The following is a 70234-nucleotide window of genomic DNA, read 5'->3' as shown; positions in this document are numbered from 1 at the left end:
CGAGCCCAAGAGGGTTTGTCTTGAAATCACAAAATTAAAAATGAAAGCATCCAGTTCCCCATTCACATCGGCGTGTGGCAAAACTGAGCTGTGTAGGAATGAAAAACACGGAAAAAGTAACAGAACAGAGAAAAGTTGCTATGAAAACAAAGTCCAAACAGAGAATGATATGGAAATATAACCATATGGAGTAATGTCACTGGACACTGCACTTTGTATGAATGAGAAAGAAGGAGGCAGGCATATTCTTCCATGCTCAGGAAATAGTTGTTTGGGATTCACATCCTGTTGACCCTTAACTGGTCCAAAGCAAAGGCACATCATCTGTTTACACCTCTCTGCCACAGGTGCATTAGCAACATGTGGGTCCAGCCATTTCCAGTGTGGGAACGGTAAATGTATCCCCCATCGGTGGGTGTGTGATGGTACGGATGACTGTGGAGACGGTACGGACGAACTTCCTGCTACCTGCTGTGAGTATAGTTTACATGCCAACAGGGTTTATTATGGCTTTAAAGGACCTGTGTAATGCTATCTTACACCTTCCAGAGCAACGCTAGGCACAATGTGTGATCAAATATTACCTTTGGCACTACTGAGGTGTCATTTTTAACAAAATTTCATTCATGTTTGTGAGCCATTATTTCAACACGGAAACAAGGTGCTTGGATTGGATGAAACCCCGCCTCCCTTCCGTGTAAATTCCCCAATAGTACACAGCTGCAGACCCGGAGACCACAGATTCACGCTTGCTGCAGATTAGGGCCGCACAATATATCGTAAATATGTCGTTATCGCGATATGAGCATGCACAATATGCATATCGCAAAGAACAGATAAATATCGCAATGAATGGTCAGCTCAAATGTTTGCTACACATAATTCATTCTGTCAGTCAAACGGAAGCATGTTTTTTTTTAAACAAATCAAGTAGAGCTCTTCACCCATTTGGCCAAATGGGTTAGTTCTCATAGCTTAGATGCTCGCCCCTGCAGCGGATGGAACTTAATTTTGATGGTTAGCAAACACCTGAGTTCAAGGGCGGAGATCCCATTTCAATTTTGGGGGGGACAATAAACAGTAAAACTTCAGAGAGTAATTTTTTGGGGGGACATGAAAAAAATACTCTCTACATACAACACTGTATGTCCTTATAAGAGACTGACCTGAGACTCTGTGCCTGTGTCTGACAGGCTCTGGCTGCCTGAGCTCAAGTGACTGGACTTTGCTTAATGAAATCATTTAGAAACAATTTCATAGGCATTTTGTTTCCTTCTTATAGATGTCTTTATCAAAATGCAAGTTTCTACTTACTTGACGTTCTGGAGCATTAAAAAACGACCTGATGTCTGCCGTTTTTCATTTCTCTGCCATTTCAACTGACCTGGTCTGCTGACAGTTGGACAGCAACACACACACAGATGGGATATTGTCATTAGAACGGAGCTGGAGGATACTGATCAACAATAATATCTTGCCAATTTTGTACATCTCCATAAGCATCCTTTCTTTTTGTTTTCATTTCAATAACAAGACTGCGGCCTAAAACGGAATAAGCAATTCAGAATAAAGATTTAAAAGTAGATCGTTAATAGTTGAAGCAACATGTCCTGAAATGACACGGCTATTAGCTGACCAGCAGCTACACGTGTGGACGGATGCAAAGCATTAATTTTAAGTACTAAAAAATATCAAACTTTTTCACAACAAAGAGAGAGAACATAAATGTCAAATTAAAATTTTATTAAATCACATAACATGAAAGCTACTAAAATCCAAATAGTTCCATATTGATTTTAATATATTTGAAATTTTCCTTCTAAATATGTCTAGAAAAAATAACAAACTTCAAATCAGCCCAAATAATTTTTTTTGGGGGGGACAACTTTGTGTAAGGGGGGGACGCGTCCCCCCCGTCCCCCCTGGGATCTCCGCCTATGCCTGAGTTAGCTTTGTTCTGCTCTTTTTGCTAATTCTGCTTTTCCCGGGATCCACTGATTGCATTTTCTTGTTCATTTTCTTTTTACCTTTCCTCACTACTTTTTGCTTCACTCATTTTTATGATTTTTTTGTTTTTGATTATTTTTGTTCCTGAGCTAAGTTTTTATTTATCGCAAGTAATATCGTCATCGCAATATTAATCATTATTATTGAATATCACAGGTTTTCCTAATATCGTGCAGCCCTACTGCAGAATCACTGTCATGTCTCATTCAGCAATTGCTGAGTCTGTCCCTGGCGCTCACCACCAAATTTTATATCCAAAATCAATATTTGAGTCTAGGCATCATTTAAAGTGCAGACTAGATAAGAAAGAAATAATTTCTTTAGATCTTTAGAACCTCCTGCTAGCTACATGCGGAGACTGGGCGTTAGTGTTTACAGTCCAGGGGAGGAGGCATCCAGATTCGAGACTGCCTAGATGGCGAGGAGCAGGGCAATAACAGTGCCTCATCCAGGCTTTAGCAGAGTTTAGAAGGGCTGAAGGGAAGAAGCAGCGGAGACGGCAAAATGCGTGCTTGAATCCAGAAACCGCTTTGGGTGTTTTTCTTGTGGAAATAACAATGTAACAAGGTCAAAAGCTCCAAAAAGTGGATTTTGCATGACATGGGACCTTTAATGCGGTAAAATGATGTATTGTAGAATAATTGAAGGTGAAAATAATTATTTTTCTTTGTGTTCTGTGCCATTTAAATTCCAGTGGCAAAAACATGCAAACCAACAGAGTTCAGCTGTGCAAACCGCCTTAACCAGTGTGTTCCGAGCTTCTGGCGCTGCGATGGCAGGGCTGACTGTGAGAATGGAGCTGATGAGGAGGGATGTGGTAAGAGTGCATCTTGTCTTGTTTGAGTTAAATTTGCAGCTCCGCCTTAGCCCTCATCCAGCTTCTCTCATAGCCGCCAAGCAGTGCGCAAGCTCAGAGTTCCGCTGCAGGAATGGCCAGTGCATTTCGTCCCATTTCGTCTGTGACGATGAGGCGGACTGTGAAGATGCCAGCGACGAGGTGTCCTGCCCAGCCACCACCTGCCTCTCATCGTCCTTCCAGTGCAACAACACAGTTTGCATTCCTCGCCTGTGGCTCTGCGACGGTGATGCCGACTGCTCCGACAGGTCGGATGAGTGGCCCGAGAACTGCCACACACAGACAGTGACTCCTCCTGCTGCTCATCAGTGCTCCTTCCCAGAGTTCTCCTGTGGGAGTGGAGAGTGCATCCATAGCAACTGGAGGTGTGATGGAGATTTTGACTGTGTTGATCACTCAGATGAAGCAGACTGTGGTAAGAACACCTTCTGACTTCTTCTGAGCTACCCTGTAGTCTATGGTTGTACCTTCAAACTAGGGATGAGCCGGATGCTCGTTTCAGACGAGTATCCGGTACGGATAAAGCATTTTTGACGAGTACGAGCATGACACGAGTAAAACTCGTAAATATCTGTAATCGTGCTGAACGAAAATCCTCATTGGGTAACTGACTGTCTTCACGCTCTGTGATTGGCCAGTCACATAGAGCGCCCGCCCCTCCCTACACCCAAAACTCTCTAGCCAGCCGGGAGCGCAGTCCGTCCGGCTCATCCACGCACACAGACAGTAACGGATCTCGCTGTGCTTGCTTCACTGTTGCTCACGTTTCTTCAGTTTTCCCTAGGTTTTCTTCAGCTCGCCTCTTTTTCGGTTGAATATTTAAACTTACTTTTTCGTAACTTATTGACAAGACAGAGCTGACATGCTGCATCAGTCACTCACTACCTCTGCTCCGGTCGGGTTTTATTTTTATTTTTTTACTCCCTCTCTCTCCCTCTCACCCTCTCTATCTCTCTCAGACACACACACCTCAATCCACATTGTTTTGTTTAACTTTGTGTGGGAAAATGCCAAGAACGTTAAGAAAAAAATCAGTTTAATCAAATTAAAATTAAAAAATTTATATAAAGTTGTGTCTGGTTCTAGCATTTCATATTTCCTAGTTCCTACTGCATGAGTTCAGATGTATTAATCCATGCACTTAAATATTAATGTTCTGGTTTTATTGAAACACTTGTTCTGAAATAGTTCCTTTACTATTGTGATCAAAAATATTTAATCTCAATTCTGAGGCTGCTCTGTAAATAGTTTTCAAATAAACAATACACATAGCAACTTCTGATCATTCCATATCAATTTCAGGCTTAAAATAATATATTGATGTAAACCACACCCACTTCCGGTTAAACCACGCCCACTTCCGGGTCATGCCACGCCCATTCCGAGTACAGATACAGATACAGATAGTGGTGTATTCGCTCATCCCTACTTCAAACCCTCTGCCTCCTCGTCCCTTAGGTCACTCCACCTGCTCTCTAGATGAGTTTACATGTGGCGATGGCACATGCATCCATGGCAGCCTCCAGTGTAACCAACAATATGACTGCAGAGACATGAGTGATGAAATCGACTGTGCCAATGGTACACATCCCTTCTTCCATCCTTACAGGATTCTGTAGCTGAATCCCATATCTGTTCATGTTGTTTAACTCTGTATCCTGCAGTTAGCCCCTGTGAGGGTCCAACCATGTTTAAGTGCACCAGTGGGGAGTGTATAAGCATAGATAGAGTGTGTGACAAAAAGCGTGACTGCAAGGACTGGACAGATGAGCCTCTAAGGTACTGTGGTGAGTACAGAGCCTCCTCATTCCTAGCCACCTTTTTGATGACTAGTTTATGCATCTAATTAAAGTTTCCACAACCTAAACATTGTAATTATATCTTCATTTCTTTAAAGGCACCAATGAGTGTCGGTACAACAATGGCGGCTGCTCCCACGTTTGCAAAGACCTGAAGATTGGCTATGAGTGCTTGTGTCCAACTGGATTCAGCCTAGTTGATGCAAAAAGATGTGAAGGTAAGCTCTTTCACTGTTAGTGCCCTTGACCTGAGCTCAGATGAAGGATCGATGCCAAAAATATAATTTGCTGTGACGTAAACCCTGCAGACATCACTGCTTTTAGATAAAAAGGGAAAAGCTCATTCTCATGTACTCAGGAACATTCTGTTGAACCTTTTCTCTAATCAGATATTGACGAGTGCACCAACCCAGAAACCTGTAGTCAAATCTGCGTCAACCAGGTCGGCAGCTACAAATGCGAATGCGAAGAGGGTTATCAAGTTGACCCAGCAACCAAAGCATGCAAGGCCATTGGTAAGTATTCTCCTGGGTAGTGTTGATCTGCCTTGTACAGTGGGTGGGGCAAAGCTAACCAATGTTAGCTTACGCAGCTTTAGCCAGGAATCAGGATCTTACTGGATGCAACCGTCTGGAACAAGAGACAGACAGAAATGTACAATTTGTTTGGTTAGTTTTTCACTAAATTGGTACAAGTGTGACAGGATGAGCGTCCTGTCACTGTGTCCCAGTTGATCATGCTCTCTGGCTGCTTGGCCACAGGGATGCTCCTTTGGCTGACTGGTTAGCGCGCGTGACTCTCGCCCGGGAGTCTGGGGATCGAATCTCACCCGGGCCCTCGCTTCTCCACCTTGCCACACATGTAGTAATTGCACATGTGAACATGTGAGGCATATGATGCGATAGGCATTATTCACAGCAGACGTTTTGATTTGAAAGAGAAGGGAAGATATGGGTGTTTTAATGTGGGTCCCATTCCATTTGGGAAAAGTTCTGGTTGTAAGCATCTGGCAGAACAGTTGGCACGCACCGCTGCAGAAGTGGAATGCAGCATTTGTCAATGTACCTGTACGACTTTTACACTTTGACTGCCTCCATTTCTTTAACCCTCCAACTGTTCTAATTGGTGTGACCCCGCGAGGAAAGTTGACCATTGAGCAGGGTGGATGGTTTATCCCTTGAGGTCCACGTGGCAGGGGTGAGGTGGTGCTCACTCCTCACCCCTGCCACATGGACCCAAGGGATAAACCATCCACCCTGCTCAATGGTCAACTTTCCTCGCAGGGTCACACCCATTAGGACAGTTGGAGGGTTAATCACAATGTCTCGGTTATTTCACTGTTCATCTTTACTTTAATTGCATTTTGGGTGCCAGCCCCTCTGAAAAGTCTCACGCGAAGACAGGTTCCAGATGCCCGTGATGCCACTGGGACTTATTTGAGAGGAACTTTGTTTCTAGGCCCTGCGTCTCATGGAGGAAGTTCGGAGTACTTGCAATCATTTTGAGATATTTTGGATGCTCCGTTGCAAATCAAGTTCACAATATGGTCAGATCCCAGTTTAATGCTGGTGTGACGTACCAGTACGTAGCGTGATTGAACTTTGACGCTACACTGGCTTTTCTCACACATTTTCCTTTGTTTGTGTGTTTGGGTATAGCTGTCTGTATTAGCAATTTTGTTGAAGTACACATAAAAAGTGAGCCGTATCCAGTTTTTCTGATGTCTCATGGTATTATTTTCCAGTTTTAGGATTGAAATTCCCCAGAAAAAGGATGTGAATTCATCTTTAAAGGGGCATTATGGAAGTTTGACAGCCAAAACATGTATAGAAATAATAAATGTCTTCTTCATACATTCTCCTGCAATGCCCTGGTCCTGTAGAATGAGCCCTGGCATTTTTACTGTGATTGCCTGTTTTTCTGTAAAATCATAGAAAAAGAGAGATGCTCGGGTCGAGCAGGCTGCTTCATGCGCGTTCACGCTCAGGCATCGCCCGTAGCATTTGCTATCCGTAGCTTTAGCAGCAGAGAGAGAGGCAGTGCCAACTCAGCGACTTTGTCGCTGTTCCTAGCGCCTAGTGATGAACCTAGCTACATTTCTGAGGACCCTTAGCTACTTTCTGTAGAACTTTCTTCTAGATATTTTCTGCAAATTAGCAACAAAATAGCCATTTTCGCTCCGAACCGTTCTTTGAACGTTGTTTCAGCTGTCATCAAGGATATAAATGTTACAGATACGAAAGACATTACTGGCCCTTTAGCTCACCTAGTTAGACGTTGGACTCCCGTACAGAAGATCCGGGTTTGATTTTAGATTTGAACTTAATTTATTTAGAGTTTATTTTTTACATTAATGGTTTATTTTTTTACAGTAAGATGCCCAAAATTTTATTTGAGACTCGCCGAACGGCATTGAATTCACAGATAAAAAAGATGTGGGTTCAACTTTCATTTTGGAACAATTTTTCAAGCAAGGGAAGGGAATGATCTGAGCATGCAGGAGGACTGACCCATCATAAACCTTTGTCGCCTGTGCTGAAGAGAAAGGTACAGAACCCAATTATTTAATTAATTAGCTGCGTGTTCTCCTGCCCTCTGTCCTCCAGGCCACACACACACACACACACACACACAAGGGACTGTCTCAGCTGTTATTTTCATTAAGGGGTGTGCACGTACAGCATGCGCGCCTAGTGCACGAGCCTACTATTGAAGCTGCCGTTACGCTTTTGGCCTGAGGGGGCAGTCGCGAGCATAAAAATTCAAAACTCCGTAAAGTCCCTTTAAGCAATCATTGATTAACCCAGATAAAAGGATCTTTTATGTTCTTATTTCATAGGTACGATAGCTTACCTTTTCTTCACCAACCGCCATGAAGTCAGAAAGATGACTTTGGACAAAAGGGAGTACACAAGAGTAATACCCCGTCTAAAGAACGCTGTGGCTCTCGACATGAATATGGCTACAAAGGAGATCTACTGGTCAGACCTTTCCCAGAAGAAAATCTACAGGTGAGCAAACCTGGATAGGTGATATTTTATTCCATGTTGCTTGTTAAACAAAGATCTTAACTTTCTATCCAGAACTCCAATGGGCTTGGCTGAAAATTCTTCCCATCACCACGTAGTGATAGGGAATGACATTGAAGCTCCTGAAGGAATTGCCTTAGATTGGATCCATGGGAACCTGTACTGGACCGACAGCATTCGTAGGACAATCTCCGTGGTAACAGCTGATGGCAGCCACCGCAAAACTCTCTTCCACCAAAACCTATCGAAGCCTCGTGCCATTGTGGTTGACCCCCACAGGAAGTAAGCTAATGGCTTAAGTTTTCTTCCTGTTTGTGCGATCCAAGAGTCGGTATGTTCCGGTTGTTTCATCTCCAGTGTGTCCATCCCACAGCTTCATTTTCTGGACTGATTGGGGAAGTCCAGCAAAGATTGAGAAGGGAGGTCTTAATGGAGTAGACCGCGTTTCTCTGGTCACCGAAAGCATCGAATGGCCTAATGGAATCACAATAGGTAAATCCAAGCATTCGTGTCTCTCTGGTTCCAACATGTATCTGCATGCTATTGGGAACCCTGGTCTGACTCTTTCAACCTCCATCCCAACCATCCTGCTTCCTCCCCAGACCTGCTAAACCAGCGGCTCTACTGGGTGGACTCAAAGCTGCACACCCTCTCCAGCATCGATGCTCAGGGTGGAGGTCGCCGCACCCTCATCATTGATGAGCACAAGTTGGCTCACCCTTTGGGACTCACTGTTTTTGAGGTAGACGAGTTAACACATCAAATTGTGATACGCTAAACCTCTCAGAGAACATGAAATAAATTGCATTTTTTTGTTTCAGTTTCTCAAATGTGTGTTTTTTGCATTTTCTTAGGAAAGCGTGTTCTGGACAGACGTTAGCAACAACGCCATCATCAGCGCAAACAGACTGACTGGTGATGACATCACACCAGTGGCAGAGCACCTGTCATCACCAGAGGACATCATTCTTTACCACAACCTCAAACAACCTGCTGGTAAACCATTACAGCATCAGGAAATGTTTCATACACTCAACAAAAATATAAACGCAACACCTTTGTTTCTGCTCCGATTTTTCATGAGATGGACTTAAAGATCTAAAATTCATTCCAAATACACAATATTACCATTTATCTCAAACATTGTTCACAAATCAGTCTAAATGTGTGATAGTGAGCACTTCTGCTTTGCTGAGATAATCCATCCCACCTCACAGGTGTGCCACGTCAAGATGCTGATCCGACATCATGAGTAGTGCACAGGTGTACCTTATACTGCCCACAATAAAAGGCCACCCTGGAATGTGCAGTTTTGTCTCACAGCAAAATGCCACAGATGCCACAAGCATTGAGGAAGCGTGCAATTTGCATGCTGACAGCAGGAATGCCAACCAGATCTGTTACTCGTGCACTGAATGTTCATTTCTCCACCATAAGCCATCTCCAAAGGCGTTTCAGAGAATATGGCATTACATCCAACCGGCTTCACAACCACAGACAACGTGTAACCACACCAGCCCAGGACCTCTACATCCAGCAGGTTCACCTCCAAGATCGTCTGAGACTAGCCACTCAGACAGCTGCTGAAACAATTGGTTTGCATAACCAAACAATTTTTGCACAAACTGTCAGAAACAGTCTCAGGGAAGCTCAACTGCATGCTCGTCGTCCTCATCGGGGGCTTGACCTGACTCCAGCTCGTCACCGTAACAGACTTGAGTGGGCAAATGCTCACATTTGATGGCGTCTGGCACGTTGGAGATGTGTTCTCTTCACGGATGAATCTCGTTTTACATTATTCAGGGCAGATGGCAGACAGCGTGTGTGGTGTCGTGTGGGTGAGCGCTTTGCCGATGTCGATGTTGTGGATCGAGTGGCCCATGGTGGTGGTGGGGTTATGGTATGGGCAGGCATCTGTTATAGACAAAGAACACAGGTGCATTTTATTGATGGCATTTTGAATGCACAGAGATACCGTGATGAGATCCTGAGGCCCATTGTTGTGCCGTACATCCATGAACATCACCTCATGTTTCAGCAAGATAATGCACGGCCCCATGTTGCAAGGATCTTTACACAATTCTTGGAAGCTGAAAATGTCCCAGTTCTTGCATGGCCAGCATACTCACCGGACATGTCACCCATTGAGCATGTTTGGGATGTGCTTGACCGGCGTATACGACAGCGTGTACCAGTTCCCACTAATTTCCAACAACTTCGCACAGCCATCGAAGAGGAGTGGACCAACATTCCACAGGCCACAAGAAGATGTGTTGCACTGCATGAGGCAAATGGTGGTCACACCAGATACTGACCGGTTCTGAGTCCCCAGACCCCCAATAAAGCAAAAAACTGCACATTCCAGGGTGGCCTTTTATTGTGGGCAGTATAAGGTACACCTGTGCACTACTCATGATGTCAGATCAGCATATTGATGTGGCACACCTGTGAGGTGGGATGGATTGTCTCAGCAAAGCACAGGTGCTCACTATCACACATTTAGACTGATATGTGAACAATGTTTGAGAGAAATGGTAATATTGTGTATCTGGAATGAAATTTAGATCTTTAAGTCCATCTCATGAAAAATCGGAGCAGAAACAAAGGTGTTACATTCATATTTTTGTTGAGTGTATAACTGGCTCAAACCGGCTCCACGGGATTTGGTTGGGGATTTTACCATTGATATATGAAAAGACTATAGAAAAGATTGTAAATGGGAATAAAATGTTTAAAAGCTTATTTTTTCACGATTTTAGATTACTTTAAAAATATTTTGTTTTCACTGAATAGAGCCAAGCTTGTGATTTTTAAGAGCTCTTTAGATAACTTGTATTTTCTACACTGATGGTAACAATTCCACATATCAGTTTGTCAAAAGTGACGTGTCTTTAGATTAAACAGAATGTGTCTAAAACCCTCCAATCGCTGAGCGAGCAGTTTTCTCCTCTCTGCTGCAGGAAGGAACTGGTGTCATGTGACCAACAGCAGCTGTGAATTCATGTGCCTTCCTGCCCCTCAAGTTAGCAGACACTCTCCAAAATATACCTGTGTCTGTCCAGATGGCGCGATGCTAGCCAGAGACACGAGGACGTGTGTGCCCGGTGGGTGGATAAATTGCGACATTTCGGCAGTTTTAATACTGCTGAAGTGAAGGAGTATTCTGAAGTGTGTTTGTGCGTGTACGTTGTTGCCGTCTTAAATCAGATGTCCTTTTAATAGGAATCATTACAATTAATAAATGATTTACGAAACTTTCTTTATTTTATAAACAACGTACCGGTTTGTAAAAATAACACTTGGATCAACGTTTAGAGGAAATTTAGGAGACTAGCTACGTTTTAGGACCTGGTAAAAAAACAGAAATCCCATTCAAAGAGATTTTTAGATAATAACGTTACAGAACCAGTTTTGGAGATTTAAGCTTTTTTTAACCCTCCCACTGTCCTAATGGGTGTGACCCGGCGAGGAAAGTTGGCCATTGAGCAGGATTAACGGTTTATTCCTTGAAGTCCATGTGGCAGGGGTGAGGTGGTGCTCACTCCTCACCCCTGCCACGTGGACCCAAGAGATAAACCATCAACCCTGCTCAATGGTCAACTTTCCTCGCGGGGTCACCCATAAAGACAGTGGGGGGGGGGGGGGGGGGGTTAATTTAAGATGGCAGCAACTTGTTTTGGTTCTTAGCTGCAGCAGGACTTGTCCAGGGGTGTCCAAACTTTTCAAGTGCAAATTTGTGGCCCCTCATTTGACTTTTGATATTGTACTGCTCAAAAGTATCCTGGTGTTAGTTAAAATAAACATAGAAATGTTTTAAAGTGTTGATTGACACCAGCAACACCTGGAGAGACAAAACTCTATTATTTTAGAAATGCAACTGGAAACCACACAGAATCACTCGGGGGCCCCAGGGCCACAGATTGGACATGCCTGGACCGACCAAACCAAACATCTGTTGAACATGAAAGCCATGTATCAGTAACAGAGGTGGACTCGAGTCACATGACTTGGACTCGAGTCAGACTCGAGTCATTATTTTAATGACTTCTGACTTGACTTTATAAAATCTATTAAGACTTACGACTTGACTTGGACTTGAACGCCAATGACTTGCGACTTGAATCGACTTGCAAAGTGACACGACATGGACAAAAATCATAAGTCATTCTTGGTTCTGGGTTGGATCTTGTTCTGCAGCAACTCTTTGTTTATAACCAGTTTCAGTTTCTGCTGTTTGAGCGAATAAATGAAGTTTTAAGAAGCTTTAACTCTGGGATTTATTTATGATCATCGTCATTAAATTGAAGTTGGACAGATGACTTGATTATAACTTGAAAATTCAAAGTTATGGACTTGGACTTGACTTGGACTTCCCGATCATTGACTTCGGACTCAACTTGGACTTAATTGTTTTTGACTTGGACTTGACTCTAGACTTGACTGGAAAGACTTGTGACTTACTTGTGACTTGCAAAGCAGTGACTTGGTCACACATCTGGTCAGTGAACACAAGTTTACCAACATGGAGGTCATTTGGGAAGCGATGCACAATAGATTAGAACAGTTATTAACAGAGAAACATAGCTAACATGCTAACATGCTAATTCTGATTAATCTTTCTGTTTTCTGAACATTCCCAGCTGTGCCAACATCTGCAGCTCCCATTGAGCCTCTAACCCCGCCCACCCGACGCCCTCATCTGCCACCGGTTCCACCCAGTACCACACTAAAGACCCAAGTCCACGCCACCACTACACTACTCCCAGTGATCATGAGCACCACCACCAAGCCACTGAGGAGCACCACCAGGCCTCCTGTTAGGACCACCACACATTCACCAACCAAGACCTTACCTGGACCAGAGAAGCCAAAACTCCTGAGAAGCACCACAGTGGCTCCAGTCACCTCTACAGGCAAGTTGGTAGTAAACATTCATGTTTAGCTAACATCATTCCTCTCGAGTCCGTAACTTATGTGTTGCCCTTTTTCTCCTCAGTTGTTCATCCTAAAGTTGCAGCTGCTGTTCCCACAGCCACCTCCATCACCCCGGTAGCTCTTTATCTGATCTTACCTCTGGGTGCGTGGCTTAACATCTTCTCATACTCCATCTACTTCTAGCAGCAGACACCAACCTTGACTTAACTCTCTCTGGATCTGTCTCCATCTAACAGCGGTGGTTTGTATGGTGGTTGGTGGGGGGGTGTTGCTGTGGAGGAACTTCAAGTTGCGGAACAGCAACACGATTCACTTCCACAACCCCGTTTACCAGAAAACCACCGAAGACCAGGTGCACATCTGGAAGAGACAAAGCTTCGATGGCTATGCCTACCCTAAAGTAAGTCCATAAGCTCTTGTTACTCGCTCACCTTTATGTAAAGTAGAACATGTTGTTCGTTTTTGGTAAACATGGCGTTATATGTTTTTCTCCTATCAGAGACAAATTGTGAGCGCAGATGAAGAGGCGGATAATCCTGCGTTCTCGGAAAACTGAAAAGTCAGGTGCAGTGGAGTGTCCAGATCTTTTAAAATGGGGTGGCCCAGGCGAGGCACAACTTTGTGCATGGGTGGCACCAATGGTTATGCTTTTTTTGTTTAACCCCCGGCCTTTTGTGGACAATGCAAAGCCTATTTAAAGGTAAATTAGTGTGTTGGCACCTGGGGTGGCCAATCAGATTCCAAGGGTGGCATGTGCTACCCAGGCCACTCCCTGGACACGCCCCTGGTCAGGTGGAGCAGAAGAAGGCACCCCAGAATCCTTTTTACCTCACACAACACGGGAAAACTCGAAACCACTGAATCCTCACCAACCGAACGCTGCAGAGACAGGCTGAAGATGGAGTTTTGTTCCCCATCAGAACCTACCAGGTCATCAGAAGATGGACGCCACAGCTCCCGTTCACTTCAAGCTCTGAAGCTAACTCTCAAAACCGAGGAAGGCGTCACCATTTGAGTCGTGTCGTGCTCTTCGCATCCTGTGTTTTTGTAGCTTAGTTCAGTGCAGTTCAGTGCCACTCCCTGAAAGTCCTGCCAGCAGATGTTCTGTAAATATTGGTCCAGTAGAAAATAATTGATGGGAGTCCGGTTGGATCTTGCACTATTTATGATTTACAGCAGATGTGTAGTGATAAACCACCAGAGCAACGTGTTAAACTCTTATTTTAATAATAATAATAATAATAATACATTTTATTTCAAGCGCCTTTCAAAGCTCTCAAGGTCACTGTACAAAACAAAATATAACAAGCAAGCAATACAAACAACAAGAAATAAATGCTAGGAGTAATTCCCAAGGGTAGAGTCGGAGCAGTGCAATGGATAATAGACTAAAAAGAGTAGATGGAAGGAGGACAATTACAGTGAGTAAGCCAGGCGGAACATGTGAGTTTTGAGTTGAGACTTGAAGGTTGAGAAGGAGTTTATATTGCGGAGGTCAGGCGGTAGAGTGTTCCAGAGTTTTGGAGCTGAGTGGCTGAAAGCTCTGGCTCCCATAGTACAGAGACGAGTGCGAGGAACAGACAGGGAAGGTGAAGATGATGATCGGAGAGAGCGAGTGGGAGTGACAATGTGGAGGAGATTAGAAAGATAAGGGGAAGCGAGATTATGGATGGCTTTAAAGGCATGAAGAAGTATCTTATAGTCAATTCTGTATTTGACAGGGAGCCAGTGAAGTTGATGCAGGACAGGGGTAATGTGATCAAAAGTGGAGGTCTTGGTGATTATCCGGGCATCTGAATTTTGGACTAACTGTCACTTGTTACCTGTAAACAGATATTTTGACCGTTTTAAAGCGTTTCTGTCCAAAGAGTTGTGTATTTCCATCTTGAGTCTCGTATTTATTCCCTGAACAGATTTCCTGGTGTGTGATTGCATCATCACCACCTGCTGATCAAATCATCCATGTGGATGTTGTCGCTTCCAGAATCCGACTTTTCTAATTAATTGGAGTTAAAAAAAAACATTTTAAACAATTAGCTGAGTCTGAATCAGCAGGTCAGAGCTGTACCAAAATGTCAGAAATGTCCCGTTGAACTGATCTCAGACTTCGGTTCGACCCTTGTGACCTTGTGGCGGCCCTCGTGTCACGCTGAAATGAAAAAGTCAACCTCAGAGAAAAAGCACATGACGTGTCTTGATTACACGTTCCTCAGACTTCAGATCCCACCACGTGGACCCACAAGCAGCTTTGTTCCTGAACATCGTCCCCAGATGCCTTCTGCTGGTTTGTGATGCCGACGGCCATCTTTAAAATCCCTTAGGGCTGAAGAGCGTTGATGCAGCGGCGTGCCGCATCCCACCACACGCCGTCCCTCTGACCACTTTTCCAGCATTCCCAGGCTAATGCCCGGTTTACACGCCAGGATAAATGAGTCGATTCTCGACACGATTCTCCCCCCTGACAATCTTAACGGTGCCTGAATACCCAAAGATAATCCTATCAGATATTCCTGCCGTGTGTGGTGGGTGCTGGTGCTCAGAAGCACGTTGTACATTCAGGAATGTTCAGCTTGTTGGATTGTCTTGTCTCGATATTAACGTGTGCGGTAGCCCCAAAGATAAATGAGCCAGTCAGAACGCGAAGTGACAGAAGCACGCTGCCCTGAGCTTCCTCCTCCATTTTTGTTTACGCTGAAATCACGTTTGAGATCTCGAGACTTTCTGTGAGATTTCCCGTCTGGCCGATGGATGTTGGTTTGTGTGTGGTGTGTAGTTTTAGCTGCGTGGCCACACACCGTTATATCTGTCATTTTTTATCATTGTGTGTGTGTGTGTGTGTGTGTGTGTGTGTGTGTGTGTGTGTGTGTGTGTGTGTGTGTGTGTGTGTGATTCTAATACACACATCAGGAGCTGATAATGATCATTTCTTTCTGGATAAATGCGTGCCTTATCCTAGAAAATACTTTGAAATGTTCCTCTTGGTGCTTTGAAGGCAGCAGATGGACCGAGCCCGACTTCAGAGCTGGTTTTTCTTGACCGGGAGGATAAATGGGACATAAAACTGCTGCTGAAGCCTTTTTTATGGGTTACTGACAAACTGCAGTGTGTACATATAATGCTCATGAGTGTACATATTAGTTCTCAACTGCTAGGGTGTTCTTTCTTTAAAATGTGCTGTAAATAAATAAAAAGCTTATATTTATTACTAGGTTTGTTGTCTCTGGAGTCTGTTTCATGCATTTAGGGCTGAACTGCAGGAGGATTTCAGCCTCTGACGCGCTAACTTACCTCAACAGCTTGTTTTGTTTCAGCGCAGCTCTTCCAGGACTCTGCTGGACTTACACTATGTTCTGGTTTATCTTTGACTTCCCAGAAACTTTCTCCTCCTTCCTTTCCTCCCACATCACGCCGAGCCATGTGGCTCACGTTTCTCCAGCTGGCTGCTATCGAGGCCACATGGCTCGGTCGCAGTCGGGGTAATGTGAGACTGAAGGGCTTTCTGTTTTTTCTGTCCTGCTGTTCTTCGTTAGGAAGCGAGCCTTTTCCTGGGGTAAGCGTTTGTTTTCGTTCAGTGAGATCGGCCGGGTGGGAACCAGAGTTTTACTGCCTTAACTGTCAATTAACACCTTAAAAAATTAGCTAACTGGTTTTTCTTATTAATTTGGGTCCAAAAAGTGTTTAAAAACGAATAAAGTTTTAGAATAATAAAAAATTTTCCATGCACAATGTCATTCACTGTTTTGTTTGAATTTAAAGCAGAAAGGTGGGGGACCCTGTGATGTTAGTTCCTTAACAGGCCCAAAACAACCCTCGCACTACAGAAGAAATAGTAATAATTCCCATCAAATGAACCAGCAAACCCAGCACTACAAGGATATCTAAACAATTTTTATCATTTTTCGAGGAATAGGCTTCAAAATAGGCCTAGGGCTCAAGGGGTTAACTGTTCAGAGTGTAAGATCACGTCCAACAAGCTGCTGTTTGGGAAGGAAAACGGGGTTTGCTGATGTTTGATTGGCAGAATGAATGGTGTGAGTATGGCCACGTGTGGTCAGACCCACCAACCCGCTGGTGGATGTTTAGCAGTCCAAACCAACCCACCAGAGGTCAAAGTTCAAGGCTAAAGAGGACCAGAAGTGTTTCACAGATATCCTGAGTGGCGGTTTTACCATTAGGCATAGGTCGGCGGCTGCCTGGGGTCCTCTTGTGTTGGGTGTCTCAAGACAATGACAACGTGGACAGCTGACTTCACCTAAGCCCCGCCTCCTGACAACAGGAAGTCTATTGTTTTATGGTGAAATGCCCATATTTGTCCCCTGTAATTTAGTCAACATGACAGTAAGATCATGCACTTCTTCATGATGCTGTAATGACCATTCATTTCTGATAGTTTTCCAGAGAGGGAGGGGCTTTGATGCCATGGTGAATTCTGGCGTGACGCCGTGACCTTACGTTTGACTGTAACTTCCACAAACAGCCTCCGATCTGCACGAGAGTGAACATGGCAATCAACAATCATGCCCTTTAGCCAACGAGGCACAAACGGTTGGTGAACTTTTATAATATCACCACAGCGCCCCCTACATACCTTTAAAATTGTAATAACTCCTACAAACAAGGTCACAACTGCACCAAACTTGCTATGTGTCATCATATCGTCATGGTTGATATCTCTTTAGCTCCGCCCCTGACAGATTTTAGGCCCTGAATAACACACGCATAATGCATTTCACACCGAACTGCACGCAAATGACTGTTATCAACCTACAAACTGCTTCATGGAATGTTTCCTAAATTTGGGACAGCGCCCCCTAGATACAATAAAACCTTTGTAACTTCTGCAAAAAAGCTCTAGACTATATCACACATGGTGGGAGTCATCACACAACTGCAATCAACACGTGTGTGCTCACTTGTTCAAATCACTTTAACTCCGCCCACTTACAGCCTTTTGTCTCTAGATGACCTGTGCAATGTTTGATTGATGCCAAATTAACAGAAAACCATCTTTGATGACCAGAGATGACCTCTATGGGATTTAGTTGTAAATGGTCACAGCGCCCCCTAGATGGGTTCAAACTTGATTAACTTCTAAAGACAAAGTTTGAATAGCATTATACTTGGCTTGTGACATCACGTGACTGCACCAAACACATTGATGTGGTTGTTGGTTCAAACCCCTGTAGCTCCGCCCCTTTCAGCTCTCTGGCTCTAGATTACACACACATCGTCTGATTGATGCCAAAATAACAGAAAACCATCTTTGTCAACCAAAGCTGACCTAAATGGATTTTTTCTGTAGTTGGTCACAGCGCCCCCTACATTACTTTAACCTTCCATAACTTCAAAAAACATGGTCAGAATAGCATTAAACTTGGTTTGTGTCATCACACCACCAGTGTGGTAAAGATAGAGTATCCACTAGTGGTGAGATGTGTAATTTAATGGTGGGCTCAGAGGAGATGCTGAGTCAGGGTGAGGTGCAGACGAGGAGACTGTTCGCGGTGTCTGAGGTCACGGGGGGTCGACGTTTACATTCCGCGGACGTACCCGGCTGCCCTGGGCTGCCGGCCGGGACGGAGCGGAGGTGTGAGGGCCGAACGACGCTGCTTGCAACTTTTATTTATTTTCTGTTTTTGTGTCACTTCTTAACCCAGCATCACGACTCTGTTGCAGCCCATCGTGTTGTTGCACCACGCTGACCTGTAGGTTTTACCTGAAGTGTTACCTCACGATGGGGGGCGTGTGACATCACAGCAGCTGTCAGCTGGACGACTTTCTGACCTTTGCTCTCTGGATGTGTTTTAGTCAGAGTCAAAACACTCCCTCTGTTCCCCTGATATTTATATATTAATGGCAGCATCAGAAAACCGAGATTTAGAATAAAAAACGGTTTGTTTCAAACGAAGTTACTGTTTTTAATTCTGTCTTCAGCTACTCTTTTCCAAGAGTCTGGATCCGACTTTAGAGACGTTTCCCAAGATTTATGATGAAAAAGATGATGACATAAACATAAAAAACAGAAAAATCAGCAGGGAAAAAATATAATAAAATAAAGCCATTAAAAAAACTAAAGAACCCAAAACAATGTCTCAAGCCCTGCAGGACTCACTTGGGAGAAGTGAATGAATACCCAATAAGACAGAGACTGAGACAGGACAAGGGTCTCCATGGGAGAGAACGTTAATGCTCAATAAAAAAATAATTAATGTTAAAAAAGGGACCCTTGTTGTAAAATGTTACCTTAACACTAGAACATGGTGGTGGTAGTGTGACGGTCTAGGGTTGCTCTGCTGCTTCAGGATCTGGACCATTTGCGGTAGTTGATGGAACCATAAATTCTGCTCTCTAGCAGAACATCTGGAAGGAGAAAGTCTGGCCTTTGATCTTAAACGGGCAGTTGATATTGAAACACCCTCCCAGAGACTTATGAGAAGTTATCGCTAACGGCTGGCTGCAACTGTTGCTGCTGAAGGAGTTACATCCTGTTAAGTTTAGATGTTAATTACTTCTTCACAAAGGCTGGTCTGAACTGATTTGTTCCATTAATAACTGAATCCAATTATTAGAAACTATTTACTCCAGTTATCGTTGTCAAATGGCGCCCTCTGCTGGATAACATTTCACATGACGTGGAAATTTGGAACGCTTTTGTGAAAAAAAAGGCTTTTAAAATCTACAAAAATAATTCAATTATATTAAATTCAACAAGTTTATTTGTAAAGCACCAAATCAGGACAAGAGTCGTCTCAAGGACTTTCACACAGGAAACATCCCAACACAGGTCAGTTCATTAAGCAAATCAGAAAAAAAGTTTCTTATATAAGGAACCCAGCAGGTTGCATCGAGTCACTGACTCTTTACAGCAATCCTCATACTAAGCAAGCATGCAGCGACAGTGGAGAGGAAAACTCCCTTTTAACAGGAAGAAACCTCCAGAGGATCCTGGCTCAGTATAAGCAGCCATCCTCCACGACTCACTGGGGATCGAGAAGACAGAGCAGACAGAGCAGACACACACACACACACACACGCGCACGCACGCACACACACGCACACACACACACACATTTCTATGGTAACATTGAAAGAAAAGCGTCTGGACTTCTTTAAGTTGCTTGAAGACGTTTCACCTCTCATCCGAGAGGCTTCTTCAGTTCTAAGGTCAAATGGTGGAGAGTCCCATATTCAAACCCAGTGGGAGTTTCCCCCCGAAGAGGGAACAAAAGACCCCCTGATGATCTTCTACACATGAGCACAGGTGTGAGGGTGGGTGTGGGTCCTATTCAGCCAGAGTTTTGGGTGAGTTCATTGTGAAACCTGGCCCCACCCTATCATGTGAATTCCTGAGGTCAGATGGCCCAGGATATGCGTGGGCGTTGAGGCATCTGGGAAGGGATCTCAAAACTGGATTATAGATGGCAGACAGTTGGTGTCGTAAACCACCGCCTCTGTTCAAAGATGGTTGCTCACAGTGGACATAAATGGCTTCCTTTACTCCTCTTTCAAACCATCTGTCCTCTCTGTCCAAAATGTGAACGTTGGCATCCTCGAAAGAGTGACCTTTGTCCTTTAGATGCAAATGAACTGCTGAGTCCTGTCCCGTGGAGGTGGCTCTTCTATGTTGTGCCATGCGCTTGTGAAGTGGCTGTTTGGTTTCTCCGATGTAGAGGTCTGGGCATTCCTCGCTGCACTGTACAGCATACACCACATTGTTCAGTTTGTGTTTAGGAGTTTTGTCTTTCGGGTGAACCAGTTTCTGTCTGAGTGTGTTGCTGGGTCTGAAGTACACTGGTATGTTGTGTTTGGAGAAAACCCTCCTGAGTTTCTCTGATACACCGGCTACATCAGAATCAGAATCAGAAAACTTTATTGGTCCCCATGGGGCAATTAATTTGTAGCTTACCACACAGAATAACTCGCTCATAAAATCAACCAAGCAATCCATTTATACAATCACACAATCACACAATGTGTGTCACTACCAACATGCCGAACACATCCTAAATGAAGGGTAGAGGATGAGCAGCAGCCCTCCAAAAATGGCACATGCTTAAAGCCGATGATACTTCGCTGTTATTGCGCCATAGGGGATGACAAGGTTGTCATCGGGGGGTCTTTTGTTCCCTCTTCGGGGGAAACTCCCACTGGGTTTAAATCTGGGACTCTCCACCATTTGACCTTAGAACTGAAGAAGCCTCTCGGATGAGAGGTGAAACGTCTTCAAGCAACTCAAAGAAGTCCAGACGCTTTTCTTTCAAAGCTCCTTAGACTACAATGACCTGGATGACTGAGAACCTTCACAGACATATGGTAACATTGTTTTTTCTTAGTAAATATTCTATTTGGTGAGAGATAAACTTTATGAAATTTATCCTAGTGAATCTATAATTAAACGGGTAAACTAGTAGTAGCACATAACATAACGCATCCTGTTTTTTTTCACACTCCTTGGCTTTGATTATAGATGAAAAACACTTCCAGGCAGACTGACCTGTGTTCAGTTGGACAATAAGAACCCACATTTGTCAAATACACACAAGCTGAACAATGACTTTAGTACCTATTTTATACTTCACGTACAAGAGTGTGTACCTGTTAGCAGCGGAGGGGGAACACACCTAACGGCTAGAGTTGACGGGGAACTTATTTCTCTGTAACACCGGAAACCGTGTTTCGCTAACATGCGTCTGTAGCAGCAGTGACTTGTTTTCTTCGGTGTACACCTAGTTTTTAACTTTATCCGTGTTTTCACGACAATGTCCGGCAGGTCGGAGCTAAAGATTAACTCCCGGTTCGCGCAGAGGTATGAGAAGTACCGGCAGAAGGAGGAGCTGCAGAAGCGTACGTGTCCCTGCTAGCTAGCACGTGCTAACGCGGGCTTTAACCCGTTCTAAAGGTGTGTGTGGTGTTTGAGGAAGTGCTGTCATCTGCTCATTTGTGCAGTGAAGGACCGGTTCGGAGACCGAGCCGATGAGAGCGACTCCGACTCGTCCGAGTCCAGCTCTGACGGCAGCGACGTGGTTAGCATCATCGCTGTCCTGTTCATTCCTCTGGTGGCTTTGTGGATGTTGTAGTGAGGTGTTCTCCTCCTGCAGGAGCTGGACCCTGATGCGGAGAGGGACTTCTACAGAACTCTGTCGCTGCTGAAGAAGAAGGACCCAAAGATTTATGAGAAAGATGTCAAGTTTTACTCAGAAGGTGATGAAACGTTTATGAGCTCCACTCTTCCTGCTGTCGGTTGGCAGACGCCTGATCTGAGTGTTGATTCTTGCAGAGTCGCCCCACAGTGAAGCCAAGCCGTCAACGTCGAAGAGAGACAAAGTGAAGCCGATGTATCTGAAGGACTATGAGCGTAAAGTCATCCTGGAGAAGGAAGGGTGAGTGCAGGTCTGCAGCAGGAGGAGGCTCCACGCTGCTTCATCAGGGCTGAAATTTAAAAAAGTCCAAACTCGGTCACATTTTTCTGAGAAAGGAAGACAAAGTTCCTGCTTTTCTACGTTTCATATCAGGTGAAAACGTTTTGTTTTATGTTGCAGCAAATATGAAGATGATGATGGCGACGAAAGCGATGACGAGGAGGCTGCTACGAGAAGAGAGGCAGGGAAACTCCTAAATGGGCAGAAAGATTTTCTTTTATTCACAACAAAGGCAAAATAATTGATCGCAGCTTCCGTTTGCAGAGGGCCGCCTCCCCGAGCTACATCCAGGAGCAGAGGGAGCTGAGGGAGAGGTAAGACCAGACGTACTGCCGTCACGGTCGGCGGATTGTTCGCAGAAACTTAATCTAAACGTCGCCGCAGCCTTCGGAAGTTTGTCGAGGACAGCGATGAGGACGCCGGGGATGAAGGAGCGTCGTACCTTCTCACCAGGAGAATCAAAACACAGGAAGAGAAGGTGAGGCTCGTGTTTAGACAGTCTGGTGTTGGAGGCCCCCCAGGGCTGGGACGAACTCAGAGCCTGAATGTGTTTCAGGATAAAGAAGAGGCGGAATATCTGGACTGGCTGAAAGGCCAAGCTGAGCTGGATGGTCCAGAGGAGGTGAAGGACATGGTGAGTGGGTTAGAGTGGCGAGGAGGAGACTTCCCGCAGGGCCGAGAGTAACGAGTTCATCTTGGCAGAAATACTTGAGAGACTACTGGAATGACCCGGAGCTGGATGAGAAGGAGCAGTTCCTCCGGGATTACATGCTGAACAAGGGCTACCTGGAGGACGAGGACCCAGACGAACGGTCAGATTCTTTCATTTACGACGCAGCGGGACAGACGCCAGCGCCGCTGCGATGTAGAAAAATATGTACATTCAACAGTGAGGGGGGATTATTGGTGACCAGGGCTGAACGGTTTTAGGAAAAGATAGAATTGCAATTTTTCTAGCAGAAACTGCGATTTTGGTTAAATTCACGATTTTCTGCAAACAAAGGTCCGACACTAGCCTCCCGAGCCATCCTGTAGATTAAAAAGACGGTCTAGACTCTAATCTAGTACAACTAATCATTCACATTAATATTTACTATTTAATTATACAATAAAAACAGTTAAAGCTATTAATATTTTCTCCCATTATTATCTTTTTTTATGTGTTTGTGAAGCAGCTTGTGATTTTTATCTAGAGAGGAGCTTATAAAAACACGTTCTACTCCAGAAATGCACGGAGGAGATCTGTAGGTAGAAACAGCTTTTACATGTATTAAATGAACACCGTTTCCCTGCGTTACCGCGGCAGGCTGAAGCCGTCTGATAGTTAGTCCTCACTAACGTCGGCTCCGTGAGAGAGACGCACGCATTCTGACGCCTTAGCTTGTCTGAGCTAACGTGTGCCGTCAGAAACATTCAAACCATTTTTAAGAGAAGTTCAGCTCTCAAGTCAACTAAAGTGCGCGACTCCACGCTCGCGCTGATGAAGCATAAACCAAGCTTTAGAAATCAGCCTGAACCTGCTGATGTGGGAGGAGTCTCTCTCTCCCTTACTCAACTACGTTATCTCTCTCTCTGTCTCGGGCCCACCTACGGTGCATTATTATCGGCTCTAGTAGCGCTTCATGAAACAGGGAAATAACCTGAACATGCAGCTCTGGCAGCTGTGGAGTTGGGCTCGGCTCTGGGCGGTACACCCCACCCCCCTCCCCCGCGCTGGCTTTTGCCGCAGCCATAACACGGGGAAAACCCCAGATGTAAAAAAAAAAAGTTACACAACTGATCCTGGACCAGTCGAAACCGCTAAAACCGCAGCTTTGACGTTCACGCGATGGTGCTGTTTGAAATCGCAATTTCGGTCCAAAACCGATAGATCGTTCAGCCCTATTGGTGCCTGTCGTCAGGTTGGGAAACAGTCCATTTCTTCTCTCCAGACAAAATCTCACCTGGAACGTGGCCCTTCAAAATAAGAGCCTCCGGTGTTGCCTGAAACACAGAAAGCACTAGTCTGTTTATTATGATTCAGTTTTTCAAAATTTCACATGTTTTACGGTCCCCATCAAAAACCCCTATTTTACACGTTTGGATCTTAACAAGGATCCAAGTCGAGCTTCAGCGTGAAACGAGGAGAAATGGGAGCGAGACAAAACCCTCCGTTTCAGAGCAAGCAGCTTTGTTCTCGCTCAACGACGGAGTATAAACCAATGCATATTCTCACCCAGGCCATTGACTGGCCCTTTTATAGAAACGAGTGTAAAACACGTTTATTCGTCTGCTTGATCACAGGGGCGTGTCCAGGGAGTGGCCTGGGTAGCACATGCCACCCTTGGAACCTGATTGGCCACCCCAGGTGCCACCACACTAATTTACTTTTAAAGAGGCTTTCCTTGCCCACAAAAGGCTTGGGGGTAAAACAAAAGAAGCATAACCGTTGGTGCCACCCATTCACAAAGTTGTGCCTCACCTGGGCCACCCCATTTTAAAAAATCTGGACACGCCACTGCTTGATCAGTCACATAAAGAAAACAAACATCGCTGCAGAGCCGATGCACTACGGAGGCCCTGACGCCCAAATGGTGTTGGAAAACATAACATGCTGTTCTGGAGTGTTTCACATTAAAAGTGGAACCACATGGGAAGAGGAACTCTCTGGTTGTTGCACCACCAAGCGTCTGATGCGGTCTGTGTGTTTTGCCCTCATTCTGCCATCTTTGCTTGAGCGCTGACTTTTTATAAGCGCGCCACTAAAAGCTCTCGAGTTTGTTTCACATCATTTGGAGGAAGAAACAAACTCGGAGCTGAATGTCCAAGTCGTTTGTTTACTGGTAACGTTGAGATGTTCGTGGCCTTTACTGTCAACTCTCCGGATGCGTTCAGGATCCCGACTTACGACGAGGTGGTCCAGGACGACTCGGAGGAGGAGGGAGAGGCGTTCCTGGAGCGTCAGGAGGATTTTGAGAGAAGCTACAACTTCCGCTTCGAAGAGCCCGACGCCCAACAGGTGAAGACCTACCCCCGAACCATCGCCACGTCCGTTCGCTCCAAAGACGACCGCCGGAAACGCAAACGGGAGGAAGTGAAGAAACGGAAGCAGAAGGTTTGCCGTGCGACCTAAATGGCTCAGATGCTCTGGAACGTTTTGGTTTTTCTGGCTAAAAACGTGTTTGATGACAACGATTCCAGGAGAAGGAGCAGAAGCAGGAGCAGCTGAAGCAGCTGAAGAACCTGAAGAGGAACGAGATCATGGAGAAGCTGAAGCAGCTGCAGGAGCTGACGGGAAACGAGCAGCTGGCTTTCAGCCAGGACGACCTGGAGGGAGACTTTGACCCCAAACAGCACGATCGCCTCATGCAGGTCAGCGGAGAACTGCTCGCTGAAGTGTTTGTCTGACGGATCCTCGGGAGTCACCTGAGGTGTTTGTTTGCAGAAATTCTTTGGAGATGAATATTACGGAGGAGAGGAAGAGGAGAAGCCTCAGTTTGAGGATGACGATGAGCTGGAGGGTGAGCTGATGCGTTGCTGCTGTCTGAGCTGTGGAGGTCCTCAGTCATGTGACTTTGTTGTTTTCTGTCCACATCAGAGCACTGGAACTGGGACACCTGGACAGGAGAGGGACAGGAGGAAGACTACGGTGAAGAGGAGTGTGATGGAGAAGACGCCGCTGGACCCCACTGTGAGGATGAAGGGTTCATCGTGAGTCGGCTCAGACGTGAGTCAGCCCCGAGCGACGGGCGAGGCGTGGTTACCGAATGTCCCGGTTTTACAGATGGACGCCGACTACGACCCCAGCCAGCACACCGCCTCCAAGAAGAAGAAGAAGGAGAGGAAGAAGATGAGGAAGGAGGACCTGCCACAGACGGGCAAAAAGAAAAAGAAGTCCCACTTTGCAGAGGTCGTCACCAGAAGCAAGCCCGTGTTTGATCCCGGTAGGTGCCGATCGCGCCCCGCAGACCGAGCCTGCGTGAGCCGGTCCTGACCGAAGGCTGCTGGTGTTTCAGAGGAGAAGACCTTTGAGCAGTACCTGGACGAGTACTACAAGTTGGACTACGAAGACATCATCGACGACCTCCCCTGCAGGTTCCGCTACAGGCAGGTTCTGCCCAACGACTTCGGCCTGACCACGAACGAGGTAACCCCCGGACCCGACGGTCTGCCCCCCCCCCCCCCCCCCCCCCCCGCCCTGCTGCAGCTACAGGCGTCAGAGAAACCGGCCAGCCGAGCTCAGAGCCCTGGTGCTGGTTACCACACGGAGGAGGAGAGCCGTGTAGATCTTCAGACGCGTCTCGCGCGTTTCTACAGGAAGTATTAGAAAGAAATGCAGCAGAAAGTGTGTCGAGCGGTCCTTCGCCGTTTGAGTTTGATCAAACCGAGTTTCACTGGTGATGGCGTCAATTCTCTTTATCTGACATATAGAAGTCTAAATGATTTGAAATGAAAAGAAATATAAATATTATTAGGGATGTCCCGTTCCGGTGTTGGTATCGGATATCGGCCCAAAAAACTATCGGATTATATCGGACTGCATCAGAAATCTCCGATATCAGCTTTAAAGGGGTATTATGGAAGTTTGACAGTCAGAACATGTATAGAAATAATAAATGTCTTCTTCATACATTCTCCTGCAATGCCCTGGTCCTGTAGAATGAGCCCTGGCATTTTTACTGTGATTGCCTGTTTTTCTGTAAAATCACAGAAAAAGAGAGATGCTCGGGTCGAGCAGGCTGCTTCACGCGCGTTCACGCTCAGGCATCGCCCGTAGCATTTGCTATCAGTAGCTTTAGCAGCAGAGAGAGAGGCAGTGCCAACTCATTAGGAACAGCGACTTATCAGAAGTGGAAAAAGTTGCATCGGGACATCCCTAAATATTATTTCACAAACATTTTCTCATGGATGGCCTTACCTACGGCTCCTGAGGCTTCAGGTTTCACCTGACCAGGAAGAGGCGAGGTTTCGGCCGTTTTCTCGACCAGGCGGGCTTCAGCAGCAGAATGACGCAGTAGCCGTGCTGCTTTTAACAAATAAACGCATCACGCCTGTAGCTAAACGAGCTAGGTAAGGCTCGAATCTAGGTTCGCTTCATTTTTCATACAACCGACTGATTTCTCTCAAATCACCAGAAAAGCGTCAGAGCCCACCTGAAGTTTCAATGCGATGATGCCGTAGTCGAAAAGGTTAACGGACTAACAGAAGAAGGGTTCTTTAAAGAGCAAGTCACCCCCAAATCAACTTTTTATTTCCCTGATAAACTATAAAAATGTGTGTCTAATCGTGCTGCAGACACGTGTAGTCAATAGTTTTGCACTTCAGTGCATTTTAGTTAAAATTTAAATGTTCTGCCTAAAACTGTCAGTGTTGTGCCGTTGTCGGGTAAAAACTCTGCTCTGCATTTGAATTTAAATCTGCCATCGCTATTGGCTAAGAGGTACCCTAGAATGTTAGCTGGTACCATATGATGTCACAATGTCTTTGTGGGCCTGAGTGTGTGTGTATTTGTTAGCGGCTCCGCCCTCTCGGTCTCCTAGACAACAGCATTTGTTGCATTTTTCAAACAGGAAGTGGGAATGAAGTTTTTACTCTGGTAGGGGGTGACTTGCTCTTTAAAGGCGACGCCTTTATTTCCGCTGCAGGTTTAACTTTAGGAATGAAAAACAAAACGTAGGTTTGGTCCTTTAATTTGAAGGTTCGTGTAGATTTGTACCTCTAAAGCTTTTATTTTGTAGGAGAAATGTTTGAAAAGGCTCCTTCTGCTGATCTGACCTCTGACCTGTAGGTGTGGCTGATTGCTGCTGCACTGATGAGCGTTTGTAGGATCTGATCTGGTATTGCTTCCCTCCGGGGAGAGCTCTGACCAGGAAATGATCCCGGTTCAATCTTCTCTCTGAGCGGACGGCGCTGCCGCCGTTCCCGGCGGTCCCGCTCTTGCCCGCGCATGATCGGATCTGTCGTGTCTTTCAGATTTTAAGTGCCGACGACAAGGAGCTGAACCGCTGGTGCTCTCTGAAGAAGACGTGCATGTTCAGGTAGGAGCTCGGCTGCAGAGCTACAGCCGCCCACCTCGGACCACGGGGCTCAGGATTTTCTGCTCTTTCAGGTCCGAGAAGGAGGAGTTCAGTGATCTGAAGAACTATCAAATCAAAGCACGGAACGTGAAGAAGAAGAAGGAAATCCTGAGCTCGGTGTTTTCTGAGTGAGTATAAATCTGGACACGTGCACAAACTAGATGAGTCTGCAGTTTGGTTACGTGGCTGGTCTGACTTTGGTCTTCAGGGAGGATAAAGAAGGTCCAGAGGCGAACGCCAAGCTGGGAAAGAAACGTCGGGATCGACTGAAGAAGGCGGAGAAGCAAGGAGCAGATGTCAGCGCAGCGTCTAACGAGGAGTCTTCAGAGGAGGCGCTTAGCCGTGTCCTCAAAGACACAGCGGACAACTCGGAAGAAGAGGAGGAGGTCTTAATACCAAAGAAGAAGAAGCGAGAAGAGGAGGCTGTTGCAACCGAGAAACACGTTAAAGTGAACGACGGGAGAGAAAAACCGAAAGGGTTCAAGAAGAAGCCCAGACCTCCAGGTGGTCGTCCCAAACCGGGAGCTAAAGGGGTGAAGATCGGCGGGCGAGAGTTCACCGGTCAGAGACTGAAGGCCTACGGCCTGAACCCCAAGAGACTGTTCTTCAGACAGCTGGGCAGGCAGAGGCGGAAGGCCGAGGAGAAGCAGCTCAGGCAGAAAAACAAGGAGGGATAGCGCCAGCAGCGTTTTCAGTGTCCTGCTTTTAATTAGAGCTGTCTTAAAGACGGACGAATCTTTAAAACTGCATTAAAATCACGTAAAACCTGCTGTTTCTCCTTTTATGTTGTTTTTCCTCCATGACTGAATGCTCAGCTCCACCTGGCTGAGCAATCAACTCAGAAGTACCTTTACTCAGCTCATCTGTGGACCCAGAGCCGGTCCAGAACCAGATCTGACGTGGTCTGCTGCAAAAGGCCTGTTACACAGGTTATTTTTGTGCTTTACATGAGCTGAATGGATCGAATGATTTAACTGTTCAGGTGCACAGAAAGTAAGAATAGAGGAGATGTTTTTTTTTCTCGTTCGATTATCTAAAGAATAAAATAGGCACAAAAACTCAAATATGTTAATAAAGAGTCACTAGTTTTAGTGCAAAATCCCAATTTTCAGTGGGGATTAAATTACACAAATCTGAGTTGATATGAAGTAAAAAATAACATTAAAGTTTTCATTTTAATGTCTAAACTGCTAAAAAATAAAACTTAAGGCCTCCAGAGAATCTGAACATGAAATTCATATTTTTAATGCAAACGTTCAGCTTTTCTACCAACTTTCAACAAATATATTTAGTTGCCTTTGAACTTTTACATCTTTGACTACTTGCGTTTTTCAAGTTATTTATTTCATGAATTAATATTGATTTCTTATAAGAAAATTGATTTAATTGGAATATGAACAGAACACCTAAAGTTCTAACTTGTGATTTCTTGGACAACAATCGGGTCCTGAAAAGTTCTCGTGGTTTTATTTACTGTGAATTTGTTTTTTATAAAGTCGTGTTTTATAAGCATTGATGAGTTTGAGGCTAAAAAGGGCAGCAGTAGTGGGGACTGCCCAGCAGGGGGCGGCAGAGATCACATCAGCCACGTAGGGCCCGCCAAATACCACAGAAGAAGAAATCAGCAACGGCGGGAGCTGAAAGTTTGAATCACGAGAGGAAAAACAAAAACGGTGCGTTGTTTTATGTTTTAATTCAACCAAATATCTCCCACAGACATTATTTTCACCTAGAGGATATTTACGGTGTGTTTTTGTGTCGTGTTTACATGTTTACTGCTACGTTTATTCGTTGTAAACAAAGAACAGGAAAGCTGAGAGGCTTTATGAGGTTCAGCAGCGGAAGAAACGCTGAAACGTACACCCGTTGAGTTGTGAGACATCTTGTTAACCTCTTCAAGGCTTTTCTGCACTAGTGTCCCCTTTCTGAACACGATTATAACAGCAGTTGTGCCACGCTGCTGTTTTATTTACAGACGAAACAGTAAAAACTAGAATCTGGTGCAAAAGTTCATCTATGTCGATAATCCTGCTCAGACTGAGAGACCATCTAAAGCAGGGGTGCCCAATCCTGGTTCTGGAGGGCCGGCAACCAGCAGGTTTTGTGGTTTTTCTGCTCCAACACACTTCATAAGCTGGTTGAATCACCTGTGCAGCAGCTCATCAGGCTCTGCAGAAGACTGTTAATCACCCGCTGATGTGCTGAGGCAGAATTAAACCTAAAAAACATGCTGGATACCGGCCCTCCGGGAGCAGGATTGGGCACCCCCGATCTAAAGCCTCAGGTACCCTCTGCAGGTGTTCTGGATTCCTCAGCTGAGTATGACACGTTGAGTCTAGAATATTGAACCTTTTCACAACATTCTGATTGTCTGAGGGTTTGGATGTGGCTGTCAGCCATAATCATCACATTTATACCAAATAAAGGCTGAAACATCTGGATTTGTACGGATCGAGTCTGTCTCATGGATAAGTGCCATAAATGAATTTTTGCACCAGATTCTAGTTTGTCCAGCTGAGTTTGATCCGTGTTTAGAAAGTCGTGTGGGTGGTTGTCCCAGAGGAGAGCATCTGAGTTCATCCTGCTTGATGTCGGATTCTGTGTTTTCTGGTTAGCCACGATGGCGCAGTGTGCCAAATTTCCAGACTTGGAGGAGACCGGAGAGGATCTGATTGTCTTAATCAACAGCACTGAGGTTGAGAAGCTGAAGCAGGTGAAGCTGGAACATCAGGCCTTCTTTGATAAACACGTTGAAACGAAGAATCTCGTTGCACAGATTTTTCAAGGTAAGAAATCCCCTTTGCCTCGTGTCCGGCCACGCCACATAAACGTTTTTGAGTGAGTTTTTGTCTCATTTAAGTGGTTTAGATGCATTTAAATTTCAGACAAAGTGATTTTGTACGAGATGTCTTCAAATGGTGATTGTTTCAGTTAGAAACAGGGCTGGGCAATACGGCCTAAAAGTAAAATTTATCCGATTTATGATTTTTTCCCCCGATTCTCTCTCCCCCTCAGTTATTAAGAATAGCAAGAAGTACAAATGGAAGGCACCTTAAAGCCAATTTTGTTTTTATTTAATCACAAGCGAGACAAAAGTAACCCTCGTTTCTGAGATGAATAATGAATAAATGAACACCCTCTTGGAATAAAAGCGCTCCACGTCCGCCGCAGCAAACCCAAACCAGTTCCTAGCAACGGAGGATTTCATTCCTTGGGAACCTACGTCCTGCTCTCACCGGTGGCCGTGGCGTCGCTAGCTGTTGCCGTTTCGTGTGCGTGCTGTGACGTTGTTGCGGTTATGTGAAACTAATGGTACGGAAGCTCCGGGGGGCCAAAAAGGCGCTATTACATAAAAATTCTATGTACTTTTTTTTTTTTTTTTTTTTTTAATCGCCCGCAACAAAAAATCAAATTAATTAATTATATCGATTCATCGCCCAGGCCTAATTATGAAAGGTAAAAAAACAACCTCTGTCAGTACGCTCCAGACCAGCTGAGGCTATGCCAAAGCTCCTCACCACCAGCGTGTGAATGTAGTGTAAAGTGCTTCGGAGTCCTCTGACTCTGAAAGGCGCTATACGTGTGTGGGCTTTTATCATTTTATCGTTTAAATGGAAAAAGTAAACGATCGTGTGATTTTAATGACTGGTAACACCGTTGGTGGCAACAACAGCTTTCGTCACACATTACTGATAACTGGTAACGAGTCTCGCTAGGAGTGGGCAATATAAACGTTATGAGGTAGAAACGATATAAAATTGGGTAATGATAGAGTTTTTGGCTATATCGCAATACCGCGATAGTGCGACAACACATGACGTCACTAAAGGTGCTTTCATAGAACACGCCATGCCGGCATATCGGCGTAATATTACCGCAATGGTATGTCTATAAACGCGCCATGCCGGCATGGCGTTGCGTGAATATTGCAGCATTCGTTCCGCCTCACTTGGTAGTAATATTGACGCATCAGCCCCTCGCCTCTGACGGCTAAACGCGTGTCAGCCCCGCTAATCCCTTTGGAGCGACTGTGGGAGGCCCCCTCCCTGCAAAAGAGGGTGGTCGCGTTAGTCGCGTGTACTGCGCACCGGATACCGGCTTGACGGACGTGAAGACCATGGAGTGTTTGGCCGTGCGAGCGGACGAACGGGTCAGTCGCCTTTTTACGGGGACGGTGAGAGACAGCCAGCTGTTCGACAGAGTGGTGAAAACGCCGGCTGAGCGGGGCGTCAAGCGGGACATAAAGCAGGTCACATCAACGCTAAAGGTCCTGAAAAAGAAATTTCATCAGTCTGACGCTGAATGCGCGACCCTGTACGTCACATGCCGGGGGGGGGGGGGGGGGGGGGGTGTTGGAGGTGCCTGATGGCAGTTTATTGTAACTTCAGCTTTGCTACTAAAAATGCCAAAACCCTCCTCAGGGCAAATCCCGTTTTTTAAACGCTCTGGTCCTGTAAAAATTAACTTCTTCACATGCTAACGCGTCAATTCTCTAATCTAAAATTTTATTTGACGTGTTTTAATGTCCAGACATGGTGCAGACTGAGGAGAGCGTCAGTCAGAGGCTGCTGGACACGGAGGAGGAGGTGAAGATCAGGGTGAAGGAACTGGAGAACCTGGAGGAGCAGCTGAGTCAGTGCACGGCCAAGAGTCAGATCGCTGACTCGGAAATCCAGTAATCTTTCCCATCTGCATCTTAAAATTCAAACCAACAGCAAGTCAGCGTGTCCGAGGTTTTACAGAACCGTATCAATGTGCAGTTGCACCCTCTCACAGCTTCTGCATTTTAACGCATTTGTTGCTATTTGCTCTCCTTTTATACGGTTTTATCCTTGATGTCATTTGTGCTCATGGTTTTGTGTTGCTTTCATTCTTTTGCTTTTTACCGTGTGTTCAGTACCTTAGGACAGCCGGGAGTTTGTAAATGAATCGAACTGACCGTCAGTTCTTCTGCTGCGTTCTTATTGGTTATAAAGTACATGCTCCTCCCCTTTAGATTTCTAAGAAAAGAGCTGGACAACCTGAAAAGCACAGAGCACGAACTTGAGACTCTTCAGCACGAGGTGGATGAAGATACCACAGAGGTCATCCCGTCAGCAGTGTGAGTAGAAAACGGTCAGAATCAAATGAACCCGTAACCTTATGATGTCATCACTCAAGATCCCACGAATGACTCCTGGTTTCTACCAAGTCTGAGGGTGTTTCTCAATGCCAAGGAACCTTGCCTTGATGTCTTGGCCCCGCCCCAGTTGCCTAGGAGATACGTCATCAGATGTGTTCCAATGTTCATGTGAGGTAGATGAAAAGTAAAATATATGAATAGAAATCATCACAAAACTAAAATATGAGGTGAACAGAAATGACAAGTTATAGTGAAGCCATTTTCAAGTAACTGCATCGGTATCGGTTAACAGATACCGGTATCGGTTAACAGATACCGATACGATACTAGTATCGGTATCAGTGCATCCCTAGTTTGCATCAATAAGACTTGTTTTGTATTATGAGTGGGTGTGGGCGGGGCTAAAATAGTCTCTGAGGTGTCCGTGTGCGTTCACTTCACATACATCCATTTGAATCGTGTGTGTGTGTGTGTGTGTGTGTGTTAACTACTCCCTTCATCAGCTGAGGTTAGGGTCTCTGGGAGGTCAGACAGACTCTCTGCAGCTCTTCTGGATGTACTTCTCTTGTTAAAACAAACAAACATATCATGTTTATTATATATTGGTGTTTATAGTACACACCTGTGGTTCTCCGCTGACATCAGTGGCCCCCTGCTGTGAAAACTCGGGGACACCCAGATATGATTCTGACTACGGTGATTAAAATAAATGAATGAGTGAGAAATGACATCAAGACGAGGTATGTGGGGAAAGTCTTGCGCTCTGCCTTGTGACTGATAACGGGGCATGTTCAGTGTTTCCCCGAGGGATTTTTCCAGCTGGCTAGGAGGGGCTGCTGGTGGACACAAACACAGTGCAGCAAAGTTATATTTACTAAATACAAACAACAAAAATGCTCAAACTTACTCGTTTAGAGTAATCCCTCGAGCACTGATCTCAGCAGTCCACCGACTGGAGCGGGAATAATCCACACAGAGCTCAGGCATCCTGCCGGAAGCTCCACCCACCTAAGATGGTGACCGCGTTTCCTGCGCGGCCAATAGGGTGTCGTCTATCAATATACATGTCTGTGGGAAGAACAACATCTTCATGGGCTGGATGAAAGTGTTCATTACCAATACCAAGGGCCTTCTGTCTTGCATTTATCCATAAATTAAAGAAGATGATCGATCAGTCTTTCAGCAATCGTCTTCCTGCCATAGACCGTGCTGTTGCCACACCAGGAAGTGATGCAGCCTGTGGGGATGCTCATTCTGGTTCTTTTCAACTTCTGCCCTCTCTTGGCCAGTCGTGTGGTAAGAGCGACCATCGGGAACATCCAAAAACGTGAGCGGCCAGCCCTGTTTGCAGGGGAGCCGCTCAAGTGTGATATCCTTCTGAAGTTCACGTCCACTCCACACCAGCTCACCAAACCGTAATGTGTCTCATCAGCACTAAAAACCTCTGTTCACAGATATGTGGCTCAGCTGTACCACCTAATTACCAAGATCAAGTGGGAGTACGAAACACAGCCCAGCATTTTAAAAGGAGGTAAACAACTCTATTTCTGGTGTTTTCTAACTCTTTATCCTGCAGGAGGGTCCCTGTACTTCAGTGTTGTTAGCGCTCATGAAAGGCATTCGGTTCAGATCCCTGAGAAGCTACCGCGCCGCGGGAGTTTGTTTTGTTTTAAGCCGGGCGGACACTGTGCGACTTTTTCACTCGCAGTGTTCAGCTTCAGCTCAAACTGCATGACCCAGTTCTCGGATGCGACCTGACTGCTCACACTGCACGTCTGGTAGCAACACGTCGGACCTAAAAATATGCTAAAAATAGCAGTTTTTACTCAACACGTCAGACTTTTTGGTCTTGTTTTGCCTGTTGTCCTTCGGGAGTGCTGCAGGAGGACACACAGGGATCTATGGGGGTTGGATGAGGAAAACGAAATAAAGAAAGTAAATCTGTGTTTTGTGATCAGTTTAATTTGACATGAACACGACAAACACGCTTTCTTGACAATTCTTGTGAGTAAAAAAAAAGTGTAGCAATAAAAACGAACAGCGTGTGTTATTAGGGAAATAGCGAGCGAGCAGCGTTGATGCAGGATTGCGCATGCGCCGTGAGCGGTTCTGATACATTTTGGGTCGCAGCGCCACTTCAACAGTGCGATACCCTCACGAGGGACGAGCGAAATATTAAACTCGCCCCGATGTCGTGGATTCTCGCACGACTGGAAAATCGGCTCAAAAAAGTGAAAAAGTCGCACAGTGTACGCCCGGCTTTAGAGTCGAGTCTTCAGGGTCAGGTTAGACGAGCCGCCTTCAGCACAAAACGGCAGATTGGCTTTTTCAGCCCTAAAACTAAAAGATGTCCTGGAGGACATCTTGGCCGGTGGTAGGTTTGTTTGACCAGTGAGAGACGGAAGAATTAAAAATGCATTTGAGTTAAAGTTGTAAATCTGTTTGCTTTTTCATGGAGAAAACAATAACTGGTCCCATCAGTCAGAAAGCGCTCCGGCTCCCAGGTGGTTTTTCTACAGGTAACAGGCCGACATTGGTTCCCTAATAAAAGACCCCTGTCCATGGAAGAAATCCGTCTATCCAAATTCCACGCTCACCATCCTGACCAAGGTCAAAGAGCCTTCCAAGGATGTCCTGGACGAGAGTGTGGACCTGCAGAAGGCATGGAAAACCTTACTGGAGATTACTGCCAGTCTCCCTCGGTCTGAAGATCTCACTGTGGAGTTTCGTTAATAATTTGGAGTGTGGACCACTCCCAGAGCTTCTCGAGAGGAACTTGTCAGCGGTCCTAAGGTAGTCGGGACCGTCGTCACACACTGCGGCGTAAAGGACAGCCTGAAGGGCCTGCTGCTCGAGAAGGCACGAGTCCAGGCCTGTTGGAAGTTCTCCACCGAACATCTAAACGAGTCAGGGGAGGACTGGGTGAAAGTGGTGGCTTCCACGTCCAGCCCGGTCCGGCTCCCATACCGGTGGGTTTTGTTCACACACACTTCTCAGGAACGCAGAAATCTCCGAGCATGTGGGCGGGTCAAAGGGTGGCCGTGAGCGGTGTTGCTTTTGCAGACTCCGACTCTGATATCGCACCCTGCTCTGCTGTCTGTCCTCCTGCGGGTCAGCTCAAGTCTCAGCAGCGCTGTGTGTGTGTGTGTATGTGTGTATGTGTGTGTGTGTGTGCGTGTGTGTGCGTGCACATGCTCCTAACATGGCTTCAGTCAGAGGAGATGTTTAAACTCAGAATCCAGAACGATGGTGAATCGTGCGTGCGGGAAACCACTGCTAGCTTATACCCAGCCATCGGAGGCTCTCCCGAGTGGTAGGCGTGGATTTGATCCAGCCCGGCAGTCTGCTGTGGGTGTGTTGGGTCGGTTCAGCCCGAAGCAGATCACCCTGGGAAGAGGGCTGAAAAAATGACCGATAGAGCACAGAACAAAACCAGGCTACCCAGATGTGAGCGCACTCTACCACACCTGGGTGAGGTAGAGCCGGCGCTGATGCCGACTCTGGAGTTGTTTGTATGCCTGTAGCTCCAACAACGCTGTCAAACGTGGAGGTGGAGATTTTATTTTTGGGGCTGTTTTTCTGTCAGTGGGACAGGACTGCTGCACCTATGGGAGGATGGATGGGACCATCAGATCCTGGGCGAGGACCTCCTTCCCTCAGCCCAAGTGGGTGGTAGGCAGGTGGGCAAACCAGCATGACCGTGATCTTAAAGGTTAGCGTGGCGCGACGAGTCTCCAGACCTGAGCTGAAGGTTCGTGAACCACCAAACGTCAATGACCTGAAGAGGATCTGCAGAGCTGAGTGAGACACAGTCCAGCGAGATGTTGTCTGACTTTGTGTCCAACTACCAATCACGCCTGAGCTCCGTGATCCCATGCAAAAGTTTTCCCACCAAGTCCCAATAAAGCAAATTCTGCTGAACGGATTTAAAATATTCTCAAATGCATTGATTGAGTTTTTTAATAAACCTGACGTCTAAATGAGTTAGTGGGCAAACGTAGAAGGTCAGCAGAGCTCGACTGCGTTAGGGTTATCCTAACCCTAGGGAAGTGTGTACATACCTGCCGATGTCATCCCAGACTCATCTGGTCTGTTTTTAGATGGAGTAAAGCCGTTGAGTTCATTAGACTTGTTGTGTTAAATAAATGTTTTTATGGTGATTGTGTAACAAACATGTTTGACGGTGTGAGAAGGACAAACTCACGTCTGGACGTTGACGGACTTCTCGTGTCTGTCTGGTTTTTGCAGTGCATTATGGTCCCGACCTAGCAACTCCCATCAACATCGACACGTCTGCTCGCTCTCGGAGCGACGTCAGCGACCAGCTGTGGAGCTTCGTCAGCACCGACTGGTAGCTGGACGCCCGGTTATCGCTGCTGTGCGTAACACAAGGTCTTAAAGCCTCTACAGCCTCTGATGTAGTTAGTCTGCAGCAGCACGGATTCACAAGGAAGGCCTGTAATACAGCGAGTTGGCCACTAGGTGTCAGTAAAGAGACATTTGCTGTTAGTGTAGCAGCAGTTTTTCTCCTGTTGGTTGAAATTAGTAATAAAATGTTATATTTAATGTGTTTTTGGCCACGCGGAGCTGGTTCTTTTAGCTGATTCTAAACCGAGGGACCGCTGATCCGTTTTAGGTTTTATTATCATCTGTTTAATGTTTTCAGGCCTTAGAACAGCAGACAACATAACCTTATATGAGCACAAGTATTTAAAAATTCACTTCCTGTTTCACCACAATTAGGTCAATATTTAAATCTGACGCTGACACACACACACACACACACGCACACACACACACACACACGCGCGCTATTGTGGCTTCTGATGTGCAACAGTAGGACGATTCTCCGAGAACATGGTCATGCCTTTTACTTGAAAAACGACGTGTGTGTGTGTGTGTGTGTGTGTGTGTGTGTGTGTGTGTGTGTGTGTGTGTGTGTGTGTGTGTGTGTGTGTGTGTGTGTGTGTGTGTGTGTGTGTGTGTGTGTGTGTGTGTGTGTGTGTGTGTGTGTGTGTGTGTGTGGTTTTGCAGTGGGCAGGATGTCGAGCACAGCTGAGGGGGTGCACATTCACACGTGGTTTTCTGACGGTAAACTAAGCTCTGGGCACCACTCCACCTCCTAGGCGGTGGCTTTAACAGGTGGTTTGAGTCCCGGTTTACAGGAGATAAGCCCGACTTTGATCAGTCAGTTTCTACTTTCCTCTGCTTAAAACAATTAAATTTAGCCTCTAAACTTATTTAAACACAATTTAAAAATCCTCCTTTGAATTTCCTGGACAGCAAATAAAGATTTACATAAATCTTGAATGTTTATATTTGAAATTATTCCGACTCCTGTGTTTTGTTTGTATTCGAATTATTTTTCTTAAGGAAGAATTTAGCGTATCGCCAACAAACGCATATCTTCTAGTGGGGAGGAGCGATAAATCGGTATCGGCTGATGTTTGTCATTCTTGAACAAATCCATCCGATGAGTAAAACTGGGCCGATATTAACTACGGTTATTTTTTCATCTCGTTTCCGTTTGTGTATCTGTTTCAGAGGGTGGGGGGGGGGGGTGATGGAGTCCTGTGACGGTGATGTGTGTGTGTGTGTGTGTGTGTGTGAGACATATTGTAAATTCCACTTTATAGAAATAAAGCAAAACAAAAAAATTCGGCTTGAATAATTTCAGTCTATACAAAATTGGCAGGTTTCAGAGGCATGAGTTGGTATCGGTAACAGCGATGTGAATATCGGTATCGGCCCAAAACACAACATGCCCTATGGGTTATAAATTGTAAGTCGCTTTGGATAAAAGCGTCTGCCAAATAAATAAACATAAACATTGATGTCGGTGCATTCCTGTTCTCCAGGAAGACGGAGGATGAGAGGGAGCGGTGTCGATGCTTCAGAAACGAGACGCGTGTAAAAATCATTCACATGTTTATTCAGTGCAGATAAAAAACTGACATCATAATTTAAACGTTTCACAAACACAGCGTTGTCATATATTCACAAAAAGCGCTAAATATAGCTAAATAAAATCTTCCTTTTTACATTTTCTTACAGTTTAACTTGAGGGGAAGCTTTAATTTTACGCGCTCGGCCTTCCTTTCTGCTAAGGCGCTCATTATGTGTTGCTGCGTGTGGACGACGGGACCTCCGAGGCTGAAGCCACCCAGCCTGACGTCTTTAGTGCGTCTCGGGGCCGGCGAGCCTCTGATGTCCCGGCATCACCGCTGGCCAAAACTCACATGGCAGAAATTACTCGGTTTTTTAGCAGCCAGTGATTATTTCTTCTGGGTGTGGATGCTGTGTGCTGTAACGTGTCATTAAACACTACAACGGCAGCAGCACGTCAGATAAATCTCCTGCTCGGGCTCCCCCCTCTTCAGGCTGAAACTTCTCCTCTTCACACAAACACCGGCAGGATTTTCTTGGTTTACGTCCGAGGAAACTCCTTCTGGTTAATACTGACCTCTAAAACACTGTTTTAATGCTGATTTCTCAGAGCAGACGCAACAAGGCGGGAACGTCGGGACAGATGCGGAATGATTCGTTCTCCCAGATCGTGTCGCGTTGAGAAGTTCATAAGAACACAACCTGGAGTCATTTCAAAGTGCAACATGGTTTGTTGTGCTCTCGGCGAATGGCGATCCACGGCATCATATCCTAGAAATCTTGGGGTAAATGGCTTTAATGGCTGAGGGTGTGCAGTTACTGGAGGACACGGTTGTCTCCAGGCCCTCCAGTCTGTGAGAGGCTGCGTCTGTTTTCGTGGTGCTGAAATCTAAGAAGGCCACCCCGAACTTCTTCATTTTCCCGTCTTTGTTCAGGAGACAGGGACGGCAGAGGAGCCGCAGGATGGCCTTCCTCATGTCCCTGCTGGTCAGCGTGTAGATGATGGGGTTCAGAAGAGAGTTGATGATCGCGGTGGCCAGGAAGTACTCCGACATCTTGAGCACTTTGCATTCTCTGGCTTGGCAGAAGTAGTCGATCAAGAAGAGGATGAAGAGAGGCAGCCAGCACACGATGAAGACCCCCAGGACGACGGTGACGGTCTTCAGCAGAGCTATGTACTTCTGGGATTTGCGGTAGAGGCCCCTCCGCTGCGGCACTGTGGCGAGGCGCTGCGTGTTGGCCTTGACGATGCGGAAGATGCGGACGTACAGCACCACGATGGACATGAGGATGGCGCTGAAGATGGTGATGCTGAAGAGGATGTAGCTTTTGGCATAGAGCGGAAGGACGGTGGAGCACTTCTCCAGGTGGCAGATGCAGTTCCAGCCCAGGACGGGCAGCACGCCCAGGAACACGGACAGCACCCAGCTGCCTCCAATCAGGGAGAACATCCGACCCTGTTTGTCCCCCTGGTAGGGCTTCATCCGCACCATGGTCACGTGGCGCTCGATGGCGATGGCCAGCAGGCTGATGATGGAAGCCGCCAGCGTGATGAACACGCACCCTTCCCTCAGGAAGTACAGCACAGGGGTCATTTTGAAAGTCGTGGCACCAGAAGTCACAATGTTTATCATGTAGGTGAGACCCGCGAGCAGGTCGGAGAGGGTTAAATTCCCCAGTAAGTAGTACATGGGCACATGGAACTTCTTGTTCTTCCAGATGGCGATGAGCACCACGGCGTTTTCTGCAACGATCAGCAGGCAGAGGAGCAGCACGGCTATGTCCACCGCCTGGAGTTCGTTCTTGTCCTTTCTGTTCTCCAGCTTGTCCGTGTGGTTGTAGTGCCCCACAATCACGTCCTTCGTCAGGTACTGGCTGAACATCCCGGGTGCCCCCTCCGTGCACTCCATCGGGACAGAGGGTTGGACAGAAGGAGCCGGCGCTTGTTTTCAACTTCTTCTGATTTTTAAAGTCAGATCCACGAAAGCAGATGTCAGAGAATCCTGTGGCGGTTCATTTTTCCATCCGTCGCTTGGTCGGGTCTGTCCGCCGGGGGAAAATGTTCCTTTTGATGCTATCAGAAAAGCTTTCTTGTGGTTTCAGATGTTTCCTTCTTAAAGGCTCCCCTTTTCTCCTCTCAGTACCCGAGATGCACACTGGTAGGCAACAGCAGCAAGCCTGCGACACAGGAGACGAGGGCGGTTAACGTGGAGAACCGGAGAAGCCTTCAAAACATCTAACAACATAAATCACACGACAAGGTTCGAAAGTGGAAAAATCACTATTTCCTCTCAATTAGATAAATAATCAGACAAATAGATTAGAGTGGAACTTATTTATTCCCATAAAAACAACTAAAAGTTTGTAATTTGCATTAATCTGAAGCCACGTGTGTTTTTATTCAAACATTCCCAAATGACGTTGGATTTTCTTGCTCTTCACTGAAGTCCTAATTCACCTTTGATCGTGGTATTGTTCCTTTCCTCTAATTGTTATTTAGCAGCGTGGTAATAAAATATTTCAGGCGTATCTTGTGCGCAAGGGTCACCTCAAACCTGCCAAGTCAAATAAACAACAGATCGTGTCTGCTGCTTATTTGTTTTACTCATCACTGGTTCTGTCTAAAATGGGTAACATACAGTAGAGACCACCGGCCCAAACAGGCAGCAGGATGAGGTCAGAAAGAGGCGCTGATTCATAGAGAAACACGAGACGAAGAAGACAAAATTCCCCTTTTCTACTTAAAAACCTCAACCACACCAGACACCGAAGCTCTGAAGAAAAACACAACTGTTGGAAACGTTTCACCCACCTGAGCAAACGTGTCCTGGAGCAAGCAGGAGGTCCGAGGAGAGGAGAGGAGATGTGAGGAGCTGAGCGAGCAGCACGGCTGTGGAGTGATGTGGGAACTCAGGAGGGCAGGACTCGACACGCAGTGGGTTGGTCCTCACTAACGACTTCTTCTGTTGTTGTTGGAGCTTTTCTACAATCTTCCTCCTCCTCTTGACCCCTGCTATTTCTGATCCTCATCTCCAGATAAGTAGGCGCTGGTTGGCTGATGGGTTTCTCTTTCTCCTCACAAACAGCTGCAGGCTTCTGCACAACCCACACCCCCTCTGGGTTTTGCTTGTGCTGCTGGGGAGGAGCAGTTATGAATCCATGCTGCTCTGCATGTTTGACACCTCAGAAGTAATCCTCTTCTCGTTCGGAGGGACTTCACACGAAGAAGAATCTCATATTTGTCGCTGGGGGGAGAAAAAAAAAGAGTTTTACATCTGGGTCTGTTTTGGAGTAAAAAAGCCACATTTCAGAAAATAACTTGGGCTTCATCTGTAATTATGCTTTTGCTCACACATCAAAACTGACTTTTTTTGCTTGCCATTCATGGGGTTTGTTTTTAAAAGATCCCCTCCGGATTTATTTCAAGACATGACCACGATTCTGCTGCAACGTATGTCTGGCACGGTTTAACCCCGTCAGGCTCAAAAAATAAGTTTGGATAAAAGGACGAACAACTAAGTCCTTCAGGGGTACTTCTGAGTTAAAAAGCTCATGAAATACTTATGTGGAGTAACCAGGTAGGTAGGTTTTAACGTTGCACATCTGCAACGCCTGCCTCCAGAGGGTTAATGCAGTGTAGCAGAAAAGTGCAGAACTCTAACAGAATGTTAGTTTTTGTTTCATTTGTGCATCTAACGTCACGTAAAAAAAAGCTTAATAAAACGTGCTAACATCACAGCAAACAAAGTTTCTCTGTGTAAAAGTTAAACATAATTAAAGAGCTACTCGTTTTATAGCTTCCTGAACCGTTTTAGTTTCCATTCTTAAGGACTGATGAGCTAACAGCTAGTCTGAGGATAGCGTCATAGCAGTTTATGCTAATGTTATGTAATTAACCTTCAAACTACCTAATTGTGATGTAAAAGTTGGAGCAAAAGCCAAAATATACACATCTAATCACAGGTTGTGGCTCATGTTGAAAAAGTTCCTATATACTAGCATGGCTGTGCAAGTTTCACATGCAGGTTGAACATGAAACTAGTCTCCTACACCTATCTCCTGTGTTAGTTTCTGATAGAAAAGCCTGACAGATCTACGTCATACTAAAAATCATAACTCATGGACTTGCCCATATTGGCTTGTGATGGGGAAGGCTGCTGTTGATTTTTGCATCCAGGAGAGAGCAGAGCACACCTCGGGTTGTAGAAGCTAACTATTAGCATTAGCAAATCCACAACGTGCAGGCTTGAGGTGGAAACACCAACGTTTGCAAAAGCAAAATGATAAAGAGTAACCCCCCCCCATTCATTTTCTCTGACTCATTTTCCGCTCCTCTCTCCGGCTAATTTCTTGTTCCTGAAACCCGACACCAGAGAATGAGAGCTTTACGGTCCAAGTGGTGAAAATATAGACATAAAAGTTTTTTATACCTAGTTTCTGATGTTAATAGCTTTGTTTTTATAATTTTATAATGCATGACTAGCAGCTAATTAGCTTGAAGCTAGTGGTGTAAGAGCTGAGTTGGACTGAACAAACTCAAACTCTTAAAGAGATTTAGCGATTATTCAATTCAATTCAAAAATACTTTATTAATCTCAGAGGGACATTGATTTGAGTAGCTGAAGGATAAACAGTTAAAATAGAATTACATGAAAATACCAGAGCGATGGTCAAAGTGAAGGTGTGTATTTACTCTGGCAATTGACTGTAACGGAATGAAATGACTGTTTTCCCCCTAAAGTCATTTCCCCCTCTCCTCTGACACAGAACTAGTCTGCATGAGATATGGTCTCAAGGTCTCATGCATTTGCTCTAAACTGCTTCCTTTCCAGCCCAAGAGAAGAATGAAGAATGGACTCTCTCCTTTTAATAAATCAAAGAACTCTATTTTAATAAAGCTAATCAAACAAAGTGTTAGTCAATAATAAGATGTGACCAATTTGTGAAATCTAAGTATTAATTACTTTATTATAATCCTATAGAATATAATAAGTAATATGACTTTAAATGTTTCCACTAGGACTGATCTCACGTAGCGTTAAGACATGACACATTGCTGTACTGATCCAATCAGAATCTGCCAGATCTGACGGAGGCGTGGTTTTGGCAGTGTTTGGTAAATCTGTCATCTTTTCATTCGACCATAAACCAAAACATCCGAAGAATAAAACTATGTCCACGCCATCTTTAACGCCAGTTCAAAGCATTCTGGAGAAGTTGACGGAGTGGCCAATCTGTTGCGTTTTACCAACCAAGCAACGGTTCCTTTCAGAATAAAAGCTGAACTCATTGACCCTCCGGGTCCATCTGACACTGTCAACCAACTGTCGCTTTTTACCTGGAGACAATCCAAAGACTAGTCTGTCGTACATCTGACGCTGTTTCATCGGCTCCGGTACTGAAAGAGGGGTTAGAGGACCTGGCATTCTGGATCTGTACGGAGGTCTCATTCTAAGGGTATGTGTGGAGCGACAACATGGCGTCGAATGTGTTTATGAATCTCCTAACCAATGCAGACATCACCTTCACTCCCACCAGAACTAATCGTTTCTTCGGATTTGCTGGTTCTGAACAACATTCCACCATTCTCCGTTTCATTCACCTTAGTTACACCATACATATATTGTTAAAGTTAGTCTAGTTTTAATTTGTTTAGTAATAAATCTTTAAACTTTTAAAATCTGACTCTCTCTTCTGTTGTCTCTGAGTGAATATGAAGCTGTTACATAATCCCTGCAATAAAAAGTTCCAATATTCTGGTTAAAAAGTACCCACAGATCCATAAGATTGATTTCATATTTCCTATGGAATCTTACGCTCATTAAATAACATGTAAATTAACTCATTACATGACCCTTTGCACGTGACATCATGCCACTCATGTGACCGCCCCCTTCGCCATGATGGACGGCAAAAAGACCGTTTACACCTGTAGAAACTCCAGTGAAGTTAGTCAAAATGAGCCAGTTTGCAGCCTTTTATCGCTTTTATTTAGTTGATTTGACAGTAAAATGGTTTTAGCTTGCTGCGTGGTCGGCTGCACTAACAGACAAGGACGTAAACTCAACTCGTTTTTTCTTTTTAATAACTTTGGTGGAAACTGAGGACGGAGATGAACTGCAGCGATCAATCAAGTGGACTAGCAGCCCTCGGATTTGCAGCGAACATGTTTTTACCGGGTAAGATTAACGTTCATTTATTTCACAAGGAAGACAGGGACAGGGATAAATGTGATGTGTTTATACTAGTTATTGATAATCCTGATGGACGGGTATTTCACCACGGAGGCTGCGCTCCGTCCACTGTAGTGTAAAGCAAGACAATTATTAACAATATTAAAGCTCCGACGTATGATTACGTGTGTTAAAATGACGTTATTTATTTATATGAGCGTCGGCGTTCAGAGATCTTCTCATTCCGGTGTGAGAGCAGCAGCTGAACCCGGTAACACCACCAGCAACAGAAGCTGGTAGGGATCCGGACTTTTTAAAAATCAGCCATGAAGTTATAAATCCAGCAGGGTGAATTTAGGCAAAGTCAGCAACATGTTTACATCGGTGAACAGCTGCAGAGGGAACATAAGCTAACGTTGGTAAGCTAGTTAGCATACCGCTAGATGCGCTACTTCTTCTGATAACTGAACTGGGCATGAACTAGTTGAAGGAATCCTGGAGGAGTTTTGTTTCTGTTTTGATCTCAAAAACAATTTCAGGCTCTACTTTTCTCTTTGTTTAGAACTCGTGTCGCTCACTGTTTACATGCTTTTGCCATCCACCATGGTGGACCGACGTGATTAGGTGACGTCGGTGCATAGGGTCAATAGGGGGCAGTACATACCTAAATCATTGAAAGCAAGCTGTATTTTTGTGTTTGAGTAAGACCTTACCAATGGATGGCCACTGGGGTCAAAAATCCCTGGGAGCGGAATTTTAGAACGAGTTCTTCATCAGATCGTTCAACCTCCAGTAAAATGACATCAGACTCCCTTTCATCACAGCTACGAGTGAAGGGGTAAACGTATAAAACAACATTTTATTAATGGAGACCTTTTGTAATCGCTTGTAAATGTGTTTTGTCCTCACGGCTCACGTGGAAGAAAACATGGCGTCGCCTAGAGACTTAGACCCGCCCCTATGTATTTTAAGCCCTTTTCACAAGACCCACGCCAGCAAATCAGCGTGTTATTCCAGCAACGGTGTGTCTTATAAAAGCGCCACCGCAGCATGGCGTTTGTTCCGTCTCGCTTGGTAGAAACAATGCGATAATTGTCCGTCTCTTAAATGTCTATTGGCGCCTTGGCCAACAGAGGGAAGTGTCATGATGACGTAGGGAGCTGATGCAGAGCTCCGGCCGGCCACTGCATTGAAAATGAAAGTAGACACGGGTGTAAGTTTCTCTTTTGAACAAAATCAGCTTAGAAGGCAAACTGGAGTGCTGCAGAGCTCCACGAGCGTCTCCGTTAGAGCTGAAGCTCGGATCACCAGAGACGGCACGGGGACAGACGCCTTCAGGAGCGGCTTGTTAAAAAAAACGCAACGATCGCAGCTTCAAACGGAAGTCCGTTACATCGCCTTCACCTCATTTTTTCTAAAAAGGACACGATTGCACCACATTACCGCCGCGGTCTGACCACTTATAAATGACCTAAGGCTCCCTCATGCTGCCGCGGCGTTGCGGCATGTTGACGGTATCGTTTCGTAAAAACGCCTTTAGACCCGATTTTTATGGTTATATGTTACAAAGCCGCCAATGTTTTTCAACAACTGGGCATTATTTGATAATTTTCATGAATAATTGATATTTCCAGTGATTAATGATAAAAACTACACATCGTCTCTTTAAGGTCTATTGAACAATTTGTGTGGAGAGAGAATGAACTAAGAATACAAACACGGGTATGAATTACGGCGGATCGACGGGCTAATGGCTGGGTCTGATGATAAAGTAATCGACCTGAGTCTTTGTAGGCACCAGCCATCTCCTTATGTTGTGATGTTTAGTGCAAACGTATCACCAGCAGGACAACATAGGAGTCCAGGAGTCAAGTCCGTCAGGAGTTTATTGATACACCTGCCAGATTAAGACGATTCAAGACGATTGCTTACAGAACTTATGTCTAGAACAAAGATTAGCGTTGCCTCCTCAGTTTTCTCACACCCTGAAAGTGAAACTTTCTCACTATCGCTCTCTCTTGCCTCCTGACTCAATGAAAGTTTCCATTTGAACAAGAAAATAAATGCTTAATCACACTTTTCCCTCCACAGAAACATTTCCAGGCTCTCTTCGGGCTGCAGGACCGGCAGCAGAACAACGGGGAAATTACGTAAGCGGAGGGTGGATGAGCGATGGGTTGAACTGGACCTTCTTTAAACAGGAAACTGGCTCATTGTGCCTAGAAAAAAGAGGGATATCCTTGAGAAATACCACAGATGAGGTCATCAGTTTGGATCTGACACAACAGCCCGTGACTGCAGACTGACGAGTGCTCACCTCCACCCGGCGGTATTAATTAGGAACTCTTTAATCAGGATGCTGCTTGTGGTTTGGTGGTTGCAGCTTTTGTGAGTCATAGAATGTTTGAGGATTCATATCTTCATTATATTTGCTCAGGGTTCTGATTTAATCGTCGCTCCTGTTGGTGTGTAAATGGAAAATGCGTCTATACAAAGACAATGAAAGCCATTCTGTTCTATTCCTCAGATCCGGTGATAACCAGGTCCCTTCCCATTGTCAGGTTAGGGTCAGGGCCCCCACCCCCCCACCATGGCCCTGTGATACACTCCCAGCGTGCTCCATCTGACTAGTTAACACTCAAACATCAAACAGCAGGACTCCCGGCTCTGTGCTCCTGGTTTTTCCCACGTTATGGAGCTGCTCTGATACTTCTCTTTCCCCCAGGCCACAAGCCTTCAGCCCGGAGTGGCCGGTCTGCCAGAACCTTTTCAGAATACTCTGTCCAACATACCAGAGCCAGGGCGGACCTCTTCTGTCCTGCCTGTGACGTTTGTGCCATAGCAGGAAGGAAGTCAGTCAGCCAGTCCCGCTTTTGCCGCAACGGAAAGCTTTGGTTTCACTGCTGTTGGTAAATAATCCATCGCTGCCTCTTTTATTCTGCTGCTCGTTCAACAGGCACCCTTTTGTTTTTCACACTTTTTTTCTGACACATTTCAGAAGCAGCTTTTCTCGCTGAAGGGAGTTGTTCTTCTCAGCTTTGGTAGGTTATCTGTGGCTGAGGCTGAATCACACCTCAAGATAAGATTTGCACCAGCAACTCTCACGGCCGTCCTGCACACTGTCACCCTGCAAACGCAACACAGAAAATTCACACTGCTTGTGTTCTAATATCCTTTAAAACGGGCTGCTGTGATGTAGCAGCCTCTGCAGAATGCGCTGGGTCCAAATCCCATCTCAGGGCTCTAATTTACATTTCTTGGCTAATGCTAGATGTTTGCATTTCTCTAAACCATTGGCAGTTCTAGGGGTGGGGCCACAGGGGAAGTGGCCCCAGTTGAAATATAATTGGCCCCCTGAAGTGCCCCTGTCCTTTGCGCAACGATCAAATTATAGGTTGATGCAATTCCATGTCCAAACACTAGTGGTGCTAATGAGCTAAACAGGCATTTCCAGTGTGAAATCTTGTGCACTACGTGGCCCCACTATCAAGGTTGTGGCCCCGCACTCAGAAAAATCCTAGATCCGCCACTGCTCCAAGCTGAGGCCATTCAAAAAGCTGAACTAATGTCTTATAGCTTATAAATAATGACCCCAAAATCCCCCAAAAGAGCGTTTAGCTGTGAAGCCATGAGTTGTGATTTTTTTCTTGTTTCCAGTAAAAAGAGATCCACAGTGAGTAAAGTACAGGAACCATATAAATGTAGCGACCAGTTTCGTCCTGCTGCCAGAAATTTATGGGAATCCTAGAAATAGCCTGTTTTTGTCAGAGTCCAGCTCCGGTGTCGTACAGCTGTGGAGGGCGGCGACCTCTCTGAGCTCCCAGTGAGGGGAAACGGGAAGAGCACACGTTATGTTGGACTTGTTTCTTTTCCACTACTTGTGTGTTTGAGGAAAACCACCTCAGGGCCTGCAGGCTGTGACTGCTCCGTCTGCGTCTCGGCTGGTCCTGCGTCAGTGAAAGTATTTGACTCTGAGCAGATTGGATCTAGATCCTTAAACACATCGTGCCATTTGACCTCTTTATAATTTCATTTAACTTGCTACATCGTGCAAACAGATGCAGATCCTAAAACCTGGCCTCTGATTGCTGCAAAAACGTGCAATTTACACTCCGTCTGTTTTGTGGAATGGGTAAATTTTCCAGCAGAGCGTCTAATTATGTTTCTGATGGAGGCCGCAAAGGGGATTACGGTTTTCTTTTGTGTTGTAGCCAGCTAAACACATATTTTTAAAAAAATCTGTCTTTCCCAAGCTGAACTTTTCCTTCGACGTGAAAAAGCTTCGTTGGCAAAAACTGGGACCATCCTCAAAGTTTTTGTGACACAAATAAACACAGGAAGAGACGACCATCTGGGACCAGTCTGCTTAGACATAAACAGCATATTTAAATTAAAGTTACGTCCGTATGGAAACATCAACTTCCTCCTCTAGATTTTCACCCTCCATCTGGCTCGTTACTCAGTGTGAACACAGACTTTCTGCAGATAAAGGATTTTTTTTATCACACACTGGTGTCATTAAAACCACATTCTGCTATTTATTAATAAAGATGAATACTAAAGAGCAAGTTCAGCAATAAACCGCTTGTTTAACTTGGTACTTCTGAAATGCAATTGGCCACTCTGGGTTTCACATGCAGGCTGCTCATGAAAATGGTCTTCTAAAACTATTTCCTGCTTTAGCTGCCTATTAAAAGTGGATGGAGAAATGCTTGGGTCTGACGAAGCCGACAGATCTACGTCACTCTGAACATCAACATTCATGCACTCACCCATCTTGACCGGAAAGCCTTAGCATCCAGGAAACAGCAGAGAACGTCTCTGCTAGTAGAAGCTAACTGTTAGCATTAGCTATTCCACCACACAGCAGAACTCCTCCAGGCTTGTGTTATCTGTAGAGATGAAACAACAACGTTGCCAAGCAGCCAGAGTCAGTGGTAGAGTTGCGTTGCTGTTAGCCAATCAGAGGTGAGATGGCTGGATATCAGGAAATAGGAATCCAAATCCTGCCGTCTTCGGCCCAACCCCAATACTTGCCCTTGTGCCCTTCATTAGCGCGTTCCGGCCAGGGGTGCGAGCGCTTAGCGTGTCCCGATTCTCAAGTGTGGAAGTTGACCACTCCCCCATTGCACCCTTAAGCTTGGTTTATGCTTGACGCGTTTACTTTCCGCTTGGTGATGCGGCTCGCGGATGGAACGCGCTTCACAACTTGCAGCGTTTATGGTTCATGCGGCTCGTCTCTGCGGTGAGCCAATATTCTCCCAAACTGTAGGGGGCAGCATGGAGCTCTACGGCATGCATCCAACACTACACCATAGTAGAAGTAAAAATTACTGTTTACAACATGGCATTCCAGCATTTTTTAACAGCGTCCTTGTCATTTCCGACAGTGCGAGCTATTTCTCTCCAAGAATTATTAACAACATGTTGATCACGGTGATCTCTGAGAGCTGAATCATACAAATGTCTGTATTTACGAACCTCTGCCATACTACTTCTTGCCAGTCCGCCATGTTTTTCCGCGTCCGACCGTCCGCGTGGTTAGAAAATTTCCTAGGTGTGTGGTGCGGAAAGTTTGGGCCGTGCGGAGGCGCGGTGGAGGGGCGTGGTTGTTAAAATGACGCAATTTCGCCGCGCGGAGCCGTGCGGACCCCGCGGACGCGTCAAGCATAAACCAACCTTAAATCTGCACTTCACCCGAGTCCGCAGCGATGCGGACCTCAGTTAAGGGTATTACCCACACGTCATTGCTGCGTGAGAAAAGGCTCAAGTTCCTTTTCTGAAAATATGTATTTTCTAATGAAATTAGTTCATTTTAGGACGATTAGTTGTTGCTCTGAATGCTTTAGACAAAGCAGCAATAAAGTTAAATTTATTTCCAATAATTGTTTTGTTGTTTGTTGGAAAATTGTTAATAAAGGTTTTTGAAAAAAGTTTCACAGCGACCAGCATGCCGGCATGCGTTGCGATCGACGACACAACGCTCCTTGTCTCAGTGCTGCAATTATTTGCACACTTGTGCACTACACACTCGACCCCTACTGCACACTTTCTCCAAGTTCACTTTGCTGAAGCCCGCAGGGCACAGTGCGAGTATAGGGAGTGGGCCTTCTACTCCCCTCTCCTCCAGCTAACTTCTACTTCCTGAAACAAGAGCGCCAGAGCTTGTTCCCCTCAGTGATCGACCCACAAGGCATTCATTTCTACTGGAGACCGCTGGAGATGTGTTGAAACCAATGTGTGAACTTGGTCTTTAAGCGTACACCATGTTGGTGATGGTTGTATGTGGTAGTTTACTCAGAAGAGGCTCGCCCGTAAACCTCAGATACAACAACAACAATAATAATAAACAGAACGGATACAGGTGCTCCGGCTTCCTCCCACAGTCCAAAAACATGACTGTTAGGTGGACTGGTCCGTCTAAATTGTCCTTAGGTGTGAGTGTGTGTGTGTGTGCCCTGCTATTGGTCTGGCTCTCTGTCCAGGGTGTACCCCACCTGCTTGCCTGTTGACCGCTGGAGATAGGCACCAGCCCCCCCCCCCCCCCCCCCCCCCCCGCGACCCCACATGGACAGAGCGGGTTCAGAAAATGGATGCAGTCCGGCTCTGGTCTAGAGAAAAATTGAGTTTTTTTCCTCAACATTTGAGCTTTTTTCTGGAGTGGCTGTGATACGTCGTCGTCTTCAGCAAACCAAAGTGCTTTTGTCTCATTTCCATTTTTAGATGTGCTTCTCCTGTCGCCACATTCCTGCCCGTTGACATTTGACCTTTCACCCCTTTTGTCCCTGATAACACAAAGCCACAGGTCATGTATTGGTAAAGAGGATTGTTTCTTCTACCATAATCATGACGAGACCCTTTGAACGAGCATCATTATTCCTTTTAGGCTCCTTTTGAACTTTTTAGCCACAGTGAGAAAATCCTCCACCCAGACCATCACCCGCTCCCAAACACGGGTCGCTGACGAGCTCACGTCATGCTTTTGAAACGTGTAATTTTCCGCATTAGGGGGCAAGATGTGACGGGGGCGGATTCATGAAAGCCTGTTCTGTTCGTACTCCAGTGGTTTGGGGTGAGTTCATCTTGGAGGAGAGAATGGAAGAAAGAGCAAAAGAGCGTTCCCACATGGATGGAGGGGGTGGGCGGAGGAGGAATGAACCGGTCGCTGCGTCATGAGAGTCTGTTACCAGACGTTGGGATTTTTACAGACCAGCGCTCACCGTCGAGGGTCCAATCCACGGGTTTTCTTCACACAATGGGATCCTTAACGGGAATAAATGGATCAGGGTGGGGTGGTTGTTTCCTGGTCCGGTTTTAGGTTCATCCTAAACATACAGTTTATTTAAATGCTGAAACCACGTCTGTCACGCTTTACTCTCCAGTGTGAGGAATGAATGACTTCCATCAGTGAAGCCAGACTAGAAGTCTGGGATTATTCGGGTTTACTGTAGTTTAACATGTTCCAGATAAGATGAGCTTGTTTTCTATTTCCATTTCTAAAGTGAGTTTCTGGGGAGATTCTGACTGGATTGATAAGCTAAAGGCTAGTCAAGGATCAAAGTGGATCAGTGCTGAATGAAAAAACTCTTTTATTAAGTGATTTCTAGAAATGTGAAAGCCACAGTTAGGGAGTTGGAAACAAAACCGCATACAGACGATTCCTCCAGTCAGGAGAACAGAAATGTGGTGAAAGTCACATCTCGACTGATTAAACGAAACAGTACGAAGGTAAATAACTCCTCTCCGTTGTTGTTTAAGTGTTTATTCCTCCTAAAGGCTGCAGGGAGCCGGAGCATAACGGTCACGGGGAGAGGGACACCCTGGACATGTCCTTCACAGAGACAAGCAACCAGACACAATCGCATCGAGGGACAAGTTCGGGTCTCCCTTTGACCCGGCCACGGGATTTCAACCTGCAACCTCTTTGCTTTGAGGCACCAACCTGGTGTGAAAATCAAACTTCACAAGAGTCTGACTTCCTCTGGGAAAACCAAACCCGAGAAGGCCGATAAAGCGCTCGTCCGTGCTCCCGGACTCGGGCGGCTCACTCGGCTCTTTAAATCCTTTTGTTTTGTAAACGGACGTTTCGTCTCAGTGCCGCGAGGTTTTATTGGACTCCGTTAGCATTTTTCTTTTCCACCTTCTAGCAGCCGTGTCAAGATACGACCTTTCTCTCAGTCTCCGAGTTTGTTAGTTCAGGAGTTTAACTCGCCAGCGTTCATAATAAACTGGGCTCTTGTGTGTGGTTCGTCTTGTGACCATAAAGGATTCAGTCTGAGACTCAGATTAAATACAAGTGATTTATTCTAGATTACAGAGCATGTTGAATTGTTTGAAACATGCTCAACTCAGAAAATAACCAACAACTCTCCTGCTAACACTTCTCAGGCCGTTACACCTTCTCAGTGAGGATAATCACGGTGGTACGTAGTGGTTCCAGAAACAGCTAAGCAGAAACCCGTGATTACCGGAGCTCTGTGACTGTGGCGTGGGCCCCGCGAAGGGGAACCAGCGTTCGCCCGACTGATCCTGTATTTAACTCAAACCAAAAGTATTGTTGTTCCTTCTCTGGTTTCATGGTGTAAAAATAAAAGCAGAAGACAGGGAACACTGGGGTGGGTTTAGGATTTCTTTGGTGCTCCACTCTGAAGCCTGAGATTGGGGTTTCCTCTGTCAGATCTGCTCTTATAACAATCGTTTTGGGAAAGCGGGTTGCTAATGCGTTTTTAAAAACCTGGTTTAAAGATTTTCTCCTAATTATGTGTCAAAGCATAAAAGTCGCCCACGAACAGGTGGAACCAGTCCCATTCTCACGGCGTTGATACTCCTCAGGAATTGCTCAACACTTTGGCAGAACTTGTGTTTTTATTGGCGCGCACACACTCAATCACACATAACCAAACAGCCCACGTCACCGTGTGATGCAGGCCTCACGGTGGGTTCACACACACATGAAAGCAAATGTCGTGTGCTGCACACGGACAGAAACGGAACTACTTCCCTCATCTTCTTACTTTTGGAGGAAAGAATTCATCATCAGAAATGCAAACCTCGAGAACATTTTAGGGGTGCAGCGGGGCCGTAACGAACGCTTCTGCCAGCCCAAGGTCTTGGATTACAGCGTGGAGACGTCATCTGCTCTTATCTAACATTCTGGTTAACAACATCATCTCATTAAATACGTAAATGCAGTACAAAGTACATGACCACATCACCACCGATTACTTCTGTTTTTGTCAGAAAACTTTAAATAATACATTTATGAGGAGACGAACCCTAACCCATCACTGAAATTGATGTTTGATTAGATTTTATAAATTTTATAACCTTTTATTTAAAACGACTTTTAGATCTTTTCTGATTTTCATTATCATAAATCTTTATTTTACGATATTTATTTTTGTTTTTGTGATCACTTTATGACTTTATGATTTGCTTTGTGGTTTTTTGTGAAGCACTTTGTGATTTTCCTTTCTGTGGTAAGTGCTGTATAAATAAATTTTACTTACGTCCATCCACCACCTCCCTCACCCATGGTGTTCCACAAGGTTCTGTGCTGGGGCCGGTACTCTTCCTCCTCTCTCTGCTTCCTCTTCAGCACATCCTGAGCTCCGTTAAAAGAATCTCCTACCATCTTTATGCAGACGACATCCAACTGTACATCTCCTTTAAGCCCCATGAGATGTCTACGCTGCAGCTGTTCCACACCTGCTTAGACTCTGTTAGAAATAAAATGGACAGCTAAGAAGTGTCTTTTGGGGAGTTCAAGAGAACAATAAACCGAAATGTTGTAAAAAGTGACTATAAAACTAGACCTGAGAGATTAATCAACCTTCAGTTGATCGTCTTTTATCACTTTGGAAATTACTTTAACCAAATACAATTTTTTGTCCATCTAGTTATTTTATTAATGTTGGTAGCAGCAGCAAAGTAAATGAAAACAAATTGTGTGTTTGTGGTTTTTATCCCTTTGGGCCACAAACAGAATGGAGCAAATAATAGAAGTTTATTTATGGAAGGAAAATCAGGATTCTTGGCTTGAACGACTGGATTCAACAAAGCACACCTGACTTTGGCGGAGCTTGGCTTGTTATGAGCTGGAACTGGCTGTATCTGGTCTGCATGAAGCTTGTGATGATCTGTCATCAGAGCTGTGGCTGCAAGGAGCCGACCTGCTGGGGAGTACAGGTGAAGATGACTGTACGGACACGGGGAACGTGGCTCAGAGAGAGCTGATCTGCATCTTCCTCATGGCAACAAGCATCATTACAACATCAACCAAAAACACATTTCCGTTGACTGAGGCTGCATGGCATTATGAATCCTGTTTCCTCGTGTCTAAAAAATCTAATTCTGAAGTAGAAAAAACTGTTGTGTTGTTCCCTGGGGAGGGGCTAGTGCTCCAGGTGTGGTAAATGATCCACAGCAGGAAGTCTGTCTTATTAGTATCACAGGTCGTGAGGCTCAGTAGATATCATATCACGCTTCCTCCTAAAGTAAGATATGCTATCATCTGGTTGCACCCAGTCCGACCTCTGGCCTGGCGCTCTTAAGTATGGGTTTGAAGCTGTAGGTTTGGTATGTCAGCAGCATGACACAGCTGATTCCCCAGCTGGTCCTGGTGGTGGTCGGTCTGTACGTCTGGACAGTATAACGTTGACACCACTCGGCACATGGCAACCAGAAGACCCCATCACTTGTTATGTGAGGCGTTCCACCGTGAAACCCAACCGGGACACGAGGACAAGGGTGCCCCCAAGGGGTGGCCAGGGGTGGCCATGGCCACTCCTAAAAAAACAGCTGCCCCCCCCAAGGAAAAGCCAGTGGTAATGAATCATCTTAATGTTCAGTCAAACAATATAATGATCTTGTGTATTCAAGACATAATTGTAAAACAAAATAAAAATAATACAGTTAATGAGTATAGAAATATGTTTCTGCTGCTCGCCATTTTAAAGAAGTATTTATCTCCATGGTTTTTTGTGAACAAAGCAACAGGTGAATTAACCAGAAAAATACCTTTTTAAAAAAGATTTGAAATAACATTTTAAATAACTAAAATTCATTTTTCTGATATGTTTGGGTTTGTAAAATTTAAGTTAAATGTTTTGGATAAGATCCATTTTTTTAAAGAGCAAGTCATCCCCTATCAGATTCTTACTCAACTCCCACTTCCTGTTTGAAAAACGCAACAAATGCTGTTGCCTAGCAGACCGAGAGGGTGGAGCCGCTAACAAATACACACACACACACACACACACACACACACACACACACACACACACAGGCTCACAATGACATTGTGACATCATATGGTACCAGCTAACGTTCTAGGGTACCTCTTAGCCAATAGCGATGGCAGATTTAAATTCAAATGCAGAGTTTTTACCTGACGACGGCACAACACTGACAGTTTTAGGCAGAAAATTTTAACAAAAATGCACTAAAGTGCAAAACTATTGTCTACACGTGTCTGCAGCACAATTAGACACGCATTTATATAGTTTATCAGAAAAAAAAGTTGATTTGGGGGGTGACTTGCTCTTTAAATAAAAATGAATAAAGGAGCAATGCAGCACATCGTCACAGGCTAAACTCTCCCAGAGTTACCACATGGACCAATTTGGTGTGCCCCCCCAAAAATTTCTTAGGCCCCATCTGGCCACCCCTATCAACATTTTCTGGAGGCGCCCCTGCACGAGGAGTTATTGAACGAGCCCTTGTGCACCATGGCCTTCACCTCCAAAGGTAAAACGATCCAAAACTGACTTCATCTGACAATCTGGCCCAATGGAACCACAGCTACAAGCAGCGTTTGTTAAAATTACTTGGAAAACTGGCGTCGGCGTGATTAGTCTGCCTTCGTTGTTTATTATGATGAACCATCAGGCGTAAACGCAGAGCTGTGTCAGCACTGGAAAAGGTGCTCCCATTAAACATGTGGCTTCTGTTACCATTATTATGACTATATGTGGACATCCTTTATTTGGGCCTGGTGAAGATGCCCCAGAGCGGCTCCAGCTAATGATCTCTAATCCCTCGGCCGCTCGCCTCGCTGTGAGGCTTGATTTTCTCACCAGTTTCTAGCAGATGCTTCCCGTCACGGCTATGAACAGATCGTTGTGGCGTTCCAGCAGAATGACGTTCAGATGGGACGAGTTTGCAGAAATGCAACTTTTTACCAGAGAAATGATGCGGGAGAGGACCGGGCGGAACAGGAAGGTCAGGGAGCCGGTTCGGGATATCTGTGCGTGTGATGTCAGGATTTACGTCTTTGGGTCAACGGCGCGAGCGACGTCTGGACTGCACATGGAGTTTTTCCCGGAGACAAGCAGGATTGCCGAAGCGCAACAGGAAATCTGAGTGTGCAGGTCATTTGTCAGGATTCTCCCAAGGCTCTATCCCACACAAATTGTTCTCCAGCCAGCTAGTAACCTTTTTATCCACTCACTTTACTCGCCTCAAGGACTGTTTTTCCCGTCTCCTGCTTGGTGTGTGTGATGGGAAATGTGCGGCTGTGTAATTAATGCAGCAGTCTGTGGCCTGTCAGAGCGGTCACTAAATCCATAAATCAGTGTGACTGAGAGCCAGAGGATAACAAACGTTTCACCGTCTCTACGTGAAGTATCAGCCTCCGCGTACCTGAGACTAATATTTCACCTGTTACCTCAGAGAACGTCCAGCTGAGCTGTTTTATCACTTATCCTCAAGGATCTACAGCCGCTTCACGGCCACCCTAACCCTAGCTAGACAACGGTTTAAACGTCTAAAGGTTTCAAAAAGATATCCTAACTCGCTCACATCTGAATCGTAACCCTCTCCTATTTTGTCCGTCATCATCACAAGAATAGGAATCTCCCCTTTGGCCTGCGAGGAATCTTTCAAAGGAAACACGGGACCCTTCCTTCAAACCCGAGGCTGTGGGCCGCATTAGGAGGAGCCGGGGAAGTTGGACGGCCTTCGTTGCATCGCTGTGGCCGTCTTTCAAACGTGGATGAAGCCCCTGACCCCACCCCCCCCGCCACACCACCACCACCCCCCCCCCCCCACACACACACACACACAGAATGTGTGGGTTATTAGGATGAGAGTCATCAGACCCAAAATGATCCGTAGGCTCCTACCGAACCATCCTGGGCTTCCACCACACCTAACCCTGCAGCTAAACCAAATAAAGGCCGGGACATGTTTGGCTCCATCTAAATAAGTGATGACTTTCCCTTTCTGGCACAGGTGATGAAAACTGTTCAACCTTTTCACAATATTCTCATTTTCTGAGATGCACTCGTGTTATCATCAATCATTCTACAATTAATCATTGCAACCCCCCCCCCCCCCCCCAAAAAAAAAAAAACAACAATAAAAATGTGGAGCAGTTGAACCGGATAAACGGGGTACAACAATAAACTAAACCACTTTCACTCATTGACTCGTTTTCATCAGTGGAGATGGAGAAGTAGTCTGTGACAGAATCGGCTGTCTGCTCCTCTTCCTCCTGTCTCTTCAGCTGTAAGCCAGGAGAGCGCGGCGAGGTGTGTGTGGAAGGAACATGCAAATGTCTTACTGGGCTCAGACTTGCATCGTGGAGAGGTTTGCAAGCGGTGACTCGGGCATTTCCTCAGGAAGCTGTGGCCGAGTAAGAGTCAAAGAGTGGCAAGTTGAAGTTATTGGTGGTTTTACACAATTCACACTTATTTACCAAACATTCACGGAAACGGGAGGAAGGACAGAAACCAGCTGCTCGGTTTAAGTCACCAATTTCTTCATGTTTTAAAATGTATTTGTCAGGACAGAAATGTAAACACTGTCTCGCCTCTTTCAGTCTCGTGTTGGTTTCAGTTGCACCAAAGAGACTGAAGCGAGCTCTAGTTTTCTGCTGCCGTCAGGCGCACCGGGGGGCGGGGGCAGGAAAAGCAAGGAACAAAGCGTGTGACTCACTCGCTGGAACCTTAATGAACACCCACCCACACACACAAGCAGAGGTGTGCACACGCACAACAAAAACACGATAACGTTCAGCCCAGACAGCAGTGACCCCGAGTCACACGCCGGTGTCCTGCCGAGCCGAGACAAAGGCCACGGACAAAATAAGGTGTTGAAATGTTTATTTATTTAGCAGACACTTTTATCCAAAGCGACTTACAATTTATAACCTATAGGGCATGTTGTGATGTGTGGGGGAAACCGGAGTACCCGGAGGAAACCCTCGCATGCATGGGGAGAACACGCAACTCCACACAGAAAGGCCGCAGCCGAGTTTTGAACCTGCAACCTTCATGCTGCGAGGCAACAGTGCTAACCACTGCGCCGCCATGTGTCGCCGGGAAGACAGAAAGCAGCGCGAGCCAGAGCCGGGCCGCGTACAACAACACGAGTATTCCTGGGGAAGGTGCGGCACTCAGACCAGGACCTGGTGTTCCCCTCGGACACGAATCCTCTGACTCTGAGGTGCCGAACCCACGCACACAGCGGCTGATGCTTCCACTTCTGTACTGCAGAATGAAGAAGTGACAAAAGACTCTGCAGGGCGACAGGTCGGACCAGTTCTGTGAAAATGAGTCAGTCGTTTGAACAGCCAAGGATCTTGCAAGCTATCGGCGAGGCCTGTAGCTCGGGGAGAGTGATGTAACGTGACACAAACCTCCCCGGGGCTTCAGGGTGGGGCAGGTGTTTGGTTCTGCCGAGCATGAAACATCCCACTTGTTGACTCATGCTATTAAAACAGCAAGAAAACCTTTTACACCTAATTAATACTTTAATGTGTGTGGGTTAGTGTGTTGTCTTTGGTGTCGACTAAACTCGGTGCTTTGGGAAGAAAAAGTAGCTGCTCCATCGCTCCACGGGTAAATGTGAAAGAACAAACGCAAACCCGTTCTAAATCTAATTCATGTCAGCCATTACATGTTAGGCACATAGACACGTTAACGTGGACACAAAGATATGAAACAACCAAAACATGTATAGAAATCTAAAACGTCTTCCTCACACACCCTGCGGCTACGCCCTGGTCCCGCAGAACGATCCCTGGCCTTTTTACTGTGGATGCCTCTGTGTTCCCGTATAATCACAGAAAAACAACGTTCGGGTCGAACAAGCCTGCTTCTCCAGAGGCAGCGTGATGCATGATGATGTTTATGTTTTTGTATTCAGCAGACGCTTTTGTCCAAAGCGACTTACAAGTGATAATCGGCATGTTGCCCTTGAGGCTAACAACAACAATAACAACAACAACAACTTGACATCAGTCTTGGAGAGGAGAGAACAAAGGAGTGGACGGTAGAGAGGGGGGACGGATGCAGAGAGGATGCTAGTGTAGAAGATGCTCTCTGAAGAGCAGGGTCTTCAGGAGTTTCTTGAAAGTTGAAAAGGAAGCCCCTGTTCTGGTAGTGCTTGGAAGGTCATTCCACATTTGTGGAACGATGCATGAGAAGAGTCTGGATTGTCCTGAGCGTGGTGTAGGCTCTGCTAGCCGACGATCCTGTGATGACCGGAGACGTAAGCCTTTGCAAGAGGATTCAGGTAGATGGGAGCCGTACCATCTCGGACTTTGTATGCTAGTGTTAGCCATTTGAATTTGATGATGTCATGCGCGTTCACGCTCAGGCTTAGCCCGTAGCGCACACGTGTCAGACACAAGGCCCGCGGAGCATTTTTATGTGGCCCTCGAGATAAATATAAAAAATATATTAAAACTGACCCGCTGGCCGATTTTACAGCAAAGACTACAACTCCCATGATGCTTTGTGGCATTAGCGCAGAGCTGAAGCGCCCCCTCCGTTGTGTTTTTTCCAGCGTCTGCTGCCGGTGTCTGCAGCTCCGCGGTCTCGGAGAAACTAAACACTCCTCTCACTCAGCGCCGAGTTCACTCAGCTATTTTCTGACGTTGAAGCCCAGAAACGGAGATTTTAACTGCTCAGTAATGTGTTCACGACTGAAAGAGAAAGTTTTCCAGCTAACTTCCAGACAGAGCTGATATAACTCCAGCGAGCAGCGACACGCTCAAACCAGCATGACTCTGTGGCTGCTGTAGTTGTTATTTTTCCTCCCCGACACACAACGACGTGGTCAAGCTGCTCAGACATGTTCAGCAGCACAAACCTATGTGAGCACCTGTTGTCATCTAATGTTGTCGTTATTATGATGAAGATGAACAAAACAACAGGAGTCTCCTCCTCAGCTCAGATCAACCCCATGATGCAGGTATCTGGCTGGAACAGGTGAGCATCACAGTAAACCAGTGGAGCAAACTGAGCTTTAAATATGTTGGTTTTATGCTCTTTTTCTGCTCCAAAACATGAAAGTTAACAGGTGAGATGTTGCATTTTCATTTAAGATAAAATGATATTTTTATTTTGTTGTTGGCCCGTGAGAAAAGATTTAACCTACAGTAAACAGGAAGTGGAAAGGCTGCAGATAGATGAATAGAATAGAAAATCCCTTTATTGTTCCTCAGTGGGGAAAGCTAGACGTCACAGCAGCGATGACACGTATTACAGGAGAAAAAAGGAGAATAAAAAATAAGAAAAATGAATAAACAACAAGAAAACATAAATCCTGAACAGATTTTAAAAATGCTGAATATACCACAAGTAATGAATACCACTGATGCCTTTTATTTAAAACTGACTTGCTCGTGTGTAATCTGGTTATTCCACATTCAGTGTTAATGCAGAAATAAGTTTGTTTCCAAATTTAAAGGTTCTAAATTGCATAAATGTTGATAAAGAAAATGTGCAAATTTGCCGTCACTTTTCCAACGACTTTTTGACGTTGGTTGTGCTACTACTAGTTTATCCGTTTAATCATGATCCACTAGGATAAATACAATAAAGTTTATCTCTCGCCAAATAGAATATTTACTAAGAAATCACAATGTAACCATAGACACATTGCTGTGTGTGTGTGTGTGTGTGTGTGTGTGTGTGTGTGTGTGTGTGTGTGTGTGTGTGTGTGTGTGTGTGTGTGCTCTGTCTTCTCGATCCCCAGTGAGTCGTGGAGGATGGCTGCTTATACTGAGCCAGGATTCTCTGGAGGTTTTTCCTGTTAAAAGGGAGTTTTCCTCTCCACTGTTGCTTTATGCTTGCTTAGTATGAGGATTGCTGCAATTTGCTGGGTTCCTTATATAGGAAACATTTTTTCTGATTGGCTTAATGAACTGACCTGAATTGGAATGTTTATTCTGTGAAGTGCCTTGAGACGACTCTCGTCGTGATTTGGCGCTTTACAAATAAAATTGAATTGAATTGAAATTAAGTTTGGCCCGCGACTTCGTCTCAGATTTTCATTTCGGCCCAGTGTGAATTTGAGTCTGACACCCCTGCCGTAGCGTTTGCTGTCTGTAGCTTGGCGGCAGGGCGAGAGGCAGTGTTACTGACGCCTAGCGACACTTCTGAAGACCCTTGGCTACTTTCTGTGGACTTTTCTTGTAGATATTCCCGGCAGATCAGCAACAAAGAAAGCATTTGGACTCCAAACCGTACTTCAGGGAGCAAGGAAAGTGAATGATAATCTGCACATGCGCTCAAGGACATAAAGCTTTCTTGGCCGGTACGACGAGAAAGCTACAGCTGCAGAGCTGGAGACCTCCGATTTACGCCTGCTGCAGATTCACGCCTCTACTGGTGACAGCGCAGGCCTCAGCCTGCAGTCTCCGGCTCTACAGCTGTCAGGCGCTTTGGCAATAAAGTCAGAGACAACTGCTCCCGTTATTATCACGTTCTAGCAGGGGTCGGCAACCCTGGTCCTAGAGAGCTGCAGTCCTGCATGTTTTCCAGCCATGTATGAACTTGCAGCTTCAAACTGGCCGAACACACCTGATCCAGGTGATCAACAGCAGGAACAACAAAGATAGTTGGAAAACAAGCAGGACTGCGGCTCTCTAGGACCAGCGTTGCCGAAGAGAAAACACAACGGAGGAGTGGAGAAAGGAAAAGCAGCTGTTCAAGAAAATGCCGGTAATGCACAAACGTGACAGAGAGTCTGTGAGAACGAGGAGAGCAGGAGGTCTGAGCTTGTTCCTATAACAGAACGGTTTGGGTCACCACACCAAATCTGCCTAATATCACTTTATTCCTACTTTTAGAATTTATTTTACACATCAAAGCAATTTGGGCCATTTTATTCATGCTAATTAATCATTTTAACTAATAAAATAGTAATAGGGGAAAAGATATAAGATAGTAGGAACAGTTTTTAGGCTGCTTGTCTAGCGTGTCTGCATCAGACTACATTGTTTGTCTTGTTTATTAGGAGTGTGTAGAACAGCCTAAACCTGTAAATCGCACCGGTACAGAACTGACTCAGCTGTTGTTTTTGTTGAGGAGTGTCCACGTGCAGCATGCGTGCCCCATGCCTGAGCTCACTATTGAAGCTGCAGTTACACCTTCGGCCTGAGGGGGCAATCACGAGCATCAAAATGTCCCTTTAAAAACACAAAGAAGTAATAGATCCACTTTATCTTCGCCATTTCTAAAAGCGTATTACTCTTTTGTATAATTCTTCTCAGCATCAGGCATGAACCCGGCAAACCCACGCCAGCCCCGTTAGCAACATTAGGCCACTCCCAGAACTCCCAGGTAGTTTTACTGGACCTGCACATGTGTCCCCATTTCATCTGGGCCACCCAAAAGAGATCGTTTTAGGAGCCAACCGAGAACCTGAGCTGGGTTATGCACTCAGAAAGGTCCGGAAAAGTCGATGAGCGGGACTTGTGGATAACTCATGCTGATTGGTTGTAACTCAGTACAGGAAATAACGTCATCAGACGTCGACAAACAACCGGCATTTGTAAAATTTGTAAAAAAAATTCCCAATCCCAAAAAATGTCTTTTATCAATAAACAGGCAACAAGCTGTAAATGGTGTGGAGGTGACTCGAAGCTGCTGACTGCTGGGCAAAGCTGTGATCGTCCTGGTGGTGCGTTTCGCTCATCGACATATATGCTGGACAAGTCGTGTCCATAGGCTCCAATTATAAGTCTTTGTGCCAAAATGGGAGGTGGCCACCACCGCCGTTTTGACCGTGTCACAGGCTCCGTCAAGCCCAGACAATTCCATAAAAGGGAAGAGAGGAGGAGCTGAGGGTGTGGCTGTAAGGCTGGGATCAACTGACGACACCCGTCGAACTGAAGCGATGTAGCTACAAGCTAACCCAAAGCTAACGCGGAGGTGGGAACTTCTGAGTCAGAGATGCGCCGAGCTGCCGCTGAGGGGAGGGGACCATACCGATAGTGGGAACCCAGCTCCACCAACATGTTATATTTCAACCCATTTTCTAAAGTGCAGCATTATGTTAAATGCACTGGGTTTTACCCTATTACATTTACATTTCATGGTTAAACAGTACATGTTAAAATCTAAGCTCAGCTCGGCAGTGACCTAAAATACATAAATATAATTTTACTTACCGAAAAAAATGAAGTGGAGACTCCTTGGACGCTCTATTGGTGCAATTAATGCCACAGCAAGTCATTTTGTCCAACAATCGCACAAAAAATATCCAAAAAGAACGCACAAACGCTACAACTAATGGTCTAAGTTGAGAGACTAAAAATCGCAGAGCAGTTTAAGGCAAGGCCAAGGCTCAGACTGAGGCCTTTCCACGGAGCTAGCTCTGCGGTCACGTGGGTCTGATGCTCATTAATTATACAGAATTTTAGGCTTTTAATACACTTAAACAGAAGAGTGAGAAAAAAATTCACCCCCCTCAGAGTTGTCATGAGTGTAAACTAGATCATTTAAACCAAAAACATGTTTTGGAACCAGGCTGTAAACATGTTTATTTCTGCTGTGAAATTGGTATTTTTAACATGGGAGTCAATGAGGATTTGCTCGCTTCTGACACCAGCCCCTAGTGGATGAGGGTGGAACTGCAATTTTTCTCACTTCCTGTTTTGCTTCATATCCAGACCCGAATTACGGGGGCTTGGTTTCGCTGCACACCGGCTCTAAACCGACAGACTTTCAGCCGTATACAGCCCTGCTATGGTGGCATGTTAAGATGGAAAAGACGGGAAAGTTAAAGGTAGCATATAATGATGCGTTCAGAATATTACTTAAACTTCCCAGGTGCACGAGTGCGAGTCGTGTGTTTGCAATGTGCAGTCTACCAGGAGTTGGCGCTCTAAGGAGGAACCTCATGTACAAACTCATGTGTAGATTAAACAGCTTCAGTGATGAGATCATGAAAGATTACTTGATTACTTCGAGCGTTTAAGTATTTTTACAGCCAACGCTCTTATGTATCTAATGCATTCTTTGAATGTAATTTTATCTATGTGGTGTTTTGGGTTTTATGCATTTCCTAATCCTAATCTATTTATTGTTCTTGTATTATTATTTGTTTTTTAGCTGATGTCTTTGGACCGATGTGTGTGTTAATAAAGTTAATACAAAGAAACGGGAGTAGGTTGAGGGTCTGATGGGACGCTGGTCAGAGAGGGCCTCATCCTCCTGGATGGATGCGGAGGTCTTTAGGGGGCGCTGTAGAGGGGCTTTGCTCTTAATGTGTCTGTGAATAATGAAATACGGACATTTTCACCAGTTTCTCGTGTTTCTGGGGTTCTTTATTCAATCCTGAAAACAGGGCAAGCTGCGGTTTTCACCAGGCCTTTCCATCACCAAGCCTAATAAAGCTGCACGAAGAACCAGCTCCACATCTATCACACACTCCCAATCTATGGCCGTCCCTGACCCCCCAACCCCTCTGCTGACCTCCCAGATGTCACGCACGGCCACAGCTGCATCCTAAGACCAAGAACAAGTGTTTGAGACGGGAAGATCTACCCCTCTTCAGATCCTTGGAAAGCCCAGTTGCTCTTGGCCAATGGTGACTTTGAGTTTCAGAGAGCAGCTTTTCTGTGGCCTGTCACCCCGTGACCCAGCTTTATTAGTGGGAGGGGGGGAACACGGGGGGTTGTCCTGAGTTTAGATCTGCAACTGGGAGGTCAGCTTTCCTCTGGGACAATACGAGGATATGAGTGTTTGATGACAAGCGAAGATAAGGCGTACGTGCGTGTTCGTGCATGTGGGACGTGGAGGGGAACGGGCAAAAGACAAGCTAATCTTTTTGTTGTACTCCCTTTTTCTGAAGAACGCGTGAGGACTTCCATTGTCCTCCCTGTGTTGCCCTTTAAAAGACAAACTGTCTCCTCTTCCACGTGCACGCACCCTCACCTCAGGCCCATCCAGCGAGCTTTGCATGAGCTGCTCTGACGGTACGTACCTGCCTCTTTCCTGCTCGATCCGAGGAAATGAAGAGGTCTCGTTGATGGTCGGAGAATCCATGTGTTTCCTGTGCTGCTCTGAATGTGAGCAAACATGCATCCTTCTGTTGGCATTTATCTGCTCCCAGAGCCCACATCAAGACCTTGGACTGAACAATGGGTTCAGGAATCCACGTCTCTCCCCAGAAAGAAGTCAGGCGCTCATTTAGATTAGCCATATCTCTCCGTCTAGACGCACCAGCACCTCGGTGCAGTCGCTGGAGACAATGCGGGGTTAGTTGCTGTTTAACTGATAATGGTCGGAACAGCAAACACTCGGCGGGGACAGGGAATTTAAGGATTCTGGGAGAGGGATCATCAGGTGTTTGCCCCCGTCACGCTGCAGCAACTCCACAGAAAGAGAAATCCACCAAGAGGGGATTTTTAGGATCAAATGTATCAGCACCAAAAATCTTCCGGGTCATGCGACACCCACGCCTTCCCAGCTCCTTCACAGACTGAATTAAACCAGTAAATAATGACTTCCTGTGAAAACTGCACCGCAAGATGTCTCACTTCCTTTCCTTTGCCCTCTCATCTTTCATCTTGGTTTTTTAAAATCCCAGTAGGCGCTGGTCAAACTCCCAGTGCTAGCAGCTTTCAGATCCTTGAGACTGGCGAAGAGGAAGAAAGGGGAGGGCTGGTAAAATTAGTCGTGCAGCGTTTTAATGTAACCTCCCTCACCGATGCGTCGTTGGCTTTGATGTGAGACGATTTAAAAAGCGGGAAGGAACAGGAAACTGCTTTAAATGGATGTGGTGATGAAATGTGAGTGGTTTGAAAATAAAGCTGGCTGGAGAGAGTTATCACTCACTCATTCATCATCACATGTGCCAGTTTCCTACCTAGCATCGATGCGTCTTCATTTCATCGGACTGTTAATAAGTTAAATACACAGAAGTGTCAGAGGGACTGGACGTTCTCCACGGATAGAACATGTGGTCCAGATTAGATGCAGCACAAGAAATAAAAAATAAAACATGAGGTAATGAGAAAATAACACCCACCTAAAAACAAGCAGCTGTGTGTGTGTGTGTGTGTGTGTGTGCGCGCGCGTGTGTGTGAGCCCCCATGGCTCCTGCTGTGAATGTGATGGAGAGCTAAAAGGTGTTCACTTGTCTTTTAGTTATTACTAAATGTAAAAAGGAGAAGAAACGTGAGGAAAAGGGGAGAATTTAGCAACTTTAGTGGGAGACGTTTGCCTCTGCAGTTAAACTGTGGGACCCAAAGGGTCACGACCTTTCATTGTCAACAGCTGAAAGAAGAAGAAACCAAAAGAAAGGAATGTTGTGTTGGAGATAGCCATTGATAGCCTGAACTGTGTGTGTGTGTGTGTGTGTGTGTGTGTGTGTGTGTGTGTGTGTGTGTGTGTGTGTGTGTGTGTGTGTGTGTGTGTGTGTGTTGACCGAGGCGTTTCAGGACAAAAGCTAACTCCGGCATCTGTTAGCTCGCTCCTTGGATTCCTGCTGAATGGAAATTGCCGGCTGGTGATTTAGACATGAGAAATCAGAGGAGTCATAAACTCTGAGTTTTAGGGATTTTCCATCTCTGGGATTATAAAAACCACAAGAGAGGGGTTTTTCTTATGGGCCGTTCCCAGGAACATGGTAAACAAGACCACCGCTGTAATAAAACACATGGATTATCTGTCAAAAATGTAGGCGGCTGCCTCAAAGAACTAAATGTTTTATTTTTTTGTTTCCCATTTAGCTGTGGAGCGAGAGTAAATGTGGTTTGGGTAAGAAGTTAGTGCTCTTAGAACAGCCATGTTATTTCTGAGCCAAATCTGAGAAAGCAACGGATTAAATTAAATGTTGAGTCTTCATCAGTGTGGGTGGCTTGGACTTTAAAGATCATCATTTCATCTCATCTGCAGTGTTCTTCAGGATAAGTCAATGCCTTGTGAATCGATCTCTGTGGGAATAAAGCTCTGATGCTCCTGTTCCAGGAAGTAGAAGTGAGCCAGAGCAGAGGTGAGTTGAAGATAACAGGGTCTGGAGTCTTACTTCCTGATAGATGGACATCTCTCCTCTGATTGGCTAACAGAAACAACTCTACCACTGACTCTGTCTCTGCAACGTTGATGTTTGATCTCCACAAATAACACAAGCCTGGAGGAGTTCTGCCATGTGGTGGAGTTGCTAATGCTAACAGTTAGCTTCTACGTTCTCTGCTGTTTCCTGGATGTTAAACCAACAGCCGTCCCCGTCGTGAGTCAAGATGGCTGAGTCCATGAATGGAAATATATAACAATCTAACCGTAATTATGTAATGTTGTCTCCAAAGCAGAAAGGGTGTTGCCTGTAAACTGGTGTCAGCACAAAGGTAAAGCCCCGCCCATCCCGGTAAACATTTGGGACTAAAACTTAAACACATTTGAAATCCTGCGGAGACTCACCTCTTACATCAGATTGAGCGTTAACCGTTCTTTCGTAATCCGTTGTTGAACTGTGATTGGCAGAAGCTTTTATGGTTCGCGCCTCACTTTTTTTACAGCAGCGGCCCAAAACGATCTCCTAACACATGGGGTGTTTCTCAATGACAAGGCACCTGGCCTTGCGAGGCACCTGGCCTTGCGAGGCCAGGTGCCTTGCTTACAAGGACACGGTCCTTCTTTGGTCAAAGAAAACGGTTAAATGGAACAGACTTGCATCACGTGACACGGGAGATAACGTTATATTTTATACGTATTAGTTTCAATATAAATATATAACGAGCTTTTACTTTCTAAATTGTGTATGTGTTTATTAAATTAAAAATATAAGTGAGTTACTACCCGCTAGCCACCGAAGCTGCAATTACTAAGCAACTAACCAACCATAGATAACTTCTTTGGATCTTAAAAACATTTTAAATGAGTTGACTTACTTTTAAACTTGAAAATTGTCCCCGAAGTAGCTGCCGGCTTCTGATTCGCCGTCATTTTGAAAATTTTGAAATATTCTGGGAAATGTTTGACCAAGGCTAGGCTACAAGACACCTCCCGTGTATCCTTGCTCAGCTAGCTAAACGACTAACAAAAGGAGAACAGACACCTCGGTAGAACATGAACATTGGAACACGTCTTGGCGGCTCCCGATAACGTATCCCCTAGGCAACCGGGGCGGGGCCAAGACATCAAGGCGAGGTTCCTTGGCATTGAGAAACACTCTTGCAGAAAAAATTGCAACAAATAATTTTGGCTCATCCCTTGAGCTGTGTTCTCATCATAGGCGTCATTTTAACCGGGGACGCCGGGGACATGTCCCCGGCAAAATTTGTGATGGGCAGCTGTGTCCCCCCCACTTTCAAAAAAGCCTGCTGATGAGGATTTTTGTTTTACCAGCTCAGGTCTCATGGGGGGATTCAACACCCACACTTTTCCAGCTGTTTTGCTCACCTCCACACCAGTCTGGTTTCTTTACGTTGCACTCACTCTGTTTGCCTCATCTCCTTCTTCACCTCCACTTCTATCAGCCGATGTCGGGTTTCCAGGAGAGCAGAAGAGGGAGGGACGGAAGAGCTCGACTGAATTCATAATTTTACATTTTGACATTAGCTGTACAAAGTCTGAGTTTGATAAAGTGAAGAACAACAATTAGCAGAGGTTTATAACAGGCGCAGCGCCAGGTTTTCATTTTTGGGTGGGCCACGGTAATTTTGGACGGACCTTAATAAGCAGTGACTTAAGTGAAGCAGGCAGGTCGCTCT

General features: G+C 45.5%; 4 protein-coding genes and 1 non-coding gene across 5 annotated transcripts in view; 4 read left to right on the top strand and 1 right to left on the bottom strand.

The window, feature by feature from the left end:
- ldlra (low density lipoprotein receptor a) overlaps positions 1-13271 on the top strand; it is a 16976-nt gene extending 3705 nt beyond the window's left edge. Inside the window, exons 2-18 of the mRNA XM_015945224.3 lie at positions 348-473; positions 2702-2824; positions 2898-3278; positions 4322-4444; positions 4528-4650; positions 4761-4880; positions 5052-5177; positions 7502-7673; positions 7746-7973; positions 8065-8183; positions 8294-8433; positions 8546-8687; positions 10652-10795; positions 12332-12604; positions 12688-12768; positions 12863-13026; positions 13126-13271. Of these exons, the coding sequence (XP_015800710.3) occupies positions 348-473; positions 2702-2824; positions 2898-3278; positions 4322-4444; positions 4528-4650; positions 4761-4880; positions 5052-5177; positions 7502-7673; positions 7746-7973; positions 8065-8183; positions 8294-8433; positions 8546-8687; positions 10652-10795; positions 12332-12604; positions 12688-12768; positions 12863-13026; positions 13126-13182 (2642 nt within the window). The 3' untranslated portion in view covers positions 13183-13271. The remainder of the gene's footprint in view (positions 1-347; positions 474-2701; positions 2825-2897; positions 3279-4321; positions 4445-4527; positions 4651-4760; positions 4881-5051; positions 5178-7501; positions 7674-7745; positions 7974-8064; positions 8184-8293; positions 8434-8545; positions 8688-10651; positions 10796-12331; positions 12605-12687; positions 12769-12862; positions 13027-13125) is intronic.
- A 7990-nt stretch (positions 13272-21261) lies between these two features.
- Positions 21262-28870, top strand: kri1 (KRI1 homolog). The gene is made up of 18 exons (XM_015945226.3): positions 21262-21470; positions 21573-21649; positions 21725-21827; positions 21904-22006; positions 22166-22226; positions 22310-22359; positions 22430-22523; positions 22602-22679; positions 22748-22857; positions 24920-25139; positions 25226-25396; positions 25470-25545; positions 25623-25735; positions 25809-25968; positions 26041-26171; positions 27998-28062; positions 28134-28229; positions 28310-28870. The coding sequence occupies exons 1-18, from the start codon at positions 21386-21388 to the stop codon at positions 28776-28778; spliced, it is 2262 nt and encodes a 753-aa protein (XP_015800712.3). The 5' UTR covers positions 21262-21385; the 3' UTR covers positions 28779-28870.
- Positions 27829-27928, top strand: LOC129167003 (Z30 small nucleolar RNA). The gene has a single exon (XR_008565875.1). It is a non-coding gene; the product is annotated as a Z30 small nucleolar RNA (small nucleolar RNA).
- An 812-nt stretch (positions 28871-29682) lies between the features above and the next one.
- Positions 29683-37793, top strand: spc24 (SPC24 component of NDC80 kinetochore complex). The gene is made up of 6 exons (XM_015945227.3): positions 29683-29774; positions 30717-30887; positions 32632-32776; positions 33098-33202; positions 34678-34754; positions 37472-37793. The coding sequence occupies exons 2-6, from the start codon at positions 30722-30724 to the stop codon at positions 37576-37578; spliced, it is 600 nt and encodes a 199-aa protein (XP_015800713.3). The 5' UTR covers positions 29683-29774; positions 30717-30721; the 3' UTR covers positions 37579-37793.
- A 1341-nt stretch (positions 37794-39134) lies between these two features.
- Positions 39135-41241, bottom strand: s1pr5a (sphingosine-1-phosphate receptor 5a). Its single transcript, XM_070542872.1, has one exon. It carries the CDS (start codon positions 41017-41019, stop codon positions 39874-39876), a length of 1146 nt encoding a protein of 381 aa, XP_070398973.1. The 5' UTR covers positions 41020-41241; the 3' UTR covers positions 39135-39873.
- Between the last annotated feature and the right edge of the window lie 28993 nt (positions 41242-70234).

Source organism: Nothobranchius furzeri, chromosome 12 (genome assembly GCF_043380555.1).
Source record: "Nothobranchius furzeri strain GRZ-AD chromosome 12, NfurGRZ-RIMD1, whole genome shotgun sequence".
NCBI classification, from domain to species: domain Eukaryota; kingdom Metazoa; phylum Chordata; class Actinopteri; order Cyprinodontiformes; family Nothobranchiidae; genus Nothobranchius; species Nothobranchius furzeri.
The sequence above is the reverse complement of the archived record's forward strand: the minus strand, read 5'-3'. Positions and strand labels throughout refer to the sequence as shown.

Coding starts and splice junctions, on each gene's coding strand:
- kri1 (XM_015945226.3), top strand. CDS start 21,386: ATGTCCGGCAGGTCGGAGCTAAAGATTAACTCCCGGTTCGCGCAGAGG. Junction 22,524..22,601: donor TCAAAACACAGGAAGAGAAG/GTGAGGCTCGTG, acceptor AATGTGTTTCAG/GATAAAGAAGAGGCGGAATA. Junction 25,140..25,225: donor TGAAGAAACGGAAGCAGAAG/GTTTGCCGTGCG, acceptor CAACGATTCCAG/GAGAAGGAGCAGAAGCAGGA.
- spc24 (XM_015945227.3), top strand. CDS start 30,722: ATGGCGCAGTGTGCCAAATTTCCAGACTTGGAGGAGACCGGAGAGGAT. Junction 33,203..34,677: donor GAGGTCATCCCGTCAGCAGT/GTGAGTAGAAAA, acceptor CTCTGTTCACAG/ATATGTGGCTCAGCTGTACC. Junction 34,755..37,471: donor GCCCAGCATTTTAAAAGGAG/GTAAACAACTCT, acceptor TGGTTTTTGCAG/TGCATTATGGTCCCGACCTA.
- s1pr5a (XM_070542872.1), bottom strand. CDS start 41,019: ATGGAGTGCACGGAGGGGGCACCCGGGATGTTCAGCCAGTACCTGACG.